Here is a 72,089-nt window from a genome sequence, read left to right as displayed (position 1 = left end):
TTCACACCACACCAAGGTTTTCCCCTTAGCTCACCTCAAAAACTAATCTAACAATACACCTAGATTACTTGGGCTCTAAGAGGCAACTCACAATCTACAATTAAAGTGGTTATAATGCAATCCGAAGTCCAACAATCTTGGATAAATATGGATATAAGTACAATGAAAAATATAAGAGGTAAATGAACAAATATAATAATACAATTTTTACCACACTTGGAGAGAATATCTCCTTTGCCTTGGGCTCCAAAGATTTGACTTTAAGCTTGAGCCTTGGATTACTTGAAATGGTTGCTTGAGAGCTTAGGTGTGTTTTAGAATGATAGATCTTTATAGTGCATTAGCTTTCTCCAAAAAACTCTTCTTGATATATATACTTGAGCTTCCAACGGATTTGTAATAGCTAGAAAAATCTAACCGTTGGAGTCTGACAGTCGACTATTCTAATCGATACTCGACTCCGTAATACCCACACTCGACTCTCGAAGTCGAAAGTTGACTCTCATTGGCCTATAGTCGACTCCCAGTCGACTGGTCAAAAACTACTCTTGGCTACCTCGACTCTGCATAACTCATAGTCGACTGTCCCTTACTGGGAATCGACTCTCAGTCTAGATTTTCAGAAAAATTAGATTTGTTAGATGATACAATTCATAATATGTCCACATTTTCTTTAATTTATTTTTACCTTCCATTTACTTTAATACATAAATGTAAATAAGAAAGCACCCCACATTTGGATTCAATAAAAGTATATAAAAAATCAAAATCCATAACAATAAGAAAATAGAATTTTAGTTTTAGTACAAATTTGGGATTTGGCGATTTTACCACCCCCAATATACATACATTTTTTTTCTTGAAAAATTCATTTTAACAATAATGAATATTAGCTATCAAAATATCGGGAAATAGTTTTTCAAAATTAAAATATTTTCTTGATGGGGCTGGGTTGTCGTTCCCTCAAGGGGTTTGGCGCCTCAACCTTGGGTTTTAGTTTTGGCAGCCTCACTTGCATGTGTGGGGCTCCATGGGCTTTGGGAATCGAGGCGTCTATCCGAGGGTGTAAAGTGCCATTTGTAGGAACAAAAGGGTTCATCATCCAAGATGGGGCAGGTCTGTCAGAGTACTCATTGCGGGACACATGGCGGGGTTTCATTGGTCATGAGTCTCCTGTTCAATGCCTCGTGTGACGCCTATTTGTATGCGTTGCCCTGTGCATGCACGTCTCTTACTTTACTTCACGAATCCATCCTCTTTCTTGGGATTCTTATTCTGACGTTCGATTACTCTAGCTAACCGATTAGTCTACTCGTGGGTGTCTATCTCTACTTCAAGCTTTGCTTGCTCGTACGACTGGGTACTAGAGGAGGTTGCTCGGATCGCATTGAAGTTTCTAAGGATTCATCTTTGTCCACGGTGAGGGGGAAGATCACCTTCTAGATCGGAGAGGGAGGCAACAAGGACAGAGAAACAAGGGTTTAGGGGAAAAAGCTTGTCTGCCTTCCCTATGGCTGGGAGGAACGTGTCTGTCATTCTGCCCGAACTCCGGGTTTTTATATATGTACGAGGTGTTATTCATGAGGCTGCGATTACAGCTTCCTCTGACCGAGTTCTAGAGTTTAGTATTGGAGGCGATGAATGTCGCCCCAGCGCAATTGCATCCGAACAGTTGATGTTTCATCTGCAGCTTTGAGGTATTGGCCAAGTTCCTTGGCCGCAAACCTAATAAGGCAATCTTCTTCCACTGCTATCACTAGAAATGAACCTATCGGGGTGGTTGGATTTCTTTGACTAACCTTACAGGAAATCGGTGCTGAAGGCCTTTACCACGTCCTTCAAGCATTTTAAAGATGGCTTCTTCAAGGTGGGCTTGAAGGATCATTAACGAGGAAATAAAGCATGCAGCGGAAGCGGTTTAAAATCAAAACCATTCCTCGTATTGATAAGAATCTAGAAGACTTACTTTTGCGGCGGATTACCGGACGGAATGGAGCGATGGGAGCTTCCTCACGTTGTGGAGACGACGGCTGTCCTGCTAGCCTTCGGCTTCGTCGCATCAGAAACTCAAACGCACCCTTTCGATCTTCCGGAGTATGACTCGAACTCGTGGCCTTTCTTCGGTGAAGAAGAATGAAAAACGACTTGGATGAAAAAACAACTAAAGAGAGATATATATAGGGAGAACCCTAGGGTTAAAACCCTAGTGGGCCAAACCCTAATGGGCCAAGATCTTTTAATTAATTTTCTAATTGGGTTAGCCCAATTAATTAATTAAAACCCTAATGAACTATTATTTTATTTTAGCCCAATGGACCATTCTAAATAAAATAATTCTCTCTTAATGTAATTCATCCAACAAGCCAAATGTATTAAAAATACATGAGTTACATCGAGCTACCCCGGGGACCAAAAGACAAATTATTCACGGCTACTAAAATGACCAAAATATCCCTGCTACCTAGTAGCTATATTTTGTCATTCTAAGTGTTCCAACTATCACCATATGGTAACACTGACCCCACGAATAATTTTGCATATGCCATGTCTTTGACCTACTAGTGTAATGACGAAAATACCCCTCTGCGTAACACCCATCATTTAGAAAGGAATAATGTACTAACACCTTTCTAAATGACTTCTACCATCCTTAGATCACTAGTCCAATAATCCGTGACTACTCGAATGTACTTGCTTATCATTGGGAGCTACCCAGAAGCACACACTCATAAGTCACGTTCCCAGGGCCCTGGATTATTCGATTATTCTTGGACAATCACAAGGGGGTGAATCACAGAAACTATCTTGTGTTAGTCTGTCTTAGCTAATTAGAAACCATACTCCCAACTCAAAAGGATATTGATCTTTGATAGACCTCACCTACAATGAATCTAAGAATATAGCTCTAGGTTCACCAGACCACCAACTAATACTCAAGTATTAGAGTACTCGTCCACGTAGTAGCAGTGATAGACTAGCTCCATGATAATTAGTACTTTGTCATTAGCTTCTATCACAGGTCCACTCTACGCATTCCAAATGCGCTTGTACAACTAGAGTAAACGGACTGTTTACTGGCTAAGGCAAGCCATCCTCCATTAGGATCTATTGCACAATGATCTTATCATGATAGAATGCCCAGTTCTATCAAAAGATCAAGAGTTATATTTTCTTGCTTATTAAGTACCCATGATTCATGCCTAACTGTGAAGAACGACCCATCACATGAATCACTTACTTAATAGCATGGACACCTTTCCAACAATTAAATGCAAATAATATATGTGCCATAAACTGAATAAAAGAAACATCATTACCATAAATTAAACAAAACGTGTCTTTAGGGCATACATTTCCAACAGGGCTCAAGCAAGGAGGAGCTCAGTTTTTTCCTAGACAGGAAAGGTAAGGAGAAATACTCCTTATTCTAGCAATCAGAACTAAATCCTCTTTTAGAAGTGGAGTATGGGAGTCTCGATCTGGAGGATCAAGCCCTGGCAGATGTCTTCACATTTTCTCCCTAGCTCGAATCTACGAAGCTCGTGGAATTGGGAGAGGACCCTCGGGCCTTGGCCGAGTATATGGATACGTTGTCATCATGTATTTGGGTTTTGCTTTGATTCAATGACAGCTCTTATGGGGACTTTATGTTTTAGGGGAAAAGGCATTGGGTTTGACGGTAGAAGAAATGGCGAGGCATACGATGGAAAAAGGGGCAGGGATATCATCTGGGGGGCTTGGGAGTAGGGCGAAAGTCACTGTTGCGAAGCCAAGGAGCCTCATTCATGCCCGATCGATTGTCGCCGGCACTCCCTTTCCACCGGAGGTCAAGGAGGTGCCCCTCTGATGGAAGAGACATCGAGTAACTGCTGAACTAGGTCTTCTAGTCAAGCTCCTAACACGTTGGACTCCCTAAACCAAGCTGCTGAGGTGCCCATCTCTTCAAGTCCTGGGCCGACTATGGACATGTGGGTCCTTCAGGCTCGAATTCATTAACTGATGCTATAAGTTCATCGAGCTCAGATCAGGCTGATAGTGAGTCCACACCTCGCCGACTAGTGAATGCCCCACGGCCAGGCTCATGGGGTTGTGATGATGTCAAGCAGGATCTTCGGAGTCTCTAGAACCATGCCTTTCGACTGGGGAAATTTGTCTAGGGCCAGCTCCTCGTGGAGGCATATCGGAAGAGGCTTACATCTCTTGGAGATGAGGGATTGTATTGATGGGTGGAGATGTTACAACTACGAGCTACTAGTGCCACTCACTTGTTATTCATGGAGTCAAAAATAAGAAAGGTTAAGGCCAAGGCTGATGCTAATAGCCTTTATGGGCGGGCTGTTTCGACTAATGAGGAGGTGGGGAAGGTAACGTCTGGATATCTGAGAGTGTTCATCCAGAGAGACGGGGCTCAGCAGAAGTTAGTCAAGCAGGACGAGAGGATTAAGGAGTTGGAGGTGGAACTAGACGCTTCCCGCCAAGAAGTTGCCCTCTTGGAGGCTTGTGCAATGAGGGAGGCTCTTCTGCAGTATCTGGGGGGTTTTGACGCGACGTTGTTGCAAGCCTCATTACTCTGCCTGGGGGTGGATTTTACTAGGTGCGACCCTTCTAAGGAAGTAGTAGGTGGTTTATTTGTGGATCTGGGCTCGACGAACTGAGACGTCGAAGGCGAAGCTTTGGAGAGGGCTCGGGGGGTGGTCAAGGCTGATCAAGTAGAAGGAGATACCGAGCATCAAAGCAGGGCCCCTGATTCACCTCGGTCGGATCAACCTGCCATTAGTCCTTATGGGGGCCCTTACTTCTTTTTGCTTTTACAATATGTAATTAGTCGACATTATAACCCTGGCTTTATTTAAATGAAGAGATACTTTCAAATGTGGTTCAGTTTTCCCTTTGTTCCTTTATTTGGCTTTCCCTTGTCATAGTTATAAGTCCAGGCTCGAGGTGTCGAAGTTAGTCGGAGCAGATGGGCTAGTGGGCTATGTGCGTGAGACGACTATGTTCTATCCTTGGCTTTCCTTGGGATGCCACGTGGCTCTATTTGGATGGTGGCTCTCTTGTTGGTGAATGCAGGGCATTAATGAGCGGCGTTATCATAGGTAAGGTTGATGATGTTCAGTATTCCTTACTATGCCTATAAAAAGGGGTCATTTCTACTGCTTCTTGCACATCCTCTACTCAATGCTTGGGCGTCCTCCTTTTAGCTAGATATCTTGGGGGCGGATGGTTGGTAATGTCAAGTCGAGTCAAGACTCTGTTGGTGCACGGTACTATTTCCAACGATGACATGGTCGATTCAAGCGATACACTGATAGTTGAAGTTAGTCGTAACTTGTGGTTCTGGGTGTTCGCAGTACGCTGGTTGGTAGTTCTCGGTGGTCATGGTATGAGGGCTAATTTATTCCTTAGCCTTGAGGAGTTTGCTCTCTGCCACCGTTGCCTTTCTGCCTTCCCTAGAATTTCAGGCTCTCTAGGGCCCGTGATCGCCATGCTGGTGTTGTCACATTTCTTGGACCTCACTTTGGGGTCCCTGCTCATGCCTTCACTTGTGTGGGTCTGTATCACTAAAATGTGGCTCGCGGGGGGACATCTAGCTGAGGTGCGGCCGGGAAGTGCCTCCAGGCAATTTATGCCCCGGTTCATCGATTTTGGCAAGGCCATGATGTTAGCGTCAGTTTTTTGACAGTTTGCGCTAGGAAGCCATTAGGGGCTCTATGGAGGATAGCTATTTGGAGGCTAGGTCGTCCTTGTTCTGCTAAGGTCTCATTAGCTGCGTAGGTCTTGTTGTGCTGGGATTTGACTAGGATAGAATATTGAGCTAGCTCGGTTGTATTTTTATTGTAAGTGAACCACTGAAAGCGTAATAAAAAGTCTTGTATTGTGGACATGTTTGGTCATGGAATGGAGTAATGAAATGAAAGTTTTCCCAAATGTGAGTACCTTGTATTTTTCTTTCGCTTTTGTTTCCTGCAAGGTTTAATCATCTAATTGCTATGAGTATCGAATGATTTTAGGATCGTCGCATCCGCTTATTTTGCAATGGGCTTTGCCGAGGCCAACAAAGCGATTGAGTTGCTTTCCTCTGAATAAGCTTCATGTTGTTTAAGTAATAAAAAGGGAAATACTGACCTAGATAACTCAAGGTCTACCAAGGCTTGTTTGTTACAAAGCTTTGTTGTAAATAGGCCGAGGTAACTCGAGGCCAAAGGCAGCAGACCGAGGTAACTCGAGGTCTGCCGAGGCTTATTTGTTACAAAGCTTTGTTGTAGATAGGCCGAGGTAACTCGAGGCCAAAGGCAGTAGATCGACGTAACTCGAGGTTTGTCGGGGCTTATTTGTTACAAAGCATTATTGTAGATAGGCCGAGGTAACTCAAGGCCAAAGGCAGCAGACCAAGGTAACTCGAGGTCCGCCAAGGCTTATTTGTTACAAAGATTTATTGTAGATAAGACGAGATAACTCGAGACCAAAGGCAGTAGACTGAGGTAACTCGAGGTCCGTCGGGGATTGTTTGTTACAAAGTTTTGTTTTAGATAGGTCTAGGTAACTCGAGGCCAAAGGCAGCAGACCGAGGTAACTCGAAGTCTGTCGGGGCTTGTTTGTTATAAAACTTTGTTGTAGATAGGCCGAGGTAACTCGAGGCCAAAGGTAGCAAACCAAGGTAACTTGAGGTCTGTCGAGCCTTGTTTGTTACAAAGCTTTGTTGTAGATAAACCAAGTTAACTCGAGGCCAAAGGTAGAAGATCGGGGTAACTCGAGGTCCGCCGGGGCTTGTTTGTTACAAATCTTTGTTGTAGATAGGCCGAGCTAACTCGAGGCCATAGGTAGCAGACCGAGGTAACTTGAGGTCCCTACGATAAGAAAATAAACTTTTTGGGTCTGGGCCCATATGAAGATTTTAACAAGTGATAGATGGGAGTATATTTATCTAACTGATACAAGAAAATAGTCATTAGCTATAATACTTCCGCAGGCTGGCAGTGTTCCATGATTTGGTCAAGGGTCTTCCTGAGAGTTCGACTAAGCAGTAAGCTCGTGCACCAAGGTTATTAGTGACTCGATAAGGGTCCTCCCAGTTGGCACCAAGTTTCCTTTGTGAGGGTTATCTTCTTGGGCCTTCAATCTTCCTTAGGACTAAGTCTCCTTCTTGAAATTGTCTAGGCCGAATGCCTTTGATGTATTTTTGAGCTGCTTTTTGTTTGGTGGCCAGTTCACGAATTTGGGTCTGGTCTCAAATTTCCTAGACGAGGTCAAGGTCGGCTTGTTGTTCTTCATTGTTGGTGTCCTCCTGAAAGTACTATAGCCTAGAGCTAGGTTCCTCAATCTCGATAGAAATCATAGCTTCTAACCCGTAAGTGAGTCAAAATGGGGTTTCCCTAGTTGAGGTCTGAGCAGTCGTGTGGTATAACCACAAGACCATGGAGAGTTCGTCTGGCTAGGCTCCTTTTGCACCGTCGATTCATTTCTTTATCCCTTCCAGTATGACCTTTGTTGGTGGCTTTAGCTTGGCCATTGGTCTAGGGGTGCTCGGCTGAGGTAAAGACTTGGCTGATACCGAGCTCTTAGCAGAAGTCTTGGAGTCTGTCGTTGGTGAATTAAGTGTCGTTATCCTAGCTTAGCACCCCAGGGAGACCATATCACAAATGATATTCTTCCAGATGAATTTTCGGATCCTTTCAGGAGTGATTGTAGCCAGGGGCTCGACCTCGATCCATTTTGTGAAGTAGTCGATTGCCACTACCATAAACTTGAGTTGTCCTACTGTAGTTGGAAATGGTCTGAGGATATTTATCCCCCATTTGTAAAATGGCCAAGGGCTACCAAGATTCTGGAGCTTTTTTGGAGGGGAATGATGCACGTTTGTGAACTTTTGGCATTTGTCGCAACTCCTCATTGTTGGCCATTAGTATCTGGATCTCAATAGTTTTGCTGCCAGGGATCTCTCACCAAGGTGGCCTCCACATACCCCTTTCATATATCTCAGTCATGATGCAGACAGACTGGTCGATGTTGACATATTTGAGAAGTGGCATGGAGTAACCTCTTCAGTACAGCTAGTTCCCAAGTAGGGTAAAGTAACAAGCTATTCTTCTGAGTCTCTTGGCTTCTTCGGCATTAGCAGGGAATGTCCCATTTTGTAGGAATCGGATGATAGGAGTTCCCTGTTAGTGTAGCTGCTCTAGACCCAATCAGATTGGGCATGTTGTACACTGACAATTGTAATTATGTTTGTTATTTGAATAAGGAGTAGTTCAAATTCACAAGAAGTCATTCTATTAGTTTCTTGTTATTATTGTAATAACCAAATGAAACTAGATAGAAGTCCATATGATGTATACTGTGATTAATCTATAAAGATGTGAGATGATGCATCACAGTTTCTAGACATCATTAAACGTCCCAGGTCGTAGCGATGTCAAGAATGAACATTAACAATTGTGGTAAGACTTGTATGTGCTATGTTTTTTCTATGTGATAGCAATGAGGGTCTCACACCCATAGGCATGGGGATGCCTAGACAAGTACATATGTGACCAATGTTATAGAATGTGTCACTAGACATGACTCGGCATGAGAATCCATTTTGGTTATATGTTGATGGAATTCTCATACGATATGGGTGTAACTAATCCTTGGACCTGAGGTTGTCACGGTCATCTCATAAGAAGACCGGTATACTTTGACATCGTTTCAATGGGCCTAGACAAAGGCTGCACGTGGGCGATCGTTGGGTATATCGTGAGGCTTATGGAGATGGGTGCATACCTAAGATGGAACTCGTCTGTCCCTTGATAGAGGATGATGTATCTAAGACGCCTTCAGTGGATATTCACTTTAAATCTATGGCTATGGTGAAAGAGATTAGTAAGGAGTTATTGATTCACTTTCTATTAAGTGAAGATATCCGGATGACTGAAGAAATACTTATGTGATCATAATCAAGCAATACATTGTCAACTTGAGATCACATATGATACATTGACGAGAGGATCGTATTACATGGTAACCATGCTCGTGAAAGGTTATTTGCGGATTATGAATCCTTCTGAATAATTGGGTAGGCATGATGCCTTGCTAAAGGCCAATCTTGTCTTATGTGTTTGTATCGACACATTGCCAACATATTTGGAAGCCTAATGAGTCATATGCAATAGGCACGGTCCCTGGCTTAAACCAGGAGAGTGGATGTATGGTTAAGTGGGACACTTCAGCAAGAAGTTGTGTTGTCGTAGGTTCTCACGAAAAAAGAACAAAGAGACGTAATGATGTTGATATAGCAAGGGGTCGTCATAATGGAAAGAGTTTCCTAAAATGACAATTAATTAAATTAGGAAGGAGTTTCTAATTTAATAATTTTCTATTTGTTGAAGTGGCAAATAGGAAATAAAATATATTTGGGCTTAAGTTAATATTTGGACTAAATTGGATTTGGGCCAAATATTAAATTAAATATTATATTTGGACTAAATTGGATTTGGGCCAAATATTAAATTAAATATTATATTTGGACTAAATTGGATTTGGGCCAAATACTAAAATAAATATTATATTTGGACTAAATTATATTTGGGTCAAATATTAAATATTATATTTGGACCAAATTAGATTTAGGCCAAATATTAAATAAAATATTTTTGGGCTTGAATTAGATTTGGGCCATAATATTTTATTAAACCTATAATTGGATTTGGGCCATTTCATTATATTTCTAGTTGGACTAGAAAAAGCCCACTTAAGATTCTAATTAAATTATAATTAATGGGCTAGCCCAATCTATTAGGGTTTTAGAAACCCTAGGATATTTCTCTATAAATATCCCTTTATGGGTTGCCCAAAAGTTGAGTGACTTTTTGGTGTCGTTTTTCAAGAGTTGAAAAACGTATTGCCGTTCACTCTTCCCCATTTCTTTTTGTCATCAATTTGAAACGTGGGTGTTCTTTTCTGTCCATACACAAGCTGCGAAAAGGAGGAGCTAGCACTCCTATTCCGCTCTCCTTGCCAACGGACACGTACCGCATATCACGAGTTAGAGGCCGGAAGCTTTGATGGCTCGAATCCGCGAACGACTCGATAATCTAAAGGTTAGATTTATTTATTTGTTTGTGAATGATTTGATTTCGACGTTGATCCAATCACTAGAATCGGGGTAAGGTTCAAAATTTTTGAACTACGTTGCTTGCCCCGTAGCGATCTTGCTTTACTTTTATTCCCCAGAATTCGGGTGCCGCTTCTATTGTTTGTATGTTGGGAAGATCGACGGTGGGCAAATCCAAAGCCTCCTATATGACCGACTGGTTGTTTTCGGGTTTCTTGGCGCTGGTAAGTTTTGAGAGTAGATATGCTCGCACATTTTTCCCTATGAATATATTCAATTTGGAAATAGTCGAAAGATTTGGCCAGGGTTCTAACCTTGTGGAGATATCGGCCAAGTTGTGGTTCTTTTGTCTGGAATTCGCCCTTAACTTGGTTGGTTACTAGTTGGGAGTCGTTCTTAGCGATTAACCGAGATGCTTCAATTTCCTTTGCTAGGCTTAAACCGGCTATAAGGGCCTCATATTCGGCTTGGTTATTGGTTGCCCTGAAGTTAAAGCGAAGCGACTGTTCAAGTATCAGCCCCCTAGGTCCTTCTAGAATAACCCCAACCCCGCTTCAATTTATGTTAGAGGCTCCATCGATGAACAATATCTAAGGGTTGGGCTCTGGGCTTTAATCAAGGGGAGAAAGTTCAGTACTGAAATTGAAGAGTACTTGGGATTTTATGTGCTTACGTGGCTGGTATTGTATGCCAAATTCAAAAAGCTCAACTAACCATGCGATCATTCTTCCCGAAAGTTTTGACTTCTAGAGAACTTACCGAATCGGCTGATTAGTCTGGATCGTGATCTAATGATTTAGGAAATATGGCCTGAGCTTTCGGGCTACCATCACCAATGCTAGCGCTAGCTTTTCTATCTTCTAGTATCGTAGTTCGGCTCCTTGAAAGGTTTTACTGATGAAGTATACCGGCCATTGTGTTTTGCCTTCATCCCTAACTAGTACTACACTAAGGGCGTTAGCGGTGACGAAGAGGTAGAGTGAAAGTTCCTCTCCAGGCTCTAGTCTCGAAAGGGTGGGGAGGGCTACTAAGAAGGCCTTTAGTTCCTAAAAGGCGATTTCGCATTCGTCCATCCATTAGAACTCGGCTGACTTTTTTAGGCATTGGAAAAATAGCTTTTCTCGATTGGCCGACTTTGGGAGGAAGCAGGACAAAGTTGTTATTCGTCCTGTTAGCTGCTGGACCTCCTTCAAGCTGGCAAGACTATGCATTGCGAGGATGGCTTCGCATTTGTTAGGGTTAGCTTCAATTCCTCGGCTAGTTAGCATGAATCCCATAAACTTACCAGCTTACACCCCAAATACACATTTTTCAGGGTTGAGCCTCATGCTGTGCTACCAGAGATACGCGAAAATTTCGGTTAGGTCCAAGCAGTGGTCCTGTTTTTTTGAAGTCTTGGTCACCATGTCATCTACATAAACTTCAATGTTCTAGCTGATCTATTTGGTGAATACTTTATTCATCGTCCCTGGTATGTCGCGCCTGCATTCTTTAGTCCGAATGGCATGACCTGATAACAGAAGTTGGCATTCTCCATGATGAATGTCATTTTTCTTTGTCCTCAGGGTGCATCCGGATTTGATTTTAACGTGAGTAAGCGTCCATAAAACTCAAGTACCTGTACCTGGAGGCCGCATCCATAAGTCGGTCGATGTTAGGCAATGGGTATGAATCCTTTAGGTATGCTCTGTTTAGGTCGGTGAAGTCGACACACATTCTCCACTTTCCTGAGGATTTTTTTTTACCATGACTACATTGGCAATCCACGTTGTGTATGGAACCTCTCTGATGAATCCGGCCTTTAGAAGTTTGGTTGTTTCCTCGGCGGCTGCACGCCGTCTTTCTTCTCCAAGTCTTCTCCTCCTCTAGGCGACCAGTCTAGCCTTTGGATCCAGTGCCATCTTGTGGAAAATGACAAGTGGATCTATCCCGGGCATATTAGCGGGGGTCCAAGTGAAGAGGTTGGTGTTCTACCGGAGTAGGCTAATGAGCCTCTCCTTCATCTCACTTGATAATGTAGAGCCTATGCAGACGATTTGTTTCGGGCAAGGGCCTAGGCTTACAGGGCGTAGCTCCTCTATGGGTTGGGGACGTCTGTCTAAGAGCTCACTCCGCGGGTCTAGTTCGACCATATGTACATGGTGTTGCGGGTCCTGGCCTCTCTCCCTGTCCTTGTCGGGCTCGGGACCCTAGGTTTTAAGGCTGTAGTGGTAACATCGTCGTGCTTCCTTCTGGTCAGCATGGACGACCTCGACCTTGGTGTTTGATACCGAGAACTTCATGGCCAGATGGAAGATGGATACTACTATGCCCTAAGCGTTCAGAGACGGTTGGCTTAGGAACGCGTTGTATGGTGCTCGGCAATCCACCACTAGGTACCGAATAGTGATGGCCTTGACCAGCGAAGCTGTCTCGAATGAGGTCGACAGGTCTATGTAACCCTTGATACCTTCCTGCTCTCTTGAGAAGCCGATCAAGTTTTCGTTAAGGGGTCCCAACTTTCGTTTGGAGATGCCCATTCTTTCCAAGGTAGATAGGTACAACAGGTTGGTCGAGCTTCCCTAGTCTACCAAAACCTTTTTTATCAAAAAATCCACGACAACAATCGAAATTACCATGGGATCGTCGAGGTGCGGATTTGCTCCTTCGAGGTCTTTGTCCGTGAAGCAGATTGTAGGGTGTCAGGCCATTCTTCTTGGTTTCTTCTTAGCATCGTTATAATACCCCATATTTTCGTGAAGATGCCACGTATTTTAAGTGAGTTTAAAATACCAAAAAATATGCTTGAAATGGCAACAAGTGACCGAATCAGTCGTAGGGAGTACCCTAGAGCTTAGATACCTAAGGTTAAAGGTATATTTTTGATGAGCGTCTTGAGGCGAGATTTATGACGCTGAAAGAAATCAAATCAGAAATAATTTTCAATTAAGCTAAGTTGTAGTCTAAAAAGACCGAATGATGGTAAAGGGCTTTCGAAAAATCGTATATATTGAGTAATTTTGAGTTATTAATTTTGGGATTTTAAGTATCTAGATAAATTTGATGTTTGAGGGTGTAATTGTAATTAGAGAATTATCCAAACGAAATAAGGATAAAATTAAGAGCTTATGTGGTCAAATATTGAAGTTGAGGACTTGAAATAAGGGCCAAAGTGTCATTTGAAAGAAGTTTGGGTTTTAACTTGGATTTCAAAAGTTAAATTCATTCTAGCTTTGGATTTCAAAAGCCATTCAATTATAGGCTTGAGTCTTTGGGGTCCATGGCTAAAATTGTGACAAGTGGTATAATGTGATTGGTTGAAGAAATCTATAAGAAGACACCATGGGTTGTTCTCAAATCATTCCAAGCAAGTTTGAGGAGTGAAGCACTCTAAGAAAAGCAGCTTGCTCTAGAGAGAGAGAAGGGAGTTCGGCAAGAAGGCGGGAAGAAAGCGGCGAAGAAGCGGCGGAGAACAAGCCTTGTCGGAGTTACGAGCCTTCATCGAAGTTTGCAAAAATTAGTCAGCAAAAAAGCGAGGTAAGTCCTTTTTTTATAATCTTGTAGAGAGGGAAGAGAGGGTCGCGTAGGTTCAAATGGGGGTCAAATCGGAGTTAAAATGAGGAAGTTATGGCAGAAATACGAAAACGAGGCGTTATTGTCCGAATTCTGGTGCCCGCGCATGAGTTACACGCGCCGAAAAATGGCTGCGCGTGAAGGCGCGTGGCAGACCTTCTTGGGGTGCGTGAGGGGTCTATTTTCCTTGAAATTTTCAAATTATACCCCTAATTTAATACCCTTGAACCCTATGTAAAAATATTTAAGGTTAGGTTTACCAAAATACATGTTTTCTGCAGAAACCTAGGCCGTTTGCTGTGAAATTATACCGTCGAAGAGATAAAACAACAAGGTGAGACTCCTATACTCCAAATCCTATTTTTTATTCTCTTATGAGAGACTTCTATTGCATGAGACGTGTTTCGTGAAGTTCTTACACATAAACGTTTGTTATTCTCTTACGTGAAATCATAATGCATATATGAAATGTATTTTTCTGAAAATTATATGCTATTTACTTTTTAACTGTTGCATTTATAAAATTCGTGTGGCCATACTGTTGTACCCATTTTGTTGTTGGCCGAGGGCAAAAGTCGGATATCCCCCGAGAGGCGCTATGCGTGTGCCATCAAGAAAGCTCTCGTGGGGAAGACCGTGAGTCTAAGGAACAACGGATGTGGTGCTTGCCTGAGTTCTATGAGGTCGGGCCGAAGTGACATGGTTAGGGACCTCCCGAGAGGCGCTATGCATGTGCCATTGAGAAAGCTCTCCTTGGAGGAGGCTGACGTGTTCACGAGGCACTTCAGAGTAGTTCTCGTTGTCTTCTCATACATTTTATACCTGATCATGCATCGATATAAACTATTTTTGGAGTTTCTCACTAGAAGATTCATCTTCTAATTGGATTATGTCCCTGGAATATTCAAACATTCCAGGTTCGACGAGCGGCTATAAGGGAAAGGAGGTAGCTGAAGAATTAGCTTAAATTACTACTTGTAGCATGTTTAGCATATTTTTATTTATGTGCGAATCTATGTAATTTTGGATATGTTTAAGATGTTCAATTATCAGTTGCTAGAGATGATATCCATGTAATATATTTTGTAGACGTCTTGAATGATTTTATGTTTGATAAATAAAGAGTTATGGTTGTGAACCATATCAGGTTCAATCTAGCTTCCGCATCTAAAATTTTAACACCTGTCTTAGCTATTTAATATTGTGTTTGTTAAGCTGAGAAGATTAAAATTAGGGTTTTTGGGAATTTGTGTGATGTATGGTAGCGATTGCGGTATAAAAAAATTTTAGATTCCCGAAATCCTAAGTTATAACACGCTTAAGAAATTTGGGGTGTTACAATCGTCTATTGTCATAACCGCATAAGGGTATTGCCCTTGTGCTGAGCTTGCCACTCTGTTAGTAAAACCTCTAGAAATGGTGTCGACAACCCCATCTATCCGATTAGTTAGGGGTGAGCCAATGTGGGAACGGGTACAGGCAGCTAGGCGGTGGTGGTCATCACTTGATCCTTAGGTATAGGCACTTCCAATTCGTCTCATGATGCGGCAACGGGGAGGTTGGTTTGAAAGGATTTAGTGAACTTGTGGGGTAGGTAAGTTTTACAGAGCCCCACGGTGGGTGCCAAATGTTCCTTCCTGACTAAAAAGAGGATGATTGAGGAGGGAGCAAGCTCAGCGATGGGTCCGTCGAGGGGGTGGCTGGCACCTGCAAACACTTCAACGCTCGAGTGAGTAAGAGAGTAAAGAAAGATAGTGTATCAGTAGGTCAGAGATCATAACATACCTTGGCTTTGAAGAAAGCTGGCTGATATAGGAGGAGGATATGTCCTCCTGCATGCATGCGTCATGCGTTTGCAGGTGATGGGACTGATTATCCGGCACTGGTGGAGATTCTCAGGTGGTAGCATGGTGGCGACGGGACCCTCATTAATGTGGATGGGATCTACCATTAATGAGGATGGGATTTAAGACGGTTGCGTGGATACCCGATAGGGTTGCAATGATGCTGTGGCAGGCTGGGGCTGGGCCAAGGTGGGGTCCAGAGGGAGGACCAAGATTGGGCCTAAGGAGAGGGTCGAGATTGGGCATAAGGAGATGGACAAGATTAGGCCCGGACGATCCAGTTACTTATGCTTGGTAAATTTCTCTCATGGACTATATTGTTTAAATCTTTATTTTCTTCACTAACAATGTCTTTTTAATTATGACAAAAAAAAGGAAAATTATGAGATTTTATGAGCTGAGAGATTGTATGTGTTGTTGTCAAAATACAACAATCTATTTTTAATTATGAGAGAATACAACGTGTGTGATCAATCACAAGAGTCTCGAAAGTGAAGGGTCTTATGAGTATCGGGGATCTTGAGAGTCTTGAGGGTCTTGAAAGCCTTGAGAGTCTTGAGAGCCTTGAGGGTCTTGAGAGTCTCGTCACCAAACTGCTTCGAGAGTCTCGTCACCAAAGTGTCCCAAGAGTCTCATCACCAAAGTGTTCTGAGAGTCGTCACCAACGTGTGCTAAGAGTCTCGGGTACACTGAGTGACGGGAAACTCTCGTGATCTTTTGAATGGGAGACCTGGTAAACGAGTGAGTCTTGATGACTGGGATACCTGTAAGATGAATGCACGGTTAGGGGCTCGGGTGGGTGTCCCTGCACAAACCCTTCGATACTTAAGTCAGTTCTTGAGTGTGAGAGCACAAGAATGTGTTCCAAATGTTAGAGATAACATACTTGATGTTAGAGGTGGGGCCTCCTATTTATAGAGAAGGGAGAGAGGAGACAGGTGTTGGTCACTCCAAGAGTCTCGTAGCCCATCCCGTGAGTCTCGTGGCCCATCTGAGAGTTTCGGGGCCCATTAGGGAGTTCTGCAGCCTTGACGGTGCATCCAAGGGTTGAGATCTGGATGAGTGACACCCACTCGGTCATTTAATTGAGTGACTTTGTTTCTGCATGAATTTTGAGGGTAAAAGAGAGAGAGAGGGATGAGATCCCTACCCACTCGGTCATATGAACAAGTGAGTCTTCACTTGTTTAGTCTTGAGTAGTTCCCATACCTTAACGTCAACAACGCAAGTACATCAAATTCAATCCCTATTTTCGCCTTGATTCAGCTAGTATCTCTCAAAACTTAAAATATGAAAGTTTTAGATATTTCTCTTGTCTTTCCATAAGATTTTAAATCACCTTAATTAGAGCTCGGACGAGAGAGTTATGCCAAAAAAAACCAAAGTAGCATCGAAGCCACACCCACTCAGTTTTATGACCGAGTGGGTGTTCCTACATCAACTTCAAGCCTGATTTCATCCTTGATAAATCCAGTATCTCTAAAAACATTAAAGCTGTAGATATTTCTCTTGTCTTTCCATAGGATTTTGAATCACTTCAATCGGAGCTCAGACGAGAGAGTTATGCTCAAAACACCAAAGCAGCGTCGAAGCCACACCCACTCGATTTTATAATCGAGTAGGTGTTCCCCACTTGGTCTCGACTCAACCTTTTGTTCATTCGACTTATTTCCTTGATCTTTTGTAACCCGTTTGCCCTTTGGGCTTCATGTCCATGTCTCACGACTCTTTTAGGTCCCATGACTCTCGTCATCCTTTCAAGTCTCATGACTCTTTTGTAACCTTTCCTTCTCCAAGTTTGCAGGGCATATCAGTATATATGAGAGTGAGTTGTAATTTTAAGTTGTAATATTTTTGTATGGGGGAAAAGAATGTATAATAAATTTTAATGACCGAGAGATTTTGTATGTGAGAAAATTATATATCTAAGAGATATGAAATCAGTCTAGGCATTCAAGGAAAGCAGGTGTAATCGAGGCAATCAGATTTAGCAATCAAGTTTGGTTCTTAAAACTCCTAAAAATTATTTTATCTATTAAGATATATCAAAAACACTTTTATGCTATTAGTATTTTTAAAAGAGGGAGCTTATAGTATAAAATTAATGGGGAGTTTAAAAATATTTTATCAAATTAATAATCTCATAAATCATGTTTTTGTCATCATAAAAAAAGGAGGAGAATGTTGAGCTAACTTACTCATATTAATTAAGTTTTGATGATTAACAAAAAGAAAATTTTTAATATACAAATTATAGTATTTTTGGTGATTAACAAAAAGAGTATTTTCTTTAATATATTAATTGTAGTACCGAATTATTTTTGATTAATTTATAAAATATGTTTTTAGTGTATGTATTACCAAAAATATTATTTTCTATTAAAAATATTTTTTATATAATTTTTAGATTAATTTTTAAAATATTTTTCATAGTATGTGTATTACCAAAAATATTATTTTCTGTTAAAAATATTTTTAAGATTAATTTATTAAATATATTTTTATAGCATATGTATTATCAAAAATATTATTTTCTATTAAAAATATTTTTAAATATTTTTTAGATTAATTTATAAAAATATTTTTATAATATATGTATCTCCAAAAAAAATTTAACAACTGGGCACATGCCCCTTGCTTAACCTCCAACCAACCCAAACCTTCCATTGCCAACTGATCTATAAGTTTCCTTAATTATATGAGTGCACATGTTAAATTTAAGTTATGCTAAGCTTTCCTGCCTATAACAGTCAAATTTTTTATTGTTAAAAAGTGGCTAAAATGCTTATAAACACCCCATCTCAATCTCATTTTTGAGACATCTAGTGTTTCCATTGCAAATCCAAATCACCCGAAAGATCCCCAAATGCTCTCAAACTATCATCCAAGTAATCCGAGGCTCACGAACTATTATTGTACATCAATCAAAGAGCCACAAGGCAAGAGAAGAAAAATATTTTTGAGTCTACTCCGAATTTTTCCGAGGTCACTAATTTATTTATTTATTTTATTTAAATATTATTGTCTTGTATATTTTTGTGTTTAATTGTTTATTTGTGTCCAAGTGTGGACAAATTATTTGTAAACATTTAAAGAATTGTATAGGTTTTCTAGAATCATAAAAATCTAGGTGTATCTATTTTCCAAGATAAGTTAAAGAAAAAACCTTAGAATAGTGGTTGCCTAGAACCCGTTATAATCTATGTGTATATCTACTTTCCAAGGTGACCTAGTGTGGAAATCTTGGTGATTTTGATTAATTGAAATTTCAAGGGTAGTTAGACCTTAAGAGAGTGGAATAAGTGTGTGTGGAAACACTGAACCACTATAAATTGTGTTGTATCTCATATTATTTATTCTTGTCACATTTTGTGGCTTGTATTAATTATTAATCTCAAACATAATTTATTATATTTATCAAATATATATTTTTAAATAAAATCATTAACCAAGAATATTTATTAAAAGGGAGAAAAAATTTAATTACTCAATTCACCCCCCTCTTGAGTAGCCATACCCTAAGGGACCAACATTTCTTGCTCTAAATATGAAATTAATCAGCATCCTCCACGTAATTAAATTGCACTTACAGAACATCAATAAGTACAACAGCAACTTCAAGCCCAATTTTGACATTTATGAAGCTAGTGTCTCCCAAAACTCAAAACATGAAAGTTGTAGATCTTTTTCTCTAGTTTTTGTAACATCTTGAATCATCTCAATCAAAGCATAGATGAGTGAGTTATGCCCAGATTACGAAGCAATGTTGAAATTGTCCAAAATCACACAGTTAACTACGTTTTGCACTTAATGCCTCTGTTTGCATCCTAAATCAAAATATAAGAATAATGTGTATTTAGACACCAAATAAATATAAAAGACTAAACATTAAGGGATAAAAATATGACATTTTGCATTCTCATCAATAACTCTCTTTGTTATTTTCATTTTTAGTAGAAAATTGTATAGTACAAATTCTATATAAAATGAAGATCAAGCCATCAAAAGTTGGTGACTCCAAGAAGCAAGAAGGCTAAGAGAGATTCTTCGCCCATAAGATGGGTGTTGTTGTTTGATCATCCCAAAAATGCTATTGATTAAATCCAGAGGCTTGGTGTAACACCCCACTTTTCCCGAGTGTAAATAACTTAAGATTTTGGGATTATTTTTTTTCAACATAATACATCCAATTCAATACACATAAATCAATTCCCAATAATCCCGTTATACCTTCTCAACATGTCAAACTTAGAATTATTAAGCTAAGACAAGTAACATCATCATAAATGCTGAAGTTAGATCAAAACTTCAAACAGTACATAACCAAAACCATTTATTCATAACATAAAAATTGTACCATCTTTCAACATGATATCATCAAAACAAAATACATCATAAACCAAAAGACATGCTACGAACCATCTACAAATGGTTGTTATTCCTCGACAATTCCTTTTCCTTTGGCACTGTTACCTTCACTTGGAACGTTTAAATATTCCAAGAACAAAGTCCAAATAAGAAGTTGAATTATCTAAGTAAGAGTTCAAAACAATTTCATAAATGTATGCAAGACATGAAACAAAACTGGCATATCCCCAACATATCACAGCCTAAGAGAATCCCACACAACACTTAACCCTAACAAGGGAAAATGCAATTTCTCTAAAGGAAACACAACCACATTGACACAACACAGTCCTAGCTTAAGAGAGCAACATCAATGCCTCTCCCTGACACAAAAAAAAAACCATCGCTACCACTTCTGACACGGAAAGGTTAACATCAATTCAGAAACCCGAGGAAATCACCCCAGAATCGTGTCAGGGATTATGTTTCCACTTAAAGCATATCGGATCATGTCAACACAAACCCTAGCCACAAGATGATCAACATTATCCTTAGGAATCGACGTCCACCTCGGAAATAATGCCATCGCTCAAAGGAACCTGCGATGGTGTCCACTTACTACCCCACCACTTGTTAACCACCAGGGTGGTGTCCACTCTCAGCCCTCGTCACAAGTGGGCATTTTTTCCTTAGAACGCTTCCCTAGTGTTATCACTCAAGTGCCATATCTCATATGAACAATCATTCACCCTAGTGTAACTTCCCTAGCAAACCTGTCTGGCACAAAACCCTAGGTAGTTATCTCGGCAAGCACAATCGACACAAAATACCCTTGTGTGTTATTCCGACAAACACCCTTAGGGAATTACGGCTACACTATCCGACCAACATCCCAAGTTGATATCCCACATGGACAACACACAAACATGCCAATGACACATACTATGCTTCGATGCATCATATAAAACAATATTTCATGTACATAATTTATCGCACAAAATTCAATGCACATGCATAAAACATTTTGAGACAGACTTCCCATATGAAACCAATCATCACAGGTTAAAACCGTTCACATGCACCAAAACCCTTTGCATGTAATCAAATCAAGTTTAGGTAGAATCAAAACCAAGTATTTAGGGTACAACCACTCATAATAAACCAAGTTTTTAAATAAGAACACTCACTTTGAATGTACTCAAAATGCCTCAATTATTGTGCACCACCTCGATTCTCGTGCACAACCTCAAATAATCATACTTTTACTCAACCTCAAGGCTCAACGATCCCTAGACCTCAAAGAAACATAAACATCTATTTTTTCCATTTTTTTCATAATTTCCTCTTATTTTCTTCCTAATTTTTGCTCGATAATTTCAAAATAAATACTTCCTCAAATTTTCTTCCATCATAATTCATAAAATAATTTTACGAAAATATTTAAAAAAAATTCAAAAGAAAATACCTAGCCACACGCCTTCATGTGCCATACACACGCTCTGCACATGAAGTCTAGCGCATGTAATGCACGCGTCGATTGTCTTATCAAGCTCCGACCGCCGGCAATTTCTTCGATGCCCGATCTGAGCACACCCTCTTGAAGCCCTCCTTAAGTCGATCCTAAAGGCACCCTTCTTGGCCTGAAACACCACAAAAAAATGTCCCAAATGGCTGGTTACAGGTCTGGCTTCAACTACCATTTGATTTTTCGGCCAAGCTCTCGAAACACCTTTAAACCTTCACGAAAACCCTCCAAAAACTCCAAAAATGATCCTCAACACTCCAAGAACAAAATCCCTCTATCCAATCCCTCTGATTTCTCCAAAAACTTGAGAAATTTGTGTGCCAAAATCTTGAAACCCTCGGCTCTTTTTATAGGCAAAAACTAGCCACTCTTTGGCTAAGACTTGGCCTCCAAGCATCGGCCTAGGCCTTGATGGCCCTAGGTAGTCTCGCCTTGCCTAGAAATGACCTTCCCCAACCAAAATTGGTGATAGGACTGCCACTAACAATGTCAGTGTTCACACTATAACTTTGATTAATTACACTTCAGCCCTTCCTTGATTTCTAATTACATTTTGGCCTTTTCCTTGAAGCCCCTGATTTTCCTAATGTAACGCCCCACTTTTTAATTATATACTGAAGCTAAATACAAGCTAATATCCCACAAGGGCATTATGGAAATCCTTACCAACGAAAGCGATGGATCAAACCTGATAGCTAACTGAAGCTAGATAAAAAGGATTTCCAATAATAAAACCTCAAATATGAGTACACTGTAATGCATGACTTCCCAAAATCATCAAATATCTCTTACCAAGATCGTAGTACATAGCAATCATGACTTACAACTTAACAGTATAATAAGTAAATTCAAGCCTTACGTAACCCCTGTTTATACAATTGTAACACACAACTCTCAAAACAAACCCAAAGATTACATAAGCTCCATAGTATAGGAAATTAAACTAACTTCGGCCTCCTCATATCCCTTTTCTCTTTCTCATCTCCGGTACCTGACATGCTGAGATACCTGGGACGTTGAATATCCTAGGGGAATGAAACAGCCAAGTTAGATTGTTACATCTAAGTGAGTGGCATAAGGAAGAAGATACATGAATACATATGTGAGACAAGAGACATCTTAGCAGGTACTTCAAGAAAAGAAACAGTTTGTGCATAAGAAAATGAGTATAAAGAACAACAAGAACCTTCCCTTACCACCATTTCCTTAGCCCGTCATCATGCCAAACATTTCAGCCTCACCTCTAGGCTAAGCCCCACCTCTGGGCACGTGGTCGTGGTCCAATCCCTCAGTCTCACCTCTAGGAACGGCCCCACCTCTGGGCAAGGGATTGCGGCCCACCACTATTCTCGTCGGCACTTGTGTGAAACATCTCAGCCTCACCTCTAGGCTAAGCCCCACCTCTAGGCACGTGATCATGGTCTAATCCCTCAGCCTCACCTCTAAGCACGACCCCACCTCTGGGCACGGGATTGCTTCCCGATCATCGTGACGTTTCACTAACAAGCCACCAAGTCATCAAGTTCAAATTCTAGTCCCATCAACTAACCACCAATACAAACACCAAGATGGTATAAAATAGCCAAGATATGCTCAAAGCAATAAAATATGAGATGTAAGGCACCAACCATGACATGATGTATGACAAAGTAGAAGGAATATGCACAAACTAAGAAATATCAACTAGGCACGGCCCCACCAGTAAGCACGGTGCACAACCAAGGAATATGCTCAAACTAAGGAATATCAACTAGGCACGGCCCTACCAGTAAGTATGGTGCACAACCAAGGAAATATGATTTAAAAACAACAAGTTACGTGTGAGAGTAATCATGTTTAACCACAACCACAACCTCAACCACAAACTCCGAGTTGCAGGCAAAATATGAAAAAAATGCTCAGAAACAAGGAAACATGAGATGTAAGCCACCAACCCCATACAAATGAGACCAAGGATAATCAAGAAAAAGCAAGAAGCATAAGTAAACCACTCACCTTCGTTATTTACCTTTCAGGTGTACCGATTACACCCAAACCAAGGATGTTTACTACCAAAACACGAGATTTCCTAAGGTAAATGCCAAATATTTTTATACAGAAGTGTGGGTATTAAAGTAAGGGTCATTGGTACAAAATTTAAAGGAAAAATGAGGCTGGATGTGCCCTCATGTGCCCCCAAAAAAGGCCTCACGCGCAGCCCCTTCCGGCGCGTGAATCTCACGTGTCGTCCCCTTGCTTCGGCTAGATTCTGCCTCCTTCACTGTTTCGGCAATAACTCGGCCATTTTAACTCCGATTTGACCCCATTTTTTCCTATACCTTCCTCTTTCAGTGCTCTACAAGATTATGAAAAAAAAAAAAGATTTACCTTGTTGATTTATGACTATTTTGGCCCAAATTTCGGTGAGGTGTGATTTCCCATCGAACCTTCGTATCTCCTTCGTTCCTTCGCCAAATTCGCTCTCGTTTCTTACAGAACCTCTCCCTCTCTTTCAAGAACAGAACCTCACTTAGAATCCTCTCAAAATAGCCTCCCTTTCTCTCCTTTTGAAATGGCCAAAATCTTCCCCTAATGGCCTTATTTATAGAGATGTTCGACGAATCTCGTTTTGCCACATGTCACCCCTAATTATGACTTATCATTACTTCTTCTATCCCTATGCCATGTGTCACCACAAGATTTAGCCACTTATCCTTGAGATTTGGGCCTCATTATGATCCCACCAAGTGTTCTAATCCTAGGGTGCCAAGTGTCCCAAACTTGGAGATTAAGTAAAGGTTAGGTGTTTCCATTCAAACTTTACCATGTGTCCTATAATCATTACTTGGATTTGGAATTTATTCTCATGCCATTTGTCACCACCTAATTAGCTTCTTTGATCTTGAGATTAGCACCCTAATTATTACTTTCAATCCTACGGCGCCACGTGTCCTCGAGATATGAGCTATCATCATTGCTTCCATCCTACGGCGCCACGTGTCCATATAATCATGTCTATCCATGTGTTTCCATCCAATGGTGACATGTGTCCCAAGCTTGATTTAATTTGGATTTGAAATCCATAGCCACTTTTGATAACTTTTGGAATCCAAAGTTAGTTTTAAATAAACTTTGAAGTCCATTGCACTTAGGTCCCCTAAAGATCCTTGAACCTCACAAATTCCCGAGTCTTCGAGAACTTAAAGAAAATCGAGAAAATGCTTCATGAAAATAGCTTACAAATTTTTGGGTATTACACCTAATAATCCCATTAAGACCCGCAAGTTCTAGGCTCTTCATTCCACCCCAAAAACTTGGAAAATTTATCTTTTCGACCTCCCTTGGGCAAAATTAAGAATTTACACTTAGGTCTGATTGTGTGATTTGATCGCTAATCCTTTTGTTTTAACCCAAAACCAAGGATTGTTCTACTTATAAAATCAAAGTCTCCTCAAGGTTCTGTTGACTTTTCAAAAGTCTACTACAACGATTCAATTTTTTAGCCTGAATCACAACTATATCGAAAACTATTTTCGATTCGATATTTTAGACATCTAGGCTTTAGGGCACTCCCTGCAGTTTATTCAGTCACTCAAAATTGTAAAAATTACACTATAGCCCCCCAAATCTTCTAAAAATTTCACTTACGGCCCCAATAGAAATTACCCTTAAGACCTCAGGAATTTCCCGGGTGTTACACTCAGATTTAATCAACAAGCATAAAAGTCCATGATTAAATCCATGTTATTGATTAAATGCATAAGTTTATTTATGTATGAGATACATGATGGAAAACTTAATGCTTGTGCAAAGTGAAATCTCCAGAATAAATTATGAATTTATTTTGAATGCATGAGTTTATTTATGTATTAACAAAGTTAGTGTATTTCTTACCCATGAAAAGTATCATAGGCACTGAACAACTTGCCCAACTCTATATTCACAAAATTATTTGGTTAGACAGAATTCCAGTAAGTATTGTGCTTGATAGGGATAGTCGATTTATGTCTAACTTTTAGAGGACTATGCAGGAGGAACTGGGGACCCAACTAAACTTTAGTACAACTTGTCACCCCTAGGCAAATGGTGAAACAGAACGTGTCAATCAAATTTTAGAGGACATACTTAGGGCTTGTGTGTAAGATTTTGGGGGCAGTTGAGATGAATACTTGTGTTTAGCAGAGTTTGCTTATAACAATAGTTGTCAAACAAGCATAGAGATGGCACCCTATAAAGCGTTATATGGACGACGGTGTTGGTCGCCAATATGTTGGTTGAAAGTAGGAGAAAAACAACTTGCTAGGACTGATCTTGTGGATAAAGCTACCCAGCAGATCGAGGTGGTTCACAAAAATATGAAAATAACCCAAGATTGACCAAAGCAGTATGCAAATCGACGAACCCAGCCCTTAGAATTTGTAATAAGAGATTTGGTGTATCTTCGAGCTACACCAATACAAATAGCTTTTAGACACAAATGAAAAGGAAAGTTGGGACCTCGATATTTAAGGCCATACCAGATTAAAGAGCAAATTGGTTATGTTGCTTACTGGCTAGAATTACCAAAGGTGTTAGCTGGATTGCATGATGTGTTTCATGTCTCTTAGCTATAGAAACATGTCTATAACCCGGATGTTGAATAGTTAGTTAAGGAAATTGATCTCTAACCTACCCTGTCATTTGAAGTGAAATCGGTGCAAATATTGGATCGCCAAAATAGTCAATTAAGGCATAAGGTCATTCCCATGGTGAAAGTGCAATGGAGTCAACACTTAGAACGAGAAGCAACATGGGAGACTGAGGAAAGAATGCGAAAAAATTTCCTTACTTATTCGAGAATTGTGGTTAATTCTAGAAGTCTATTTGTGATATAAATGATTGTTTAAAAATTTCGAGGATGAAATTTATTAAGGAGGGGAGACTATAACATCCTGGTATTTTGGGAAAAATAAAAATTAATTTTTGTATTTGAAATGATTTATTGGTGATTTTATGAGAGTTAGTTTAGTATAAAAATTAATCTTTGAAAGTATGTAAATGATGAACCTTATAGCTTGGTAGTTACGCGAACACGAGGAAGTTGGCAGGTTGTGGGTTCGAACCTTGGGGGAGAAGGAAACTTGCATGTCAGGCGGTCACGCGTGTGCCAGGGAAGAAGGAGGTCACGGGGTTTGAGGCTTGGTGGAGGCTCCAAAAATTATTTATTTTTGGAGGCAAACATGCCCAGGTGGGCGGCCTATGCAGCTCGGTCGTGTGGGACCAAGTAGAGGCAAACAACGTACGGGGCCAGATGGCGCGACGTGAGACTATTAGCGCAGGTGTGCACGGGCCCAGCACATAATAATTAATATAAGTGGGAAAATTAAATTAATAAGAAAGACTAAATAAGCAATAAAGAATAGTTAGTGGGTGGGGATTTGGTTATTATAATTATATCAATTGCCTAACAATCCCCTATAAATACAAGAGGTAGCCTCAACGTGAGGTTGGATGAGAGAGAGAGAGAGAGAGAGAGAGAGAGAGTAATTGAGGATTCAAGGAAGATTTGAAAAGTTGAGTTTGAGATAGGCATTGAGAAAGAAATTAGAAGAGAGGAATTGGAAGGAAAGACCTAGCAGTGTGAGCGTAAATAGCAAGGTAAGTGCAAAATGTCTAATTTTAAATAGAAGTTGATTTTAGTAATATTTATTTAAATGATTCTTTTATCTTATTGTGTTTAATTTTTATTAGAGGATTTTGAGAAGTAATATCAGTGATTTTAACACTATAGAGAAATTTTTCCAAATGGGTTATCAAGGCATCAAAAACTAATACTGTAAGGGTTTAATATGTTTTATGTGCAAATTATTCTATCATGACTTGCATATAATGATAGGGGAGTGCCTAGACATGAGGCTATGATTTAGGATTAACGAATCTCATGTTAGGGCCCGGGAAAAATCATATGGGGTTACTAAAAGTTCGAGATGGATGAGGTGGATAGGCCTACATGCATGATTCATTCCATGTTTTTCTATGTTTGTAATGGATTTATGATTTTCTATTTTACATATTTTCTTTACTAAGTCTTAGGACTCACCCTTTATTACTAACCATACATATGGTTCAGGTTCTAGAAAAAGGAAAGCGATAATGGTGGATGCATCACCGGTAGATGCAGTTGATGAGTCGTGAGAGGATTTTTTTTATGGTATGGGTTTTATGTATAGACTGTCCTGGTTTATATTTTATGTGTAAAACAAACGAATCCTGTGTAGAAATTGAAATTTTTAATATTTACTGGTAAATAATGGATTTTATGTAAATTTGCTCCATGATCTCATTATGTTTCTGTAAAAGCTCTGAGAGTCCAAGCGTGTAGTCCAACGGAGTTTCGAGTGTTATCCGCTGCTATTTTCTCTTGGGGCCTGAGTTTTTAGAAGTGAAGGCAGAGAAACCTAGATCCCACCCAAGGTGACCTAACTTGTAGGGACATAGTAGACCTTCAAAATTTTGGCAAATGGTCATAATTGTAATTGTGGGTTACGATGGCTCCCTAGAGGTTGGACTGGGGGCACCATAGAGGCTTCTGGGGGTAAAGGGTATTTGTGATCGAGTGGTCACATATGACCGAGTGGTGACCACTCGGTCATCACTCAATGCACCTTCAACTGGTTCTTCTTGCTTTCTTGTTTGTTCAATCCGTTTCACTCTTGCTCATTTGTGATATTCCTTCATGGATGGATTTAGTATGGCATTCTCAAAGCCTAGTTATTTTTACTGAGTGGGAACTCGATCATGGCCGAGTTTAGCCCTTTTCTTGGCTTTCCCTTGGCTCTTTGTTTTGCATTATACTTAATTTCTTAGTTGATCTTCAAGAGTGAGCCATTTTTAGCCTTGGTACTTCATGATCGAGTGGCCACTAGGTCATCACTCCATCACCTACTTGCTTGGGTTTTCTTTACCTTGCTCAACGAGTTTTGCTTTAGGCTTTATCAATGAATCAATGGGTAGTCTTTAATCGATATATGCCATCAATGACTATGTGGAAGATACTCCACTCAGCTTTGGTCTAATCTTTATCTTCGTTTTCCTCTTCCATTGTTCCTTTAGCTTTCGGGTCATTAGTTTTTGGTCCATTTAGGTATGCATTTGGCCCAAATACCCATTTGTAGATTTGACCCAAATGTACCACTTATGTTTGTTCTATATCCAAATTGTTTGTTATTTGAAGGGTATATTAATAACAAAAATAAGTAGGTATCTTTCTGAGTGCTCTTTTTCTCTCTCGAGTCCAAGTAGTAGCATTTGGGTGGTAGAAATTGGGTTACTTTCTGATGATAATTTCATTAAAAAATTGGTGAGACAAGAAGTAAAAATATCTAAAGAAAAGTTATTCCGCGTTATATATTTCATTTGAGTTCCGCAATTAAGTTCTCAAGAGAAGTGCACCACACCCCCTTATTTTTCCAGCATACCACCTTATTTTTTACACTTCACTCCTTCATTTTTTACATCACACACTAGATATTGATAGACCCTTGTAGCACTCATATTATTATGTATGCAATGGACATTGAAACCTCGCTTTGACTGAAAAATTATTTACATACACTAAAATTGCCTTTGATTACAAATATAAAATTTACATAAAAAGAAATTATTTTTCAAATAATTGAGTTGTCTAGAATTAAATTTAAAAAAAAAATATCAATTAAATGTGTTTGATTGACTTAATTTTTAATTTAAAAATTATTATACTTTTTTATCTTTTGATGTTTGATAATCATTATTTTTATGAAAGTAATCATTTTTTTCTAATTTTTATTGTTTAATAATCATTATTTTCTATAAAAATTGCCATTTTTTCCATAGAACTTGTATCTTTTCTCCATGAAACTTGTACTTTTTTAACTTGTTCCTTGCTCATTAGCTTCGTGTGGCTACAATTCTAATTTTCCTTTCATCACAAAAAATAACAAGATATTATTTATTTTTTTATTTTTTCACGCTTTAGATATAGTTTACAAGGATTTATGAATGAAAAATGCTATTAGTACACTTTTGTGTACACCTTGGACTATATAAAGGTGTACCAACGATAAAAATATCCCTCATGAAGAGTATAGAGACGCGTGGAAGCAAGAGATATTTTGGTTATAATACTCCTTTATGTAACCCAAAATGTAAAAAATGATGTACATCTAAGATGATTCTGAATGAATTCTCTAGAGCTGTCTTTTCTTTCTCTGTTAACCGGGGTATCAAGATTATATACATTATAATCAATTTTATTGAAAATATATATTGCTACAGAAATCGAAAACTCCATTATCAATCCTCCAACTACTGTCGAATCCATCATCGTCCTTCCATGGCCAAGAACCCCAAAACAGAGGACGCAAAAGCTGCTTCCGAAACTAGGAACTTGTTCTTTGCTAAGAACGTGAGTTCTTTGCAATCTAGCACCGATGACAGAGAAGCCGAAGTTGACGCGGGAAGCAATGCGTTATCTAGCTTCGATTCTCTCGACTCATCTCGCCGGGAAATCACCGTTTCCCTCAAGAAACCGCCACGGAGGCCTCGCTGGAGAACCGAAAACATCAGTCAGAAAGAGGGCAATTCGGCTGAGGGCCAAAGCGGGAAAGTGACTTAGAGAGCTATGATGTGGTGAAAAATTCGACGAATCCGTACAGCGACTTCAAAGAATCAATGGTGGAGATGATGTTGGAGAAAAAGATGTATGGAGCTGAAGATCTTGAGAGGCTTTTATAGTGTTTTCTATCTCTGAACTCTTCCGATCACCAAGCACAATAACAAGGAAAAATTTATGAATATTTACCTGTTTAAGCGATTTTTGCAGAGAGATGGAAGGGGCAATATTTGTAGGGGAGATAGGGGAGAGAATTTTGGTTGTATTCAAGATTTTGCTAGTGGGGGGAGAGAAAGGTGAGAATAGGAGAAAACATGAGAATGAGAAAGAATTACTTGAAAAATAAAATCTATCCTTTTATAAGAAAATATTTTCTAACTTTTTAAGAAAAATGAGGTCACCTGAGCAAAAGTTAAAAATATTTTTATGAAAAATAATATCAATAAAACCTCCTAGCAAGACATGTGATACAATAAAAATTTTTAAATTCTTAGAATTTATAATTCCTGAGAATGCTCTTAGAAATTTTTTATTCTCAAAATTTATATAATTTTATATTTGGTTAGTTTTAAATATTTTTAAAAATATTATATATTCTTTTATATGAATCTTACATTTTTATGTTTAGTTTAAATGTAATATTTTTAAAAATTTATGTTATTTTTTAAAAATTATCTTTATTTAATTTTTTGTTTAAAAATGATAAATTTTTTCTAGTATATAAAATATTAGTCTATTGAGTTATAAGAGGGGTAAAGGGTATGGGATTATAAGAAGGTAAGGGGTATTGCGAAGATAATCGTGAAATGGCTATGAGATTATAAGAGGATAAGAAATGTTTTAGTCTTTTTATTTGATAAAAACCTTTCTTTAATCCATAGAAATCTAAGATTCTCAATTGGCATGAATTTTTTTTTGTGAAAAATTTAATTAAAAATATATATTAAAAATATTTTCTTTTAAATTGTACCAAATATTCTTAGATTGTCAACCTGACATTTCTAAATATCTAAAAACTTTCCTTATACTAAACGTTCCTCAAAAGTAAGAATTTAAGTGAAAAATAGATGTTAAGTTCAAGAGTAAGTAAATATGATTTTGATGATAACAAAAATATTTTTATGATATAAATTTATTTTTTATTCATGCAAAATATAAATTTATTTTGAATTAAAACTAGGTACAAAGAGTAAATTTATTTTGAATTAAATGTGGATTGTCTTTAAACATGTTTCCTTGTTTTGATTATTAATATCTTAAAAGTTTATGTTTAAATTTTCATATATTGATAAATGCATTTCTTACTCATATATAGAATAAATTTATTTTGAATTAAAAGAGAATTATTTTAAGACATGTTTTCTCTTACTCATGCAAAAAGTAAATTTATTTTAAATTAAAGGAGAATTATTTTTATACATGTTTTCTTGTTTTAATCATTTATGTCTCAAAAGTTTATATTTGAATTTTTAAATCTTGAATTAAAGGAGAATTATTTTTAGACATATTTTTCCTTACTCATGCAAAAAGTAAATTTATTTTGAATTAAAAAAGAGTTATTTTTAAACATGTTTTCTTATTTTAATCATTTATGTTTCAAAAGCTTATATTTGAATTTTTAAATCTTGATTTCTCATGCAAAAAGTAAATTTATTTTGAATTAAATGTGAGACGTATTTTCTTATTGTTTGAGAAAGTCTAAACATGTTTTGAATTTCAAACTTTATATTAACCTTTTCTTTAATGACTAGTGTATTTGGAAGATGTATATACATAGAGTAAGTATGGAGGCTCAAGGTGTTGAACAAATTTGATAGAGCATTCAAATAAGAGTGAGAAGGTTCGAAGTGTTGAAAATGTGTTAGTTGGTGGAATTCTCAATCATTGGTGACTTGTTTATAATTGACTCTGATTGTAAGTTTGTTATTTTTACTCATTTGTTATATGAGAGGATTATTTTACTCATTTGTTGTGTGAGGGGATTATATTTACGAGTAGTATGCTAGTGGTTCTTGCTTAGGTAAGGAATTGTATGTTGGTTCTAGTTTCAATTAAAAGTTAGTATTGATTCTTCTTAGTGGAACCTCAAGCAAAGTCTTGAGAAAGAGAAATGAGTACGCTCTTTAGAGTTAAACCTTTATAAATTTCTCTTGCTTCTTGTGATTGTGTGATTTTATTATTATTAATCCTATTCTAATCATCACATATTAAAATTACAAATTTAAGAGTTTTTAAAAGAATTAAAAATTATTAATTTCTTTTAAAAACCCAATTCACCCCCTTTTGGGTATTTTTCTGGGCAACAATTGATATCAGAGCAGGTCTTAAAATATTTGTGTTTCAAATCTTAAATCTTAGGAAAAGATCATAAAATGGCCTTATATCTACCTCCTGGTATATTGAGGAAACTTCTCCCTCCCATCCCCCATTCTTTGATGGAACAAATTATAGCTATTGAAAAATAAGGATGTAATCTACATCTTTTCAATTAGCTATATGTTGTGGAAACTTGTTAGGGATGGTTTTACCTTATCTAAGGAAAAAGAAAAAGATTGGAATGAAGAAGATATAAATAATCTTGAAATGGACCATATGGTCAAACATATCTTGTTTTGTTCTATATTGCCCAATGAGGATGAACAAATCTCTTTATACTCCTCGTCTCATGAAATATGAAAAAAATTAGAAGTTATGTATGAAATGATCGATCAAGTTGGATACTAGAATAAATTGTTTGATGTCCCAATATAAAGGGCTCAAATTGTTAGCCAATGAGACCATTAGTGATATGAATGCTAGGTTTCAAAAATTGGTATGTTGTTGTGTTTGATAGAGTTTAAAAATCTTCTTAGCAAATTAATCAACGAGAAAGAAGAAACATTATTGAAAAAGAATAAAAAAAATAGAACAAAATAACAGTCTAAGTGGAGAAAATAAGACGCACAGTCACTTTATGTGGCAAACTTTGAAAATCTTCTTAGCAAATTAATCAATGAAGAAGAAAAAATATCATTGAAAAAGAAAAATAAGGAAAGAGCTAACTAAAAAGCAAAGATATTTTTATTAATACACATTTAAAAGTCCTCAAAGATTTTTAAAGTGTCCTGTTTTTCAAAAGTTTAGTACCAAGGTCCTATTTTTGCAAATTTCCCGTGTAACCAAGTATTTTCCCTCTCCGTACCATACAGTACAGAAACTCTTCAGCGCTGTTCTCAGATCGAGAGGATGGCTCGCCGACATGTTTCTCAACTTCTTCTTCTTCGTTCCTACGGGACTTTTGTTCGCTGCTCCAAAATCCCACCACCAACACTCTCTTCGTTGCCCCATCAAGAACGCTGCCAAAACCACCTAAATAAACGGAAAATGAATCACGTGCATAGCAAAGCCTCTCCTGCTGAGACTCCGATCGGAATTGGGTCCCCGGCCAGAATCCAAAAGCTCATAGCTTCTCAACAAGACCCTCTCCTTGCCATAGAAATCTTCGACTTGGCCTCTCGCCAGCCCAATTTCCGGCACTCTTACTCCGCCTTCCACACTCTGATTCTCAAACTGGCCCGCGCTCGCCACTTCTCCCTCGCGCAAGGCCTCCTCCGTCGTCTCAAGACGGGTGACTCCCCCATCACCCCTTCCCTCTTCTCCCACCTCATTCGAATCTACGGCGATGCCCAACTCCCCGACAAGGCCGTCGCCATTTTCTATTCCATCCCCCAATTCAACACCCGGCCCCTCCCCAAGCACTTGAACCTCGTCCTCCAAGTCCTCGTCGCTCATCCCGGCTACCTCCACCCCGCCTTCGACCTTTTCAAATCCGCTGAACGTTACGGAATATCGCCAAACACCACGTCCTACAACATTTTGATGCGCGCCTTCTGTTTTAATGGCCGTCTCAGCATTGCCTACCACCTGTTCAACCAAATGTTTCAGAGAGATGTTGTTCCCGATGTCGAGTCCTATCGGATTCTGATGCAGGGATTGTGTAGGAGGAGTCAGGTGAACAGAGCTGTTGATTTGTTGGGGGATATGTTGAACAAAGGTTTCGTGCCAGACACTTTGAGTTATACCACCTTGTTGAACAGTTTGTGTAGGAAAAAGAAGCTTAAGGAGGCTTACAAGCTACTTTGCAAGATGAAGGTTAAGGGATGCAACCCAGACATTGTTCATTACAACACAGTTATCTTGGGATTATGCAGGGAAGGGCGTGCTCTTGATGCTTGTAAGGTTCTTGAGGACATGGCCTCAATTGGGTGCTTGCCGAATTTGGTGTCTTACAGATCAGTAGTTGCTGGATTATGCAGTCAGGGCATGTACCATGAGGCTAAGAATTATACGCAGGAAATGATCTCCAAGGGGTTCTCTCCACATTTTTCCATTTTTCATGCTTTGATCAATGGTTTCTGCAAAGTTGGTAAGATTGACGATGCTTGTGAACTATTGGAAGAAATGTTGAATAATGGCGAAACCCCACATATTGATACTTGGGAGGAAATTATACCTAGAATTTGTGACGTGGATGTCACTGTCAAAATCGGAAATGACTTGGAAGAGGTTTGTAAGGTAGATATAACGCCTGACACAAGAATAGCGGATGCTGTTGCTGGTTTGGAGGAGTATCTGATCAGGAGAATACGCTCTAGATGCAAGGGTTTCCTAAAGACTTCTTAGCTATTTTATTGTCTCGTGCATACACAGCTTCTTCTTTGTTGCAGATAGGTAGATACCAGGTTTGAACTACCTACTCCGTGCAGCTCTGGTTATTCAATTTTTCCTTTAGTTTGTTGCATGCTAGTTATCACTTGCTTAGATGAATTTATTGTAGTGTAGTTTGAGTAGAACTATTATTTGATATTGATTATTGTCTAAACCTTATCCTAACCTAGTTTGGATGGGTGGCATGGCATTCTTAATGTCAATTCACTTCAAAAAGTCACATTGACAATACAACAACAACAACATATCCAGCCTTTATCCCACTATGTGGGGTCGGCTACATGAATTCTAGACTTTCATGTATTTCTGTCTTTTGTCATATCCTCATTTAGATCCATATATTTCATATCAAATTTTAATGTCTCTCCCAAAGTCTTCTTGGGTCTACCTCTACCTCTTTTTGTGACTAATTGTTCCATTTCATCAACTCTCCTCACATGAGCATCTCTTAGTCTCCTTCTCACATGACCAAATCATCTTAGTCTAGTCTCTCTCATCTTCTCCTCGATTGATACTACTCCTACCTTATTACGAATAACTTCATTTCTAATTTTATCCTTTCTTGTATGTCCGCACATCCATCTTAACATCCTCATCTCCACTACACTCGTCTTTTGCTCATGCTGGTATTTGACTGCCCAACATTCTGAGCCATACAGCAAAACTGGTCTTATAGCTGTCCTATAAAATTTTCCTTTCAATTTTAATGGGATCTTACCATCACATAACACCCCCGATACATTTCTCCATTTTAGCCAACCTGCCTTAATTCTATGTGCGACATCCTCGTGGATTTCTCCATCTTTTTGAATCACTGATCCCAAATATCGAAAATGGTCTTTTCTTTGTAAGATTTGGTCTTCTAATTTTATTATAATATCATCCACTCTTGCATTTTTACTAAATTTGCATTCCATATATTCTGTTTTCTTTCTATTTAATTTAAATCCCTTAGATTCTAAATTGTTTCTCCACAACTCAAGCTTAGTGTTCACTCCTTCTTTTGTTTCATCCACCAATACTATGTCGTCTGCAAATAACATACACCATGGCACATCTGTCTGAATATCTTTAGTGAGTTCATCCATTACTAGGGCAAATAAGTATGGACTTAGTGCAGAACCTTGATGCAGTCCTATTGTAGTTGTAAATGGTTCAGTATCCCCTCCGCATGTTCTTACCCTTGTCTCTACACCATGATACATGTCCTTAAGGACTTGTGTATTGGCTATTTTGACTCATTTCTTCTCTAAAACCCTCCATAATATTTCTCTAGGGACCCTATCATAGGCCTTTTCTAGATCTATAAACACCATATGTAGGTCCTTCTGATGATCTCGATACCTTTCCATTAGACGCCTCAGTAAATATATAGCTTCCATTGTTGACCTACCAGGCATGAAACCAAACTGATTTTCTGACACCTTTGTTTCCTTTCTGAGCCTCTGCTCTATTACTCTCTCCCAGAGTTTCATGGTATGACTCATTAACTTAATTCCTCTATAATTTTCACAGTTTTGAACATCTCCTTTGTTCTTGTATATAGGAACCAAAGTACTATTCCTCCACTCATCTGGCATCTTTTTTGATTTAAGGATGGCGTTAAATAGTTGCGTTAGCCAGGAGATGCCCTCTTCTCCCATGCATTTCCATGCTTCTATTGGTATATTATCTGGTCCCACTGCCTTATGATTTTTCATCTTTTTTAATGCTTGCCTTATTTCATTTGAACTTATGCGTCGATAGAATGTGTAGCTCACATTCCCTTCGAAGTTACTAAGATGTCCCGACCTAACTCTTGTGTCATCACCATTATTGAATAATTTTGTGAAATACTCATTCCATCTCTCCTTAATCGCTCCCTCATTTACTAAAACATTTTGATTGTCATCTTTTATGCATTTCACTTGATTTAAATTCCGTGTTTTTCTTTCTCTTGCTTTAGCTAATTTATATATATCCCTTTCTCCATCTTTTGTATCAAGTCGTTTATATAGATTCTCATATGCTTTTGACCTTGTTTCACTAACAGCTCTTTTTGCTGCCTTTTTTGCTTCTTTATAATTTTTTTGATTTTCTTCATTGTTGCATTGATATACCGCCTTATAGTAAGTTTTCTTATTTTTAATTTTCAATTGTACCTCTTCATTCCACCACCAAGACTCCTTAAGGTTAGGGGCTCTACTATTTGTCTCTCCAAGGACTACCTTTGTCGTGCTTCTTAGAGCATTAGCCATTTCTTTCCACATTTGGTTTGTCTGTCTTTCTCCATTCCATTCCTTTCTACCCCTTAATTTTTCTTTGAAGATTAGTTGTTTCTCCCCTTTTAAATTCCACCACGTGATTCTTGGATTTTGTTTTATGTGATTTTTTCTCTTCCAATTTCTTACTTGGACGTCAAGTACTAGAAGTCTATGTTGAGTAGTCAAACACTCTCTCGGTATCACCTTACAATTCCTACAACATAACCGATCCTCTTGTCTCATGAGGAAGTAATCTATTTGGGTGCTTGAGGTGATATTTTTATATGTGATTAAGTGTTCGTCCCGTTTTTTGAACCTAATATTGGTTATAATGAGCCCATATGCCATAGCAAAATCTAGGATAGATTTACCCTCATTATTAATTTTCCTGAATCCATACCCTCCGTGTACCTCTCTATATCCATTTCCGTCTCTACCCACGTGCCCATTTAAGTCACCTCCTATAATCACTTTCTCTCCTATTGGTATCATTTGTATGAGTCCCTCTAGGTCCTCCCAGAATTTTGTTTTTATCTCATCACCTAACCCCGCTTGTGGTGCATATGTACTAAAGATATTCATAGTCATTCTTCCTAGACTAATTTTCACCATAATAATCCTATCCCCTATTCTCTTTACATCCACTACCTCATCTATTAAGCTTTTATCCATAATAATCCCCACTCCATTTTTCGCTCGATTAGTTCCTATGTACCATATTTTATATCTAGCTTCTAATAAAGTTTTTGCTTTTTTCCCTACCCATCTCGTCTCTTGAAGGCACATAATATTAATTTTTCTCCTAATCATCACATCCACCACTTCCATAGCTTTGCCTGTTAATGTTCCTATGTTCCATGACCCAATCCTTAATCTATGATTTTGTTTTTGGCCTTGACTTTGGATTTGATTTTGTTTTTGGCCTTGACTTTGAATTTGATTTTGATTTTGGTTTTGGTTTTGATTTTGATTTTGGTTTTGATTTTGGACTAGCTTCTTTACCCACATCCGTCCAAGCAAATGCGGGAACCCTTGCTCATTTATCACTACATCCGGGCGCCGATGCAGCGGCCCTAGCTCACTTGTCACTACACGGGGGCAGTGTAGCTCGTCGCTATGAAGGGTTACGCCCACGCCCAAACGATTTTTCATAATTTGTCTAGAGTTCATGTTTTGGATCCAACTAAGTTTTAGCGAGAGAATGATGAAATAAAGTTTCAACACCATTTTCATATGAAAAAGTTTCATGAGATAGTGATGAGTGAATTGTCAGATCATTGGTTTGATGCCAAACTTATCTCCGATCAGTACGATCAAAGAGAATTCAATAAGGGGATTGAGAGAAAAGAATAGAGAGAGAGAGAGAGAGAGAGAGAGAGAGAGAGAGAGAGAGAGAGAGAAATTTAGATTGAATTTGGATTCAATTTCTTGATGTTTCAAGCGGATGGGATCGGGTCCTTATATATTGGATCCCGCACCTTACGTCTTGCCAAAACTGAAATCACAATTACATATAGCCCCCTTCTAGAATCTGCTAACAACTTTTATAACTACTTGCACATGTAGGCCACCTCCCTAAGTATTTAGAACATGAAAAATTTCCCCTTGCTTGAAAAATTTCTTGTCCTCAAAGAAATGTTAAGTAAGTTGGCCGCTTGAGGAAATTGTCTGAGTAAATCAAGTAAGAACTCCCAAGTATTATTGTCATGGTGAAGGTTAGACCATTTTACCAATACTTGTATGATAGGGGCTTCATGTTTGTATATGACTCTCCTGTCTAATACAACACTTGGTTTCGTACTGACATCAGCTTCCTTAGTGAGTTGTGGTAAGATAAGAGTTCACTAGCTGTGCTCCCACTTGTAATATCCCATATTTTCGTAAGGTTGCTACGTACTTTAAGTAAGTTTAAAAAACTAAAAAAGTGGCTTGATAGTAAAATAAATTGCCAAATCGACGGCAAGGAGCGCACTGGAGCGTAAATACCTGAGGATAAGGGTATGACATTGACAAGTGTCTCGAAGTGGGATTTATGGTGTTGAAAGAAATCAAATTCGAGATAGTTTTCGGTACAACTGTGATTCAAGTTGAAAAATTGAATGATCGTAAGGGACCTTCGGGAAGTTAACGAAACCTTGAGGGGGCTCCGATTTTATGTAAGGATGAACTCTGAGGTGGTTTCGGGATGAAACAAAAGTCCTATGAGCGTGCTGAGGCTGAATTGTCCTTATCGAATAAGCCTTGGAGTTATTAATTTTGTATTTTAAGTATCGTAATGCAAATTAATGTTTGAGGATATAATTGCAATTAGAGAATTACCCAAATGAAAGAAGGATGAAATTTGGGTTCTAACGTGTAATTTTCCTTATAGCATAGTGTAATATATAATATGTTATATATATATCTATGCGCATGTCCAAGCTTCTGTGAAATCTTCATAGTCGAGATTTGCTGCAAGATTGGAAAGCAATTGGCAGTAAGATTTGAGGAAGAAGATCTGTAAGAAATCTAGAGTAGTTGAGTTAAAAGATTAGAGAGTAGAGACAAGATTGATGTATAATATATATATGTGTGTGTGTGCGTGTGATACCAGCTTTCACGAAGCTTCATTTTGTTGCAAGTGGTATTATTCAAATGCTAGAGTGATGGCCAAGGCACTTAAGTCGGTGGAGAGCCTATAAATAGGGGAGCAAATTGAGAGCAAATGAGAGAAATGAAAAGGGGAAGGAGAGCTTGGGTAGAGAAGGAGAAGCAAAGAGTTGTAGAGAGAGAGTGGCCGCGAGCTTGCAATAGCTGGGCAGTGGAGCTGGGAAGCACACGAAGATGGCCGGAGGCAGCTGTAATGGTGGCCGGAGTTGGCCGCATCAGCAAGCGGCAGCCATTGCCGCAACCTTCCAGCAGTTGGCGGCGTGCAATGGCGGCCGGCGAGGACGGCAGCAGCTAGCGTGCGACAGTTGTGCGCGCATGGCTGTTCACGCGCAGGAGGCAGGGAGTAAGAAGGAAGAAGGAAGAAGGAAGAAAAAAAAGGAAAGAAAAGGAAAAGGAAAGAAAAGAAAAAAAAGGAAAAAGAAAACAAAAGAAAACGAGGAAAAATGGAGAAAAATAGGAAAAAGTTTATGAAAAATTCTAGAAAAATCTAGGAATTAATTTGGGGTTAGAGGAGTTTATCGAAGTCAGGAAATTGTTTGGGCACGTGTTTCGAGGTCAAGACACACATATCGAGGAAGCTTGAGAGGCTAAGTCAAGTGAAACTCCGGTACTCAAACTCCTATTTTTGTGTAAGGCTCCTATTGCATGAAACGTGTTTTATGTAACGTTCTTGTATGCAAACTCCTGTTCTCTTACGTGAAATCATGTTGCATATATGAAATGTGTTTCCTTGAAAAATATGTCGTTGGTTTTCAGCTGTTGCATTTATGAAAATCTGTGTGGCCATACTGTTGTACCTATCTGTTGTTATCCAAAGGCAAAAGTCTAGATATCCCCCGAGAGGCACTATGTGTGCGCCATCGATAAAGCTCTTGTGGGGAAGATTGTGAGTCTAAGGGACAATAAATCTGGGTTTTGCATGAGTTATATGAGGTCAGGCCGATGTGACATGGTTAGAGACCTCTCGAGAGGCACTACGCGTGCGCCGTTGAGAAAACTCTCGTCGGAAGAGGCTGACATGTTCATGAGGTACTTCGGAATAATCCTCGTTATTTCTTCATACGTTTTATGCCATTCATGCATGCGTATAAACTGTTTTGGAGTTCTCACTAGAAGGTTCATCTTCTAATTGGACTATGTTCCTGGAATATTCAAAGGTTCTAGGTTCGACAAGCGGCTCTAAGAGAAAAGAGATAGCTAAAGAATAAGCTCGTTTTGCTGTTTGTAGCATGTTTTAGCATATTTTTAAGTATGTATGAGAAATTCAATTGATGCGAACCTTAGTACGTTTTGGTTATGTTTGAGGCGTTCGGTTATCGCTTTCGAGAGATGATATTCATGTAATCTATTTTGTAGATGTCTTGAACAGTTTCCTATATGATATATAAAGCGTTATGGTTGTGTACCATATCATGTTCGATTTAGCTTCCGTATTTATAATTATATCACTTGTCTTAACTATTTGTTTATTGGACTTGTTAGGCTGAGAAGATGAGATTGAGATTTTTAGGAATCGTATGTTGTACATTAGTGGATGTGGTGTGAAAAAAAAAGAAATTCCTGAAATTCTAAGTAATAACACGCTTGAAAAATTTGGGGTGTTACACCACTGATCTCTTGAGTAAAGAGACATGGAAGACAAGGTGAATTCGCGACTTTTTTGGCAACTGTTGTTTATAGCCACATTCCCTATCTTAGCCAATATGGGATACGACCAGTAATACCTTGGACTCAACTTGGTCACCTACCCTTGAGCAATGGCCTTAAGATGAGCTGGTATGAGTTTCAGGTACACTTCCTCCCCTACATTGAACTCCCTTTCACTTCTCCTTCGATCTGCAAGTTGTTTCATGTGATTTTGAGCCATTGCCAGCTTTTCCTTAAGTTGTTGTAAAACCCTTTGCCTTTTCTCTAAGTAAGCCTCCACTGTAGCCAATATGGTATGCTCCCCCACTACTGGAACTAGTAGGGGTTTGTAGCCAAACAAAGTCTCAAACGGGGATCGTTTGAGCGAGCTATGGTGGCTGGAATTGTACCACCACGGTGCAAGTGATATCCACTTGTGCTAGCCCTTGGGGCGTAGGTAACTCTTTACACACTGATGTCACGACCCAAGAGGAATTAGAGGGGCAAGGCTTCATTAGTTACAATAGTTTGTTAGGAGATGCTAATAATTATGTTGAAGTGCCCATGGGTGCTGTTTCTAGAGTATGTTAGTTGCTAGTTGATTCTTATAAAAGGCTACTTGTAGGATGATGGATGATAGGTTGATGAATGAGTGAATTTGAATTCCACTTCTCTCTCTTAATTCTCCTATCTCTCCCTTGGTTGTCCCTCTCTTCTCCCTCAATTTTATTTGTTATGTTCTTTCTCTCCCTCCCTTTTTGCTTTTTCTTTCTCGCTTCTTACCAATTACCTTTGTAAACCCTAGCCAAACCCTAGGGTTGTGACATTTGGTATCAGAGCCTACGATTCTCGGCTGTGATTCGGAAGTGTTAGCAATCAACCAAGGTGACTACGTAATTTGAGTGCAGTAGGCATTTCTAGAAGCGGTGGTAGAATTGATCGAACAACTGAGTCAATCAATTACAAAAAGTGGAGGTTCAAGTGGAGCGAGTGATTCTGTCGGAGGATTGGCTTTATGCTTGAGAAATCCAGGAAGTATTGTTCGATCAAGGAAGGTGTGCATGTGGCCAAGGCAGTGAAGGTGACCTTGGTTGTGGAGAAAGAGAAGCGGCTGGGGGTGATCGCTGAATCTATAGCGATTGTGAGCAAGTCCAGCTGGTGTTTATCCATTGCGATCATTGGTTCTGTTCGTGAGTAGATATCGAGAAGGAAGGCGAGTGTTGGAAGTAGGTCCTTGAGCATGTTGATCATTGATGACTGCGGAAATAGGCAGTCATGTGCAATTGATTGAGACGAACTTAGGATTGCTAATTTTGATTTTAAGGAAGACGACTCAGATCTCAATGAATTCTGAGCTGCTGGATTAGGCGATTATCAAAGGCAAATTTGGAGTTGATTTAGGTTCGAAAATAGTAGGCGGAGTAGATTCTGTAATCTGATTCGACTTGAATTTTGGAGGCGACGATCCTCAAAGAGGAATCTAATGCAACCGATCTTGATCCTAGCTGCAATATGGAAGCGGGGATAAACTCAAGTGTCCTTGATCGCGTACCAGATCGAATCGGTTCCCCTGAAGTAGAGTTGTGCGATTTTGAGCCAGGGCAGAGATAAGGAATTCCGGTGATTACGGAGCCTTTGGTCAGTAATTGGGTAAGAAGGGACACATGCTTGGGGCGAATTGAAGCAGAGCCATCGACTTGCCGGAGCAGCGGATATGGCTGAAAGGAGATGAGCGAAGCAAATGGAATCCAGATTGGATGCCCATTGAAGTGGGGATGCGACAGAACTAGGAGCAAGTGGAGGATCCCTTAGAGATTTTGGAATTAGGCATTAGAAACACTCAAGAAGAGATAAGCCGTAGCCAATCATAGTATATGGCCAATTTGGATCGGGCCGTTAGTGGAATCAGGGAGGAATTTGCTGGATATACAACCAATTTGGATTAGGCTGTTAGCGGAATTAGGGAGGAATTTGCTAAATTCAGCCAACAATTAAACTAGCAATTAAGTGTTGCCATGAGCATATTTGCTCAATAGCCTAATGCCAGCCTTTCAACAGATTTCCCTTCTAGGGCTTCATTAGCGCCAATTCTAACGACGCCAAGATCTAGGCAGAGGCCTAACGATCCTATGGAAGCAAGGGAGAGGACGGAGGCAAAGGAGGGTAATTTGAATTGAGGTGTTGGTGGTAATCACTCCACTATCCCAGGGCCACAAACGAACATTCCCCTATTTTAAGGAGATAGACCTCACTGGTGGATTAGGCGATGTGAGAGAGTGTTCTACCAATACCGAGTAGCTGAAAGGGAGAAAGTGAAGATGGCTACAACTTATTTGGATGATGTTGCAAACGCTTGGTTTCAGAATTGGAGCTGAGGAAGGGTAGAATGGAGTTGGCCAGAGTTTGTAAGCGACTTGTGTACTCGGTATGGAGAAAGGACCAAAACTAATGTTATTGAAGAATTTAATAAATTGAAGCAAAATGGAAACAAAGAGGAGAATTCTTATGGTAATAGTGGGGTAATGACTAAGGGAAACAATCAATCATGGTAGAGGAATGGTCTGACAGTGAAAAGTTTAACTGCCCCAACCACAGCTAAGGCCCTATCTATGGATCTGAAGAGGCAATTGAGGCTCAACTTTCAACAGAAAGTTGATGAACTTTCCTGTAATGGATGAGAAAATTCAGGAAGTAAAAGATACTTTAATTGCTGAGATTTCTAAGGCAGATGAGGAAGTCAAAGATGCTGAGAACTCAAGAAAGTATATGATCATAGCAATTTGGGATTTTAAAGACTTCAAGTCTGTTTCTCTTAAAGAAAAGGGTACTCCTCCACTACCTGATGACAATACCCAACCAATTTTTGAGAATCTACAGAATAGTGCCAGTGGGAAGAAGGAAAAATAAGTTAAAAAATGTTAAAAGAGTGGCAAAAGATATTGTTGGTCTTTTAGGCACCACCAAGGAAATCACAATAGCTGATAGTGTTGGATATTTCTTAGCTGCTGAACATGCAGAGGAGTTGGTGCTGATTTTAATTGAGGAAAATAAAGGAGGCACTTCAATAGAGTTTGAAATACTTGCTGAACAAAGATGCTATTTGTCACGAACTTAGGGTTTAGCTAGGATTAGATTGGAATTCGAAAGGATCCGAGAGGCTTAGGATTAAGAACATAATGTTTAGAGGGGAATTTGGACAGAAATGGGGGAAGATAACATATAGAATTGAGGGAGGGATATTGAGAGAGAGAGAGAGGGGGGAGGGGGGGGGGGGAGGAGAAACAAAAAAGGTACGTGAGGGAGATTGTGAGAGAATTCTAGAAAGAAATGAGAATATTCATTTTTCATTTAAGCATAATGTCCCTCAGTTTACAGTAGCCCTTTATATAGGCATATCTGGCTACTAACTAATTTCCTAACAGCACCCATGTGCTTCTAACAACTTGTAAAATATCTCCTAACAACTATCATAAGACTATTATCATATTACTCCTTTATTGCTCCTTGGGTCATGGCACTGTTTCCTCTTTCATTCATTAGATAAAGCTAAGAAGGAGAAAGAAAAAGAGGCCAGAGCAAGTAGGAGAAAATAACAAGAAAAGGCGAAGAAGAAATTAGATTGTTAAGGTTGGAATCGGATGAAGAATAGGGCCAGCAACTGTAAGTTTCTTGGGGACAAGAAACCTTTCAAGGAGGGGGGCTTGTCACGACCTGAGAGGAATTAGAGGGGTAATGCTATCATTAGTTACAATAGTTTGTTAGGAGATGCTAATAATTCTGTTGAAGTGCCCATGGGTATTGTTTTTAGAATGTGTTAGTTGCTAGTTGATGCTTATAAAAGGCTACTTGTAGGAGGATGGATGTTAGGTTGATGAACGAGTAAATTTAAATTCCACTTCTCTCTCTTAATTCTCCTCTCTCTCCCTCGGTTGTCCCTCTCTTCTCCCTCAATTCTATCTATTATGTTCTTTCTCTCTCTCCTTTTTTGCTCTTTCTTTCCTACATTCTTATCAAGAGCCTTTCTAAACCCTAGCCAAACCCTAGGGTCGTGACAATTGATTCACTCTCTTGATCTGGCCATCCGTTTGAGGATGATAAGTCGTAGACATTTTGAGTTTTACCCCCGATGATCGCATTAACTCCTGCCAAAACAAGTTGGTAAATATTTTATCCTTGTCGGAGATTATTGATCTGGGAACCTCATGCAATTTCACTACTTGATCCAGAAAATTTCTAAGCACTTCCTATGTAGTATAAGGGTGAGTAAGGCCTAAAAAATGTGCAAACTTTGTGAATCGATCCACCACCACCACAGTGCAGTCCTTTCTTTCGAATTTAGGTAACCCCTCTATAAAGTCCATTGTCACACTATCCCACGCTTGTGTAGGTATAGGTAGAGGCTATAACAAGCCCGGTTGAGCCACTGTCTTATATTTGCATCTTCTACTTGTGTCACAAGCTATCACAAATTTTGTCACAAATCTCTTGAGTTGGGGCTAATAGAAAAGTTCTTTCACCTTATAGTATGTATTCTAGATTCTTGAGTGTCCCCTCAAGGGGGATTCATGGAGCACTGTTCTAAAAATCGGCTTAGGCGGCCACCTAGACGCCGACGAGGCACTAGGCGGTTGCTAGCAGCCGCAAATTTGGCCAAGTCGGCCCGATCAGCGGCGCCTAGGCAGCCCAGGCAACGCCTAGTCGCCTGGGAGGCGTAATTTTTTGCTTATCTCTCAGCTGTCTCCCCCTTCTTTAGCCCAAGGAGGCCGTCGCTGCCGGTACCTCATCGCTGCCTCCAGCTCCATCGTGACCGCTGCCCTCCTCACCGCCTCTGCACCATCGCTGTCTCAACGCCACCGGTACCTCATCGCTGCCTCCAACTCCATCGCGACCTCCTTACCGCCTCTACGCCATCATCGTTGTCAAACTCCATCCTGGTCGGCGCGTCATCACTTACTCAAGCTCCATCTCCGCTGTTCTTTCTCTGCCCTAGCCATCCCAGTTTATATATATAATATATTTATAAATATGTTTATATATATATAAACATATATAAGTTTTATTTGTCTTTTTAATTTTGGTTTATCTAAAAATAACATAAAATTATTTTAAAAACTTAAAAAAAAAAAAAACCAGCAATTCGCCTAGGCCTCGCCTAGGTGTCCTAGGCGCTAGGCCCTAGTTTGATGCCCAACTAGCGCCTAGCGCGTTTTAGAACATTGTTATGGAGTGAGTGTAGTATCTTATTCTTGAGTGTCTTACAGTTCCCAATCATTAACCTCTCATTATATTGAATCACTCCTCGATTAAGTGTGTCCTCGGCCTTCCCATTGGGGTCCAACACTAGTTGCTCCAATAACTCTTCAATCTTCTCATCTCCTTCATAGCTGGCCACCACCTCCTGGTACCGGTCAGGAGTTTGTCAAGCCCTTGGATTAGGGCTGGAGAATTACGACAATTTGAACAAAATAGAATGCAAGAATGAGAGAGAGAGAGAGGGGATCTTGATTATTATCTATCCTCCTCCTTACTGTCATAGGTCTCTTTATGGAGCCTCTAGCAACCATTCATCAACTACTTCAACCACCCAACTAACATAACAACAAAACAAATAGCTGTTATACAGTTAGTTATACCCCTAACTGCCTAACCCCCCTTTAGTTAGCCCAACGGCTCATACAAGATTATTGCCTATCAATTATAGATATACCCCTAGGGTTGTGACAATGCCTTCCCTTTCAAACAATTCTTGTCCTCAAGAATTTAGAGTAGGCCAACAACCCGGGGAATTTGCATCAAAAGATCTGGTAGGTACTCCCAAGTAGTGTGATCTGGATGAAGATGGGACCGCTGCACCAACACTTGAGTTAGGGGTAGAGCTCCTTGATACAACACCCTCTCAACCACCTCCTCCACTTCTTCCGCATTAGGGGGCAGGTCTGGGCTAGCAGAAACAACAAGCTCTTTAGCCTTCTTCAGCAATGAAACATGAAAGACTGGGTGGTTTGTCACTCCCTCTGGAAGCTGCAACCGGTATGCCACTAGACCAACCTTGGCTACAATATAATAAGGTCCAAAATATTTCGGACTAAGCTTATAAGCTAGTAGGGATAGGGATGTTGTAGAAACCATCTAACCTTGAGGTAAACATTATTCCCAACTTCAAAGGACCTCTCACTCCTTTTTCTGTCCGCTACCTGTTTCATACAGTTTCGGGTTGTAGCCAATTCCCTCTTAAGCATTGTTAACATCTTCTGCCTTTGCTAGAAGTAGTGTCCCACTGCAGCCATAGTAGGTGAGGAATCTGAAATGGCTGGCAGAATAGTAGGCTTATGTCCAAACATTGCCTCAAAAGGGCTTTGCTTTATAGCACCATGATAGTTGGAATTATATACCACCATTGTGCTAGCGGTAGCCACTTATTCCAGCTCTTAGGGTTGGTGAAACACATACATCTTAGGTATGCTTCTAGACATTGATTGACATGCTCTGTTTGGCCATCCGTTTGTGGGTGGTATGTAGTAGGCATACATAACCCCGCACCCATCTTTCTGAACAACTCTTGCCAAAATGTACTTGTAAAAACTTTGTCCCTATCCAATACAATGGTCTTAGGCATACCATGGATCTTTGCCAATGTATCCAGAAATATCTTTGCCACTTCTTGTGCTGTAAATGGATGAGATAAACTGATAAAATGCCCAAATTTGATAAGGCAGTCAACTACCACCAATATGACATCTTTGAAACCTTCCACAAAATCCATGGATATTCCCTCCCATTCCTGCTCGAGCATTGCCAAGGGCTGCAGCAACCTTGGGCAAGCCACTTGTTCCTGCTTACACTGTTGACACATTGCATAAGACGACACAAATTCTACTGCTTCCTTTTTCTGCTTAGGCCAAAAAAATACTTGTTTTACCTTGTGATACGTAGCACGTACTCTCGAATAGCCTCCCAATGGAGAATAATGAAGCGCCTTGAGAATTCTTTCCTTTAGGGGTTTGTCATCCCCCACCACTAATTTGCCCTTATACCTTACCAGACCATTAGAGAGTGTGTAACTTGCAGATCCAGTAGGCTGCACTGCCAATTGTGCAACTATCTCCTTAAGCCACTTTGTATGCTCATAACTTACCTCCAACTCCTTCATCCTTGCGGGAATTACAACTGTGATGGCTTGGCAGTCTCCTTTTACTTCCCTTCTTGATAGAGCATCAACCACCATGTTTTCTTTTCCTCTTCGGTACTGAATGGTGTAATCCAATCCCATGAGCTTGGATACGACCTTCCGCTGTAACTGTGTATGTAGTCGCTGTTGGGATAAGAATTGTAGGCTCTCATGGTCTGTTTTGATCACAAACGGACTGCCCTCCAAATAATGGCGCCACTTGTCAACTACCCCCCATTCTGCCAACAATTCCTTGTCCTAAACACTAAGTCCCAAGTGTTTTGGGACAATGCTTGACTGCTAAAAGCTAATGGGCGACCCTCCTGCACAAGAACATCTCCAATCCCAATCTCACACGCATCTGTCTCCACTGTGAAGGGTTTAGAAAATCAGGTAAAGCTAACATGGAGGCCATAGTCATGGACTTCTTTAGGGCTAGGAAAGTTGTTTTTGCCCTATGGTTCCATTAAAATCCCTCTTTCTTGGCAACTCCGTGAGGGGCTTGCCAATCAAGCCATAATGTTAAATAAATTTGTGGTAGTAACTAGTTAACCCCAAGAAACCCCTTAATTCCTTCACTGTTTTAGGCCTAGGCCATTCCACCATTGCTTCTACTTTCTTTGGACCAGTCCTCACACCTTCCTCACAAATTATATGACCCAAATACTGTACCTCCTTCTCAGCAAAGGTACACTTTGAGAGCTTGACATACATTTGATGAGATTTAAGGATCTCAAATGTGGTGCAAAGGTGTAGTAGGTGTTGTTCAAAATTGTGACTATAAACAAGGATGTCATCAAAGAAAACAAGGAAGAACTTCCTTAAATAGGGTAGGAAAATCTGGTTCATTAGTGCTTGGAAAGTAGCTGATGCATTAGTCAATCCAAAGGGCATAACAGTAAATTCATATATAGCCTTTGGTGGGTTCTAAAAGCTGTTTTAGGGATACCAAAAGGTTCCGTGCAAATTTGATGGTAATCGGACCTAAGATCTAGCTTAGAAAAGATTTTTGCACCGAATAGCTCATCCAATAAGTCTTCAATCAAAGGTATGGCGAATTTATTTTTGATGGTATTAGAGTTAAGTTGCTGGTAATCTACGCAAAACCTCCGTGTTCCATTCTTTTTTTTTGATAAGAAAGGCTGGAGATGCATAGGGACTTTGGCTAGGTTTGATGATGGCTGAGTTTAGCATAGTTTTGACTTGTTTATTAATCTTCGTTTTTTGAATAGGAGAATACCTATTGGCTCTAACATTGACAGGGACTGAATTTGGATTAAGATGTATAGAATGGTCCAAGGGTCATTAGGGTGGCAAAGAATTTGGTTTTCCTCAAACAGATCCTTAAATTGAATCAAAAGTAAGCACAAGTCATCTGAAAATTGTACCTTATTCGAGAATTGAGAGTCGATACAGGTAGCTGTAGGTTGAGGCGCCTCCTTTAGAGTGCTTAATTCTTCCATTCCTACAGTATGTATGGAATATAGCTGTGCTATTTACGCCCCTTCTTCAACATCATCTTCCATAGCTTTTTTCCTTTTATCATCTTGCATTCTCCTTGCTCAAGGCTGCCCATTAAGGTTAGCTTCCTTCTTTCAATCACCATTGTGACTTCCAACTTGTTAAAGTTAAAAGTCAAAGGACTCACAGTCCTCATCCAATCTACACCAAGAACCACATCACAGCCACCCAATTCCAAAATCCTCAAATTTGCCACAAATTCTTGCTCTTGCATTACCCATTTGAACCCCATACATTTATAGTGGCTGTACATCCTGTTCCCATTAGCTACAGTTACTAGTAGGGGAGTAGTTGTTGTCAATGCACACTTAAGAGTTGTGGTTGTGGCGTCACTGAGAAAACTATGGGTGCTCCCATTGTCAATCAACACCATTAACTTCTGTTTATCCACATGGCCCTTTACCTTGAACTATCTGCTCCATAGGGCTTCCTTTCAGCTCATGGAAGGATATTTCCCCTCCCTCCTCTCCTTGAATTTCCTTTTGAATCCCATTTGCTACAGTTGCTTCTTCCTTTTCCCCATCTGAGCCCTCCATATTCATCAAATGCCTCTTACATTGATGGTTGGGACTATATTTGTCTCCATACTTAGCAAAGCCCTAATTATCTCCTCTGCTCCATCAAATTACTCTTAGGGCCATTGCTATTGAAGGGTGCCTTAGCTGTCGCTTGATTAGGGTTTGTAAATGTAGGCCTAGAATTCCCACCTCCTTGCTGCCCTGCCAATAAACCCTGCTTGTAGGGAACCTTGCGTTTCTTGAAAATGGCTTCTAATGTCAGTTCTTGTAGTCAAGCCTTTTCCGTTACTTGCCTCACTGATGAAGGCATCGTCATCTTCACCATTGATCGCAATTCTTCCTGCAGTCCCTTAATGAAGCTGGACACCAAGTATTGCTTGGTTAATCCTGGCTGTACAATACACGCAATCAATCTCAGTTCTTTAAACTTGGCTTGGTACTCCACTACCATCCCTTCTTGCTTCAATTTACTAAATTCCTCGATCACATTGGTCATACTCCTTTCTCTAAATCGCTCACACAGCCTTTAGCAAAATTTGCCCAACTACCTTGATTCCCTTCATCTTGGATCCAACCTTGATACCAAGAATCAACTGCATCGTTCAAGTAAGCCGCAGCCAAATTGATCTTCTGCTCTTTTGGGATCCTATAGAACTAAAAAATCTTTCACATCTCCTTGTCCACCACCTTGGTTTCATCCCTTCAAACATTGGGATCTCCAATCTTGGCATAGGAGGATGAGTACGAGTCAAAGGTTGTATATTCCCCACCTGTGTCCCTTGATTCGTAGGCTGGTCCTCTACTTTAAGAACCCTCAGCATTCTTGGATAATTGCTCTATTGTGGCAGGATTGCATCAGGGGTCTGCCTTGGCAAAAATTCTGACAACAACTGAAATTGGGGCAGGGAAGACAGCATGCTAAGCACGCTGTTGAGCCTTTGCCCGTACTGATCCATCATTTCTTAGCACTGCTCCAACGCTTCTTGGTGTTTCTCCAACGCCTCTCGATGTTTCTCTCACTCCCCTCAAACGGTTTCCCTTAATTTCTCCATGTCTTCCCTCTTTGGACCATTGCGTCTTGGGTTTGTGACATCCCATACTCCAAAGCCTCCATCCTCATCTCCAATTGTTTCAATCTGGTACCTTTCGCCAAACCGCCTTGATCCATTATCGCATTACACCCCGTGGTTTGTTGTTCTTCCTTGATCACACCGGAGCAGCCGTCTCCAGCCACTTCCGACCCCTTCCTCGCTGTGATGATCCCGCTGATAAACCCTGCAACCGGTTTTTCTGGTCCTGATACCACAATTGTTAAGCTTGGGGCTGGGCAATTATGACAATTTGAACAAACAAAATGCAAGAGAGAGAGAGAGAGAGAGAGAGAGAGAGAGAGAGAGGATCTTGATTATTATCTTCGATATCCTTCTTCTTACTATCGTAGGTCTCTTTATAGAGTCTCTAGTAACCATTCATCAACTACTTAAACCACACAGCTAACATAACAACAAAACAAATAGATGTTGTATAGTTAGTTATGCCCCTAACCGCCTAACTCCCCTTTAGTTAGCTCAACGGCTCGTACAAGATTATTTCCTATCAATTACAGATATACCCCTAGGGTTGTGAGAGTTATGATTGTAATAGCAGTTGAGAACCCCTCCTCGTGGCATCTAGACAATGCATCAGCTGCTACATTCTCTCTCCCTTTCGTATATTGTATGATGTAATCTAAACTCATCAATTTAGCCATTCTTTTCCTTTGGAAGTGCATATGGAGTCTTTGTTGTAGCAAGAACTTTAGGCTCTCATGATTTGTGTTAATTATGAATTGACTTCCTTCCAAGTAATGTCTCCATTTCTCTACTACCATCAAAATTGCCAATAACTCATTTTCATAGATACTTAGCCCCAAATGTCTAGGGGATAAGGCTTGGCTGAGGTATGCTAAAGGCCTTCTTTTTTGCATCAGCACTACCCCTACCCCAATGCTGCAATCATCGGTCTCCAATATGAAGGGCTTACCAAAATCCGGTAATCCCATCACTGGTGCCTTGCTCATAGCCTACTTCAACTACACAAAAGCCTTCTCTACTTCCGGACCCCACTTAAACCCCTCATTCTTTAACGATTTTGTCATAGGCTTGCTTATGATCCCATAATGTTTCACAAACCTCTTGTAGTATCTAGTCAGCCCCAGAAATCCTCTCGAGGCCTTAATGTTAGTAGGCCTTAGCCATGCCACCATTGTTGCCACCTTCCTTGGGTCGGTGCTCACCCCTGCACCAAAAATTACATGCCTAAGATATTCCACTTGTCTTTGACTGAAAGCTCATTTTGACCTCTTAATATACAATTGGTCAAACCTGAGAATTTCAAATGTATTCCGTAGGTGATTTAGATGTTGGTTAAAAGTTTGGCTGTATACCAATATGTCGTCAAAGAAAACTAAAATAAATTGGTGTAGGAAGGGTTCAAAGACTTGGTTCATTAGGGATTGAAAGGTGGTTGGGGCATTGGTGAGTCAACATGATGGGTTCTAAAAGCTGTTTTGGGGATATCATCAGGTTTCATGCGAATTTGATGATACCCTGAGTGTAGGTCTAGTATAGAAAAAATTGTGGCATTTCTCAATTCATCTAGCAAATCTTAAATGATAGGTATAGGAAACTTGTCTTTAACGGTCAGGGCGTTGAGTTGACGATAATCAACACAAAAATGCCATGATCCGTCATTTTTCTTAACAAGTAGGATAGGGGATGCATAAGGGCTTTGGTTGGGTCTGATTAAGGATTTGTGCAACATTTCCTTAACCATTTTTTCAATCTCTGTTTTCTAACTTGGGGGGTATTTGTAGGATCTAACATTGATGGGTTATGAGGGTTTGAGGTTGATGGAATGATCAAAGGATCGCTTAGGTGGTAGGGAATTAGGCAAGATCCTCAAATTCAGCCAAAAGTATATTAAGTAGGTGCAAGTGATGTACCTCCAAGTTACTCTGATCTGGGGTGTTGATGGCTAACCATAACTCCCCTTCCTGCTCTCTACCTTCCTCTGTCACCTTCATAGTTTGGATGGAGAATAGTTGGGCAATTTGGGCCCATTTGCTCATTAACATCTTGTGAAGCTTCTTCCTTGTAATTATCTTACAAGTCCTTGTTTCCTTACTACTCGTAAGTGTCAACTTCTTACTCTCCTTCTCAAAAGTCACTTCCATCCTTGTCACGCATGGAGCTGCTCGGATAGCATTTTTATTTTTCTTTTTGCCTTAATGTAATTCCCTCCAGCATGAGCAGTAGGCCATAGCGGAGCAGTAGGTTGTTAGAATATTCGGTACATGATTAGGAGAGGTCCCCACTGTCAGGGAATGACCTCCAAATCGCCTTTATATAGTACCCTGTTATGTAGTGTAACGGTATGCAAAAAGGCAATCAAAATATTCATTCCAGTCTTCTCTCTCTCTCTCTCTCGCCTGCTTCGCTATCTCATCTAATCTCCCTCACACTCTTTTCTTCAACCTAGCAATCCTCTCGGAATTGCAGTAAACCCTGCTATCCTTCAGCGGGGTTGTGACACATTGGTATCAGAGCACTGTTCTGGTCGAGTGGGTGAGCAGGTCTAGTAATGGCTGAGGGAACGCGTATGAAGAATTTCGAAACACAGCTGCAGCAAACCGGGGTGATGGTGGCGGAATGCCAAAGCAAGATGGAGCAAATGGAGTTGGGAACGACTCGAAATCAGGAGGCTATTCTTGCACTAGATCGTCGGATGGAGAGTGCCATGGATGGAATGGAAAAGAGGTTGGACGAGTCCATTACACGGGTTCGGGAGGAGCTAGCTGCACAAATGCAGCAATACATAGCCATGTTAGGCCGACAATAGCCGATTAGGCTAGCGCCTGAGTTTCCACCGAGAGAAGGGATGGATCCTGCTCCCCAAAGGGATAGAGCTGGATGGGAGCTGGAAATACATGAGGAGGAGCTTAACCAGGGTGGCCGGGAAGAAGGAATACTGGGGAGGGGGCCAGTAGTCCCAGCGAACCATCATCTACAAGGATTCCCTCTCCCTAAGATGGACATCCCAGTGTTCGAAGGGGTTAATCCACGATGGTGGATAAGTGTGAAAGGCTGTTTGAGTGGCATAACATTCCGGAGCTACAGAAGGTGTCTCTAGCAGCAGCATACTTCAACGAAGAGGTCGACGCGTGGTATCAAGGAATCATACGGCTGAGGAGAAACTAGACATGGGGAGAGTTTACAGAGGCTCTATGTGGAAGGTTTGGAGAAAGAAGTATGATCGACATTGTGGAAGACTTCAACAAGCTTAAACAATCGGGAAGTGTAGAGGTATACCAAAAACGCTTCGAGGAGCTGAGGTCCTACATGATCCAATACAACCCCTACCTCACCGAAACCTATTTTGTATCAAGTTACTTAAGTGGCCTCAACGAGGAATTAAGGCCAATGGTTAAGGTGCTTAGGCCACAGACAGTAGCTCAAGCATCGGAAGATGCTCGATTACAGGAGTTAGCAGTCGAAGCACTACTTAAGAGGCAGAGGCAACAGACAAGGGGCATGGTGGCTGGGACCCAAAGTGGGACAGGAAGGAATTTTAACCGGGAAGTAGGTAAGTGGAATGGCGGGGCAAGAGGAGTTGTGGGATAGGGTGTAGCACTCCTTGGAGATCTCTTGAGGGAGCAAAGAAGACTGGCAGGACTATGCTTCCGGTGCGGGGACAAGTACCACCTGGGGCAAGCCTTGCAAAAGGCAGATTTTGCTGTTAGAAGGGGATGAAGGAGGTGACCAGGAGGTGGAGGAAGGAATAGTTGAGGATGACGGGGGCGTGGAAGACAATGGAGAAATATCCATTCATGCCCTGAAAGGGGTGGCCAATAACAAAATTATCAAAGTGGGAGGCCAGGCCAAGGGAAGCACCCTAATGATCCTAATCGATAGTGGGAGTACCCACAGTTTTATTGATGAGCACACGGCGAGAAGGCTAAAATTGCCAGCTGATAGGGACGCCACCCCTAAGCATAACGGTGGCCAATGGGCAGAAGGTGTTGAGTACCTCGGCCTGCAATGGTTTTTCGTGGGTAATGCAAGGGGAGAAGTTCGTAACCGATTTAAGGTTACTGCAGTTGGGAGGTTGCGATATGGTCTTAGGGGTGGACTGGATGAAAGGAGTAAGCCCAATTAGCTTTGATTTTAATTGCATGGAAGTATCCTTTGAGAATGAGGGTAAGAGAATGGCCATCAAGAGCGAGAAAGAAGCTGGGGTGTGCAAGTTGATGTCCGGGAAGGTTTTGAAGAGAGTCATGAAGGGGAAGTTGGTTTAATGGGCACAACTCTTCTCAATAGTGGCTGCAGAGGACACGTTCGAGGAACCAGGAGGGCTGGGGCAGTATTACTTAACCATCAGCAATCGGGAGGAATCCCCTGATCAGGTAACACATTTGGCCTTACTTGATGAATTGTTGGTGAAGTATGCGGACCTATTTGCAGAACCCAGATCCCTACCCCCTAACCGACTGTTTAACCACCCTATCAACCTCAAACCCAACACCGAACCAGTTAATATCCGAGCCTACCGATACCCTTCTATCCAGAAGAATGAGATCGAGAGGATGGTTAGGGACATGCTACAACAATCCATTATCAAACCAAGCCAAAGCCCTTTTGCTTCCCCTGTTTTATTAGTGAAAAAGAAGGATGGGACATGGAGGTTTTGTGTAGATTACTGCCACTTAAATTCCATCACAATCAAGGATAAATTTCCCATTCCTTTAGTAGAAGACCTGCTAGACGAACTCCATAATGCCAAGTTCTTTTCCAAGCTTGATTTACGCTCGGGTTATCATCAAATTAGGATGAAACCCGAGGATACTCCTAAGACTGCATTCAAAACACACCATGGCCACTTTGAATTTTTGGTAATGCCATTTGGGCTTACCAATGCCCCAACCGCTTTTCAATCCCTCATGAACCGCATCTTCGAAGACCACTTGCGGAAATTCATCTTAGTTTTCTTTGATGACATCCTTATCTATAGCCCCACTTTCGAACAACACCTAGTGCACTTGCAAACCACCCTAGACATTCTGCGGAACCACCAATTATTCATCAAGAAATCCAAATGTGAGTTTGGTCAGGAGCAGGTGGAGTATTTGGGGCACATAATCGCTGAAGGAAAGGTGAGCATTGATCCTAGGAAGATCGAGACTATGGTGGCATGGCTGAGACCTACAACCGTGAGGGCCCTAAGGGGATTTCTTGGGTTAACAGGGTATTACAGGCGGTTTGTTAAGAATTATGGGGTCATCAGCCGACCATTGACGGAGCTACTTAAGAAGGGAGAATTTCATTGGGGACCCAAGGCAGAGGTGGCATTCAACAAAGTAAAGGAAGCAATGAGCAGAGTGTCAGAGTTGAAGTTACCAGATTTTGAGAAGCCTTTCACCCTGGAGACCGATGCATGTGGCACTGGCATTGGGGCAGTGCTGGCACAAGAAGGGAGACCAATTGCCTTCTTAAGCCAAGTGTTAGGACCCCGGCATTCTGGGTTAAGTATTTATGAGAAGGAGTTCTTGGCAGTCCTCATGGCTGTGGATCGATGGAGGCATTACTTGGAAGGGGGGCGATTCATCATTAAAACAGACCATGAAAGTCTGAAATATCTACTACAGCAAAGACTTCAAACGCAGCTACAACGCAAGGGAATGGCCAAGTTCATGGGACTAGATTATACGATACAATATCGAAAAGGGAAAGAAAACATAGCTGCTGATGCCCTATCTCGATGCCACGAAGAGGGAAACCTTGCAGCAGTCACAATAGTGACTCCACAGTGGTACGAGGAAGTAGTCAATAGCTATGGTAACGACCCTAGGATCACTGCCGTGCTAGAGGAACTTACGGTGAAGCAAGGGGACATGGAGGGATATACCCTGAAAGGGGGAATGTTGAGGTATCAGGGACGAATAGTGATCGGAAACTAGCCTGAGCTGAAAAAGAAGATCATGCAGGCCTTGCATGAGTCACCTTTGGGAGGCCACTCTGGCGAACAGAACATGTATGTAAGAGTTAAAAGGGATATTCTATTGGCCAAGAATGAAGACTGAGGTAAAGGAGTTTGTGAGGAGTTGTGATGTTTGCAAAAGGTGCAAAACGGAGCGGGTACCTTACCCTGGACTGTTACAACCCCTCCCCATTCCGGATCAGGCTTGGTCCAGTGTGTCGATGGATTTTGTGGATGGTTTACCTAGATCAGAAGGAAAAGACAGTGTCCTGGTGGTAGCGGATAGGTTCACGAAATTCGCCCACTTCATCGGGTTAGCCCATCCTTACACAGCTCAGGAGGTGGCGAGAGCCTTCTTGGACCGTGTGATTCAGCTGCATGGGGTCCCTCATAATATAATCTCCGATAGAGATAGCATGTTCACCAGCCTCTTTTGGCAGGAACTGATGAAGTCTCTGGGAACGAATCTACGGCTGTCCACGGCCTACCACCCCCAAACGGACGGCCAAACCGAGAGTGTAAATCAGAGCCTCGAAACTTATCTAAGGTGCGTATGCCTATTACGACCCAAGGAATGGCACAGGTGGTTGTCCCTGGCGCAGTGGTGGTATAACACCACCCGACACTTAGCTATTAGGACCACTCCCTTCGAAGCTCTGTTCGGGTACAAATCCCCTTGCTACCCGCGATAGGAGGAGGATCAGACACAACCACAATAGAAGAATACTTACAACAAAAGAGAGAAGTGACACGGCAAATAAAGCAAGAGCTGGCCTCCGCTCAACACCGTATGAACCAGTACGCGGACAGGAGGAGGACGGAAAGGGAGTTTGAGGTCGGGGATGAAGCGTACCTAAGGTTGAAACAGCCGCACCTGCGATCACTGACACGCGGGAAAGCTACTAAGCTCAGCCCCCGGTATTTCGAACCCTTCCCTATAACTAACAAGATAGGGAAGGTGGCGTATCGACTGCAATTACCGGCCGACACGCACATCCATCCCGTATTTCACGTTTCGCTATTGAAGAAGTCAATTGGGGGTCAGCCGGCAAATGCCACGCTACCACTCCTACCTAAGGAAAGTGAGCAGGCGGTCGAACCAGAAGCCATACTCGGAAGACGAGTGATTCAGCAAGGAGGAGTGCCCTTAATCCAAGTCTTGGTCAAATGGCAGGGAAGCACTCAGGAAGGAAACACTTGGGAATATCTACCTGAATTGCTTCAGAAATTCCCTCGTGCGGTTAGCCTAATCAAACTTCCTTGAGGATAAGGAAGCACTCAAGAAGGGAGCATTGTCACGCATGGAGCTGCTTGGATAGCATTTTTATTTTTCTTTTTGCCTTAATGTAATTCCCTCCAGCATGAGCAGTAGGCCATAGCGGAGCAGTAGGTTGTTAGAATATTCAGTACATGATTAGGAGAGGGCCCCACTGTCAGGGAATGACCTCCAAATCGCCTTTATATAGTACCCTGTTATGCAGTGTAACGGTATGCAAAAAGGCAATCAGAATATTCATTCCAGTCTTCTCTCTCTCTCTCTCTCTCTCTCGCCTGCTTCGCTATCTCATCTAATCTCCCTCACACTCTTTTCTTCAACCTAGCAATCCTCTCGGAATTGCAGTAAACCCTGCTATCCTTCAGCGGGGTTGTGACAATCCTATTGAAATCAAAGTTTATGGGACTCACGTGTTTCATCCAATCCACCCCTAGCCCCCTAGCTTAAGAAGCCTTAGGTTGGCCTCAAACAATTCCCCTTGCATCTCCTAGCAAAACCCTGCACAAGCTGATTTACTCAACATCTTATTGCCATTAGCAACAGTGACGATCAATGCCTTGGTCCCTGTGAGTCTACAATTTAGCTTCTTAGTCATATTTTCATTCAAGAAACTATGGGTACTCCCGCTGTTAAATAAAATCATAAGGCTACACTCCTGCACCTTACCCTCAACTTTAATAATCTTATAATTGGCTAGCCCCTTGAGGGCATGTAATGAGATCTCCCCATTGTCCTCCCCTTCCAGTTCCATCGGTTCCTTTGTTTCCTCCTCTTTTACCATAATTCCATCCTCCCCTTCGAGTGAGAGTAGTTGCCTTTTGCATTGGTGTCCCGGAAAATATTTGTCTCCATATTTGAAGCACAGTCTTTTGCCTACCTCCTTTGTTCGATCATCCTCCCACCTCGCATTGTTGTAGAGTTATAGGGGTAGGAATCATCACCCCCTTTGATCCTTGGTTCACCCTAGCCAATTCCTTGCCATACCCTTACGTGCTTGTGACATAGTTCCAATGACAATCCCCCTTGACTGTTGTCTCTATTTCTTCATTATGGCTTCCACCATTATCTCTTACAGCCTAGTGCTCTTGATTGCTTGTTCCACCATTCCTAGTTGTAACATTTTCACCATGGGTCTAAGCTCCTCATGAAGCTGGGAACAAAGTATGCTTCAGAGAGGTGTGGGTTGAGATTGAACATGACGGACTTCAACTCTTCAAACCAAGCTTGGTATGACTGCACTCCTCCTTCTTGTTTAAGTTTGTTGAACTCTTCTACCACATCCATTCTATTTCTATCACCGAATCGTTCACACAACTTATCTGCAAATTCTTCCCATGGACATTCTCTCCTTACCTTCGACCACGACCACCCTTGATACTAGGCATCCCTAACATCATTGAAATAGGCAGCTGCCAAATCCACCCTGTGCCTTTCTGGTACATTATACCAGTTGAACATCTGTTCACATCTCTTCACTCACCACCATGGATTAACCCCTTCAAACATACGTATCTCCAATTTAGGCATCGGGAACCTCAGCTGGTTTTGGGATAGTCGGTCCCTCTTGCTATCGCTCCATCACATTCTCCTCTACCTTTGTTGGAGCCACCTCAATTTCTGAGGGCCCTACATTCATATTTCCTACTCCATGACCAGTTCTATCATTTCTCTAGAAGGGAAGTTGGGGGAGATTCTTACTTGATTCTGCTAGGTAAACATCACCATGTAACTTTGGAGCTGATCTCGGATTTGAGTCCCAACCTTCTCTCTAATTTGTGAGATCACTTCATCCAACCTTCTCCCTAAGCCTTCCATGGCATTATCCATCTTCCTATCCATTGCCACGATCGCTTCATGGTTCCTTGTTGATCCGATCTCCATCAATTCCACCTGGGCTTGTAGACTAGAAACAGTGGAATTGAACTGTTATAATTACGACTCCAAATTCTTAATCCACGTCCCCTCTGCCATCAAAACTCCTTTGGCCTGGTCATGCTTTAATACCAAGTTGTCAGATCACTGATCTGATGCCAAACTTCCCTCTGATATTCAGTAAGGGGATTGAGAGAAACCGAGAAGGAGAATAGAGAGAGAAATGAGAGAGAGAGAGAGAGAGAGAGAGAGAGAAATTTATTGATGCTTCAAGCAGATGGGATTCGGTCCTTATATATTCGATCCCACGCCTTACATCCCGCCAAAACTGAAATGACAATTACATATAGCCCCTTTTTAAGAATCAGCTAACAACTTCTATAACTACTTGCACATGTGGCCACCCCCCCGAAGTATTTCCCCAAAGTATTTAGAAAGTGACATGAAGATAACTAGCACGGTCATGTTCCATCACATAATCAATTTTGTAAAACAACCTCTACAACATGGAAACACAACTAAGATTATTTGATATTGATGTTGCAATATAGATCATTTAGGTGATAAAGTGTAGTAGTAAGAGGGTAGATCAGATTCTGATTAGCTGTGACATTCTCTTTTAAGTTAAAATAAAGGATTGGGATGTTGTGTGAGGCCAATGTGTTCTGAAGCCCTTCCTTTCTTAGGGTTATGTAGGATTTGTGACATGGGGACTGGTCTTTCTTGAGGTTGTTACAGTTTTTCTTTTATGCTCATGATAGTCTTCGCCCTGAATATATTACAGTGTCTCTTAACAATCGAAAGTGGAGGAACTTTGCAATACTGCAATTACTAGCCTGTTGCCCACACCATGCATGGATATATAATAGAAAGAGAACCTTTAATTTGTATATTGCTCTTGTCATAATGATTCTGCTATTGTGTTTAAATTTTGAAGAGAAGTTTTCAGTAGCTCTTGGCAGCAGAATGGAGGACGCTCCACTTCTGTAGAGGAGATGATTGTTGGCTGGATCTATCAAAACAGAGCTCAATAAATTCTTTTAATTTCTTTTTTCTTTCAGTAACTTCCACAGAACATTTACTGACACCCCCCCCCCCCCCCCCCCACCACCACCACCAAAGGAGCCTTCTAGTGTGCACAAAATTCAAATAGGCAGAAATGAGTTATCATATTTTCAAGAGAACTACCAACACTCTGATTAATATTCAGCACATTAACCTTCTCCCCCTTAATATATTGTGCTTGAATTCCCATGCCATCTCTTAGTTGCTGCAACTTCTTTATTGGCAATGCTTTGGTGAAAATATCAGTGGGTTGCTCAGCCAATCTGCACGGCTTCAACTGAACTTCTCTTTCTTCAAATGCTTCCTGTAGTTTTTGGACAGAAATAACTTCTTTCTTTTCATTTGATTGAACATACACATATATAGAAAATACAAGGGAGAAACTACCCATATGGAGTCAGTTAAGGAAGGGAAAAACTGATTCGGTTAAGGAAAGAAAAATTGTCGCGTAGAGATAAAAAAATAACTATACACCTAAATATAAAATTGTAATCACATGTTTTTCTACACACTGCCTTAAGTTAGGTTGTAAATATTAGGAAGGCCAAACTTGGATCTTCACATCTTCAAACTGGGTCTTCTGTAGATCTTTGTCCACTTTCAATTTTTCTTTATGAAGCGTCTGTCTATTTAGGTCACTTTAAACATGTTGAGTTGTTACCAATATCTAGTTAGATGACTAAGATATTGAGTAACTGAGAGATCTCCTTTGACAATGCCTCTGCTATGCCCTTAATGTCGAAATACGTCACCTTTGCGTCATTCTAGACTTTTTGTGGAGGATGAAATTTACTCAAACTTGATGTGTCTTTAAGGTTGGAATACATCTCCTTTGTGGCATTCTCTTGTGCCATCTTGTAGAGGATGAAATTTCCTATCAAGTGTTTTTTATGAGAGGCGAGCACTATCCTCTTTTACAATGGTAGCTTTTGACGGGTTCAGCTATAACCAATCTATGCTTTTACACAGGATCAAGCAATAACCCTTGCAATGTTTTTTACACTTTCAATTTTTCTTTATGAAGTGTCTGCCTATTTTGGTCACTTTAAACATGTTGAGTTGTTACCAATATCTAGTTAGATGACTAAGATATTGGGTAACTGAGAAGTCTCATTTGACAATGCCTCTGCTATGCCCTCAATGTCGAAATACGTCACCTTTGTGGCATCCTAGACTTCTTGTGCCATCTTGTGGAGGATGAAATTTACTCAAACTTGATGTGTCTTTAAGGTTGGAATACATCTCCTTTGTGGCATTCTCTTGTGCCATCTTGTAGAGGATGAAATTTCCTATCAAGTGTCTTTTATGAGAGGCGAGCACTATCCTCTTTTACAATAGTAGCTTTTGACGGGTTCAGCTATAACCAATCTATGCTTTTACACAGGATCAAGCAATATCCCTTGCAATGTTTTTTACACTTGGGTTAAAGCAATAAACCGTACAATGCTTTTTACACTTGGGTTGAAGCAAAAACCTTACAATGCTTTTTACACTTGGGCTGAAGCAATAACCTTACAACTAAAATAAGATGATGCCACCATAAACGCTAAAGCAACAACCTCTAGAAAAATAAAGACAACTTGCCATGCCTGTTGTTTAACTCATCCATGGCAGGCATATTTTCTTGCTTGAGTCGATGCAAATCACCTTCTTAGGATATTTGGCGAGGCCGACGACGAGGTAGTGATCATAGGGACGGTTGTGAACGCCGTCATTGAATAGCCACATGATGACGACTTTCTGGCTAGCGAATCGACCTTCTCTAGGGTGACTGTCTGCCTTCTCCGTGGGCCCGCCTGCGACCAACATCTACCATCTTCGATGTTGGAGTGCAGCTTTGGGCTGCTCCCGTTCATCTTCTCCGATGATGGTGATGGCTGTCCAGGTTTTTGTGCTGCAAAGCCTTTCGTCTTTTCTATCGATCTCTGTTTTGTGACCCTTTGCTTTCTCCGTCGTGACTACAGTCCATTATCCCTTCAATGGTAACAATTGTGGGCTATGGCAACGATGACGGTTGTGACTGGGGCTGCAGCTATGGTGGACAAAGTTAAAGGAGATGACCAGAGATGAAGGAGATGTGCAGTGGCCAATGATGGCAAAGATCTTCACCATCTTCGCCTCTCTTTCCCTCTCTCTCTCCTCTTCTGAACTCTCAGTCTCACTGCTTTGATACTATGTAGTTTTTGGATAGAAATAACTTCTCTCTCTTTTCATTTGAGAGGACATACATATATATAGAAAATACAAGGGAGAAACTGCCCATATGGGGCGATTAAGGAAGGGAAAAACTGATTTGGTTAAGGAAAGAAAAACTGTCACCTAGAGATAAAAAAATAACTATACACCTAAATACAAAATTGTAATCACATGTTTTTTTTACACTTCCTGAATAAAATAATGGTTGATTGCAATATGCTTTATTCAGCTATGAAAAACAGGATTTTTAGCCATAGCAATGGCTGATTTGTTATCACAATAAACCTCCATAGCTTCTACTGCTTCTTGCTTCTCACCAATGTCTTCCAACATTCTTTTTAACCAAATTTCTTGTTGGGTTGCCAAACCAGCTGATTCATATTCAGCTTCTCCATAGGATTGTTCCACTGACTGTTGTTTTGTCAATCACCACAGGCCGGACCCAATGAGAAAACATATCCTGATGTACTTTTAATATCAACACAACCAGCCCAATCACGTTCACAAAACCCAACTAATTTTGTTTTGCTTTTACTGTCATACTTGATTTCATAAGCTAAAGTTCCTTGCATATATCTCAGCACCCTTTTTGCAGTACCCAAATACAAGGATTCAGCTTCTGATCAGAGGGACCAGTTCTTGGCATTCAAGAAACAGCTCCAAGGGATTATACTATCTACTTCTATTGATTAGGGGGATCATCCAGTGATTCTCTGCTTCATTAGGCTATATTCACCCCTCGGTCTTGAGAAAGAAGGGTTGCAAGTGTATGTGGGCTATTTAAAGAAAATCATTGCTATGAAATCTAGGCTGGAGTTTGAGCAATTAGTGGAACTCATGGAACAACCCTCCGCATGCCAGAATATTGTAAATTTCATGGCTTGTTTGACCAATTTGTTCAAAGACATTGTTTTGGCTGTTGAACAAAATGATGAACTTTTGCTGAGCCTTTGTGGAGAAGACGGTATTTAGTATGTCGTATATGAACTTCAAGAGGAGTGTGATTCTATGGGTTCTCTAATTATAAAGAAGTACATGGATTATATGAAATTGGCTAAATGACCTCAGACAATAATTCTTATAAAAGTACTTTGTCCTCTGTTGGAGTTGAAGGACTGGACCACTGATTGAGTTATACCCAAAAGAATATTATTCCTCCCACAATTGGGTGAAGGCTACATGGAATACATGATTTAAAGATCAATTTAAGTTCAGTTGATCCAGAATTAGGTCCAAGAGCTACAAAAGCTTTTAGGGTTGAAATTTTAGTAAAGTTGTGCAGGACATCACAGGTTATTTTGTGATTTTGGAGGGATTCTTCATGGTGAAAAATGTGAAAAAGGTTAAGATTGATGAACATGTACCTTACAGCCTCACCACTTCCAAGGTGGATGAAGTCTTCTATGTTTTGCGCAGTTGCTTTAGGAGGTCAATATCCACTTGGAACGTTAGCTCTGTGATTGCAGTACTGAGTAGTGTGTGAGCTTGTTCAGAAATGGGTATAATGAAGCATTGCAGCAGAAAATGAGGGAGCCTAACCTTGGAGCAAAGCTATTTGTAGGTGATGTTGGCATGCAACAGACTGGAACAGAGATTGCTAGAGTCTCAATAACGTGGATGCCAGTAGTGAGGCTGCACTAAAACTGCGGCAGGAGATTGAAGACCAACGTGCAGAGGTGAATGCTGCATTTTCTTTTACCTTATGTTTAAGTTATCCTCTTGCTCCGGAGCCAAATTTTGTTAAGTTTTAATTTAGGGTGATGTGGTAGGTTACCTTTGTGCTTCTCTTATTGAATTGAATCCTTAGGTCTAACTTGTGCCACAACAAAGTTTACTTCTAGGAATGAAGAAAGTTAGGTATTCAATATTCTTTAATGGTTTAACCTGGTTATGTCTGTCTTTGATGTGATGCAGTGAAACTCATGAAAATTAATTAACAGTTTTCTAGGCCAACTTTCATTTTCCTATCTTACTGATGTTTTGTTTTATCATTGTACGATGACTACCTTGCAGCTGTACAACATATAATTTCCCAGTGAAGTGATTCTTGAGTAGCAAATAACTTGTAAGGAGCCATGGTTCAGACTTTGCAACCATAAAAATTAACATTGAAAGGCCCGGTATTCTTCTTATGTCTGCCTTTGTCTGCTCTAGAGAAAGATGCCCATTTTCACGCGTAAAGTAGATTGTCTTGGAATTTTCATCATCCTGCAGTTTCTCAAATGAGGAACACTTTTTTTTTTTCTTTTGGTTTTAAAAGGCTACCTAGGATGCCTCCTGATAAATGTCCAATTGAATAAACTTCGCTAGTGATTTATGATGCCTAGCTACTGATTATACTGTATCATGGAATTTCTCTTCAACTATTCACACATTTTTATTTTTCTACTTGTCCTTTCTGCATGAGATGTGGCAGACAATAAAGCATGGACACTTCCTAGGGGTGGTTGTACCAGTGTTGCCAGCTTGTTGGACACTTTGACAACCCTCCGACACTTTCTTAAATTTTTTTATTAGGATTAAGGAGGGGACACTTCGAAAACTAGAAAGTAAGGGTTTTCTTTTTTACTATTTAGTTTTATGATTTGGTAATTGTATGATTTTTTGTTTTCCATGTTTTGATTGCATGATTGTTCAGTTTTCGTTCCCTTCACATGTCTATTCTTTAGCTCCTTGAACATTGAATGGATTGCGAGGGACGAAGATGATTGAATTGTAAGTTAATTGTTAATTAGATTATTCATTTAGAATTTTGGCTTATAAATTTTAAATACATATTTATGAGTTTGTAATATAAGTTTGAATCTTTTGATACCTTATTATGTTTTAAAAATATAAAAAATTATGTTATTAATTAGCGTATCTCAATCGTGTCACGACCTACTTTTTGAAAAATGTCATATCCTTGTGTCCTTTTGTCCTGCGTCTTGTGTCCTCGTGTCCCCATGTCTGTCAATGCTTCAAAAGGTGTGAGATGGATATGTCCATTTCAGTAATTTTGTTTTGTTTTATTTTTAATTTTTCTCCAGTCTGAGGTGATGAGCTAACGTACGAGTTAAACACTATCTTTTGCTTTCATTATCAGGTATTCCCTGCAGTGGCAGACACAGAAAGGGCGAAATCCTGTTTATCCGAATTAAATAAGATGAATGATAGCTTCAAGAAAGCCTTGAATTATGCGAAAGAGATTCAGTCAGCTTGGAGATCTTCAGCTTGGCAGGGATGGTAGAGCATTAGTGAGCTATTTCTCTAGTATGACTCAAAAGGACTTTTACAGACAAGTTTGCTCTCTCCTTGCCCATATGGCAACCATCTTGAACTTAAAAAAAAAAAAAAAAAAGTATCTGAAATTCTATATTTCCGGGGAGAGACCTCTAGACCCATGACTTTTGGAGACTTACACCTGCTGCTGAAGTGAGGAGGAAGTAGTTGCTGCTCTCAAATTATAATCTCCATCTATATAGCTTCTGCATATTTCATTATGTTTGTAGCTTTTACTTTTTCAATTTTCAGTTGCTTTGTTAATCTATGGGACGGAGAAGATACAAGATGCCCTAGATATATTAATGAGTTTCTCTTCTTATAGGGATAAAGATTTTATTCCTTAAGCTTTTGCTCATTTGTGCTTCCTTTCTTGTAAACTTAGCTACTTTTTCGTAATTCAGTGTGTGCACCTATCCCCTTCTAAGGGTTTAAATCGACGTATGCCTGTTGAGTAGCCAGCTTTTCCACATTAGAGAAGTTCAAATTCAGAGACACCTGACATCCAATTGGTAAATTGAGGGCTACAACAGCATTCTCTGATGGGCTATTGATGGGAACAAAAGTAGGAATATTTACAAGATATTTTATTATATTATTATTATATTTTATTATTTGTTTTAAAACATCTTTACTTATTTATTTCTTAAAATAGTATTTATTAATCAAGATATAAACTGAAAAAGTTAGATATGGAAATTGTCTTGGATAAAAGTATTTTTTATTGTGTTTGTTAAATTTATTTAAAAAGAAATTATGTGATTTTTTATCTTAAATTTTTTAGATAAATTTATTTCTCTCATCTTTTTTGATAAGTTATCTTGATATAATTTTATCTTACTCATTTTAACTAATATTACAGTAATTTTAGGTAGACTATGAGATATGATTTGATATTTGATATGCTTCTTGATTAGCTAGATTCTTTGGTCTATATAAACCCCTTAGTGATGTACATGCAAGACATATTTCATTTGGGTCATTATTAATAAGGACCAATATCAAGTAGTTATACATGACCAAAGGCGTTTAAATTTGGATGAACCCATGGGTGGCAGTCCTTGAAGAATTGCATATCATGGTAAGGATTCTAGAGAAGGGCATACATGCAATCACCTCCAACACAGGTCTAGACAAGATAACCATAGGGATATCACTAGAAATGTTGTGAATATTCCAGTATGGAGGCAAGTTGATCCCTAATGTTTTTCAAACATGCATTAAAATTGGAGAGAGAACTTGCAAAATGGTTATTGATAGAGGAAGTACCATAAATGTGGTTTCTATGTATTCCATTACTTGATTGAACTTAAGGTAAAGCCACATCCTATTCCATTTTGGGTATAATGGGCAAACAAGCAAACCTTGTTTGTAACTAAGAGATGCCTTGTTCTTATTGCCTTAGGTAACTACAAGGCTGAAATTTATTGTGATGTATCATTAATGAATTTTACCCATAGTTTTTTAGGTTGCCTTTAGCTTGGTAATATGAATGTAGTACATTATGGGTAAAAGAATACCTATGTCTTTAACTATAAGGGGAATAAACTTGCATTGATACCCATCAAAACCTCTAGTAAAGACACTAGGGCCAAACAAGCACCAGAAATCCCCAAAAGAAGCACACCCACCTTATAACACATTTAAAAAGGATTGTCATGACAGTGGGCATAAGTTAACCATTGTAGTAAAAGAGTTTGTCTTGAGTTTCACTAATATGAGCATAAGACAACTTATGATGTGATTAAAATTGTTGAGGAATTTCAAGATGATATGCCTAGTAAGTTTCCTAGTGACCCACCCCATGACAGATATTTGACATGCTATTGACTTTGTTTCAACGCATTCATTACATAGCTTGCTCCATTCTAATATTAATATTTGCTAAAGAATTGAGTCAACCATGCAAGAAGATAAACCATTGACTGAGGGTTTTTCTCCTCATGGTCTCAATCCTTCTAATGTACCTACACTATCCCTTAAGAGAGATGAGTCTAAGAAAATGTGTGCAAATTACAAGGCTACAAATAGACTCGTAATTGGATATGGGTTTCCCATTTTGAGGTTAGAGAATATTTTGGGTATGTCACACATAGATTTCATCCCTTGTAGTAAGAACTCGTTGTTTCACATGTTGCTAATGTTAGTGTTAGTGCCCTAATACTAGATTTAGATGGCATCTAGTATGCGTGGCTAGCATTAAATGATAATCTTGCATGTTATCTAAATGGTTAGATCTCCATTCATAACTCTCCAAGTGTAATATGAATGAGTCTCTAGATATCCTGATGATCTTATTCTTAAGCTGTTAAAAATATATGACAAAGATATATAACATAAGATTTCTTAAAGTGGTTCCTAATCCTAAGATTTCTCTGAAGGGGACTAAGATTAATTGATTATGGACTAACACATGGGTTATACTGCCTTTGATTAGTATGAGATACTGTTGTTAACAAAATACAACAATTGGTTTTTTATGTTCAGGAACCTTAGCACATAGTTGGCAAGGCTTGGTGAGACGAAAAAATGAGAGGTCATCGAAGGAGATTGGTAGCCAGGGGATTGACTTGTTGTTCGGGGGAGTAGAAGGATGGAGCACTAGAGGAGCAGAAGGCGTGGACACCGGGGAGGCATGGTTGCCTCAGATGGGTATTCGGAGGGTGCCTGTATCATCTGTAGATCAGTCTTTCTGAGGATCTGCAAGATAAAAGATAGTCAAAAGGCATGCAGGGATTTCTCCCTCTCGGGCCCTCCGATGCCTAAGTCAATATGGGTTATGAAAAATAAGGATATAGTATGATGCGATATGCCAGGGTGCCATGTGAAGAAGTGCATGAGTGAGCTGTACGAGTGAACAATATAAGTGGACCCTTTGGGTGAGTGATACAAAAAGATAGAGAGAGAGAGAGAGATTGTGGTCAGAGTACTTGGCTCAAAGCTAAGTGGACAATAGGTAGTTACAAAGGTCGGTCATGATTGGGACACGTGGTTGGCACATGACACGTAGATGTAGGAAGTGTATGACTTTCTTACTGCATCTGATGGTCCTAGAGTTAGGCATGCATGGAGGGACCTATGTGAGAACCCCCCGCCCCCCTCAGAATGGTCTTGGGAGGAAGGAGAGACTTAAGCCTTGCCACAATGAGATGATGAGGGGTGAGATCTTAGGGGTCCTCAAGTGACCCGGGAGGTCACTGAATAAGGATGCCGGGAGGGTCATATGCGAGTGCTTGTGAAGGAGAAGCTCGTGGTATGATGTATGTAATACCCCAAAATTTTATGTAAAAGTTGGATGATGTAATAAAGTGTTTTAATGGAAGTTTTGGGCTTAAGTATAAATGGAAATGGTTTTAAGGACCTAAATGCAAATATCAAAGGATAACTTCTCCAACAATAAGAATATTGCAATGATAAATGCTTATTTAAGAAGCTTTGAGTTGGAGAAATTGGATTGGAGGGTTAACTTAAAAGTCCTAAAGCTTATGATGATAATACTTACTTTCACCCTTAAAGTCAAAGTGAAGAAAACTTGAAAGAATTCTATTGGCTCACCAAAGCAAATGGATAAGAAGGGTTGTCTTGGAGGCCATGTTAGGAGCAATTGGAGGCATGAGATTGGAAGAATGAAAGGCTTCTAAAGGAAGGAAGAATCAAGTGGAAAGAATTTCAAAGATAAGCCATCATTACTAGGGAAGAAAAGTAGATAACTTAAAGGCTAAGTGTGATCTTGAAACTTGGAAGGTTTACATTGTCTTGCAAAAGAAGAGAATGATAGAGCTTATCCTAAAGCCACATGAATGAGTATTTGGAAGTTTAAGATTGGAAGAAAGGAAAAGCTTGAATAGGAAGATAAAAATATTCAAAGGTTGTAATGATAGATTTTTACCCAAAAGTCTTGGAATGACATAATTTGGAAGACTTGACTTGGAAGACTTAATTTGGAAGACTTATTGACATAATAAAGGCTTATTGAAGAAGCCTTAAAGTGGTAAAATGGTATTGGATTTGTACACAAAAGTCTTATAACATGATTACCTTTATCCTTAATTCAAAAGTAAATGGAGTTGGAAGCATCCTATTGGCTTTCTAAAAGTAAGGATAAGATGGGTTGAATGGCTAGGCACATAAGGGGCAAATGGAAGGAGTGGATTGGGAGAGAAGAGGCTTCCCGCTTGTTGGGAACATCACGATGATCAGGGGGGGGCAATCCCGTGCCCAGAGGTGGGGCTGTGCTTAGAGGTGGGGCCGTGCCTAGAGGTGAGGCTGAGGGATTGGACCATGATCACGTGCCTAGAGGTGGGGCTTAGCCTAGAGGTGAGGCTGAGATGTTTCACACAAGTGCTGGCAAGGATGATGGTGACTCGGTGGCTTGTGATCATATTCCTTCTGCTTTGTCATAGATCTTGTCATTTGGTGGCTATGGCTAGTTGGTGGCTTGTCGTGTGTGAACTACCATGGGGGCCTGTGTAAGGGGGCTGACCACGTGGGTCTATGTAAGGGGGCTACCTCGAGCTTGTGTAAGGGGGTCGAGGGGTTCATACATGACAAGTAAGAAGGATATCTCGTGCCTGTGTAAGGGGGTCGAGAGGTTGTATCTTATGTGTTTGTTGCATTTTAGTAAATCTTGCCTATTGCACATGCATCTCGGTATTTGTATTTGTGGCTATTGGTTGGGGTATCACAGGGGATCTCGTGCTCTTGCGGTGAGCTGTGATCTTGGGAGATTTGGTTCTTATTTCTGCATGTCTCCTGGCAAAGCTGCATATTACTCTTGCATGCGCTGTTTCTTTCTTTCTTACCACTCACTTAGATGTAATAATCTAACTCGGGTGTTTCTTACCCCTGGAGCATTCATCGTCTCAGCTTTATCAGAAGTATCAAGCGTTTCAGGCTCTAGGTTCCAGCGCGAGCAAGGATTCAGAGGTGGTGCTTGGATGATTTAGAGTTGGATTTATTTGTGTACCTGTGTAATCCCAATATTGTAATGTAAATAGCAGT

General features: G+C 40.2%; 1 protein-coding gene and 1 pseudogene across 7 annotated transcripts; both read left to right on the top strand.

Annotated features, from left to right (window-relative positions):
* The first annotated feature begins 33,117 nt into the window (after positions 1 to 33,117).
* Positions 33,118 to 67,435, top strand: LOC127801606 (pentatricopeptide repeat-containing protein At4g01400, mitochondrial-like). Of its 7 annotated transcripts, XR_008023089.1 has the most exons (4): positions 33,118 to 34,693; positions 64,409 to 65,503; positions 66,244 to 66,376; positions 66,913 to 67,435. XR_008023089.1 is itself a non-coding variant. In XM_052336873.1 (2 exons), exon 1 carries the CDS (start codon positions 33,198 to 33,200, stop codon positions 34,632 to 34,634), a length of 1,437 nt encoding a protein of 478 aa, XP_052192833.1. In that variant the 5' UTR covers positions 33,118 to 33,197; the 3' UTR covers positions 34,635 to 34,682; positions 66,913 to 67,435. The 7 variants fall into 7 exon arrangements, 1 of the variants encoding a protein (XP_052192833.1); XR_008023088.1 differs by lacking the exon at positions 66,244 to 66,376 and having other exon boundaries at positions 33,118 to 34,682; positions 64,423 to 65,503; XR_008023086.1 differs by lacking the exon at positions 66,244 to 66,376 and having other exon boundaries at positions 33,118 to 34,682.
* On the top strand, positions 63,453 to 67,435 carry LOC127802162 (conserved oligomeric Golgi complex subunit 4-like; annotated as a pseudogene).
* Positions 67,436 to 72,089: the final 4,654 nt, after the last annotated feature.

The sequence above is a fragment of the Diospyros lotus genome, chromosome 5 (genome assembly GCF_014633365.1).
Source record: "Diospyros lotus cultivar Yz01 chromosome 5, ASM1463336v1, whole genome shotgun sequence".
NCBI lineage: Eukaryota > Viridiplantae > Streptophyta > Magnoliopsida > Ericales > Ebenaceae > Diospyros > Diospyros lotus.
The sequence above is the reverse complement of the archived record's forward strand: the minus strand, read 5'-3'. Positions and strand labels throughout refer to the sequence as shown.

Excerpts from the sequence above, each read along its gene's own strand:
- LOC127801606 (XM_052336873.1), top strand. The coding sequence starts at position 33,198 with ATGGCTCGCCGACATGTTTCTCAACTTCTTCTTCTTCGTTCCTACGGG.